This window comes from Arachis hypogaea, chromosome 12 (assembly GCF_003086295.3).
Source record: "Arachis hypogaea cultivar Tifrunner chromosome 12, arahy.Tifrunner.gnm2.J5K5, whole genome shotgun sequence".
Classification (NCBI taxonomy): Eukaryota; Viridiplantae; Streptophyta; class Magnoliopsida; order Fabales; family Fabaceae; genus Arachis; species Arachis hypogaea.
The window spans coordinates 60,408,429-60,480,517 of record NC_092047.1 but is presented as its reverse complement, the minus strand read 5'-3'; the positions used below and the strand labels follow the sequence as shown (position 1 = coordinate 60,480,517).

At 36.3% G+C, this 72,089-nt stretch overlaps 2 protein-coding genes and 1 long non-coding RNA gene across 4 annotated transcripts; 2 read left to right on the top strand and 1 right to left on the bottom strand.

Annotated features, from left to right (window-relative positions):
- Window positions 1-30,822: 30,822 nt before the first annotated feature.
- Window positions 30,823-34,647, bottom strand: LOC112727432 (uncharacterized). Of its 2 annotated transcripts, none has more exons than XR_011868503.1 (5): window positions 34,253-34,647; window positions 32,939-33,000; window positions 32,078-32,203; window positions 31,750-31,833; window positions 30,823-31,276 (listed from the first exon to the last, which is right to left on the bottom strand). It is a non-coding gene; the product is annotated as an uncharacterized lncRNA (long non-coding RNA). The 2 variants fall into 2 exon arrangements; XR_011868504.1 differs by lacking the exon at window positions 30,823-31,276 and adding an exon at window positions 31,504-31,640 and having other exon boundaries at window positions 34,253-34,637.
- Window positions 34,648-38,099: 3,452 nt separating this feature from the next.
- Window positions 38,100-45,410, top strand: LOC112727431 (putative lipase ROG1). Its single transcript, XM_025777167.3, has 11 exons — window positions 38,100-38,618; window positions 38,890-38,957; window positions 39,205-39,275; window positions 40,022-40,255; window positions 42,071-42,234; window positions 42,314-42,369; window positions 42,545-42,597; window positions 42,682-42,796; window positions 44,741-44,838; window positions 44,971-45,098; window positions 45,191-45,410. Exons 1-10 carry the CDS (start codon window positions 38,494-38,496, stop codon window positions 45,040-45,042), a joined length of 1,056 nt encoding a protein of 351 aa, XP_025632952.1. The 5' UTR covers window positions 38,100-38,493; the 3' UTR covers window positions 45,043-45,098; window positions 45,191-45,410.
- An 8,263-nt stretch (window positions 45,411-53,673) lies between these two features.
- LOC140176734 (uncharacterized) lies at window positions 53,674-65,416 on the top strand. The gene is made up of 4 exons (XM_072208278.1): window positions 53,674-53,897; window positions 54,405-54,802; window positions 54,893-55,582; window positions 64,968-65,416. Exons 1-4 carry the CDS (start codon window positions 53,674-53,676, stop codon window positions 65,414-65,416), a joined length of 1,761 nt encoding a protein of 586 aa, XP_072064379.1.
- The last annotated feature ends 6,673 nt before the right edge of the window (window positions 65,417-72,089 follow it).

The window sequence follows — 72,089 nt, the reverse complement described above, 5'->3', positions numbered from 1 at the left end:
CCTATCCTTGTTGGAGTTTTCCCAAGATAAAAGTGATAATTGAAGGTTGCCTGCTCAGTTATCCTTTACCAGATAAAGGAAAGTTAAGCAAGTTGGAAGTCAATTTCTATTCACAAGTTCTAATCCTCTCCCTTGGGAAGGACTAGTGTCAGTGACTAGAGGGCGACCCAACGCTAAACCCAACTATAATTTTACTCTTAAGTATTCCAACTCAAGGTCCTCCTTTCAACCAACTCCCAATCAAGTTATGGAACTACTCGCTCATTATGATTGTAAAATTCACGAAATAAGAAAGGGAAATAAAGAAATACATGATAAATAATAATCAAAAGGATCAATTAAAAATAAAAATGGTTCTTGTATTAATAAATTCAAAAAATAATCCAATAGTAACTCTGAATAAATTAAGGATATGAAAGAGTAAGTGACAAGTAAGGAAACAAACTCGAATGATGAAGTCTTGACGGAGGTAATAACTCTTCTCAATATCCCAATCCAAAAAGCAATAAAATCAAATTCCTAAGAACTATGAATGTGTAGAGAGAAAACCCAGAGGAGGAGTAAAATCAGATCTAAAACTAAAATTATGCGGAATGAATGTTGTTCTCTGGTCTCTGCATGTTCCCTGGCTCTAATATGCTTTTCTGGGCCGAAAACTGGGTCAAAACATGGCCCAAAATCGCCCCCCAGTGAATTCTGCAGATTCTGCAGATTGCGCACGTCACGTGATCGCATCATCCACGCGTTCGCGTCATTTATCATTTTGCCTTGCCACGCTTGCGCGTCGTCCACGCATTCGCGTCACTCTTGCAGCTTCCAATTCACGCGAGCGCGTCACTGTAATTTTCTCTATTTCGCGCGGTCGCGTGAGCCATGCGTCTGCGTCACTTCTCGCTGATCATCTCCTCCATTTCTTGTGTTTCTTTCATTTTTTGCAAGCCTCCTTTCCAATCTCCAAGTCATTCATGCCCTATAAATCCTGAAACACTTAACACACAGATCACGGCATCGAATGGAATAAAGGAGAATTAAAATACATAATTAAAAGTCTCTAGGAAGCAGTTTTCAACCATGGAGTAATTTTGGGAAGGAATTGTAAATACATGCTAAATTAATGAATAAGTGGGTAAAGATTCGATAAAACCACACAATTAAACACAATATAAACCATAAAATAATGGTTTATCAACCTCCCCACACTTAGACATTAGCATGTCCTCATGCTTAGTTGAAGGAGATAAAATAAATGAGTAGGAACATGTAAAACTCATGCAATGCAATGCAACCTATATATGTGAATGCAACTATATAATTCTTGTCCACTTGGTTAAAAGTAAATAAGCTCTTCAAGATAATCACAAATCAAATTCCACTAATTTAATTCTTATACAGTAACAACAGATAAAAATGCAAGAAGGTAGCTCATGAAAGCAGGAAACATAGAATTTTAAGCATTGAACCCTCACTGATGATGTATGTATGCTCTAGTCTCTCTAGTGTATAGGGTAATCACTCTATCCTTCTCTAATCTTGCTTTCTAATTTTTTTGTTTTTCACCTAACCAATCAACAACATTTAATGTACCAATGCAAACATCATGAGGTCTTTTCAAGGTTGTAATGGGGCCAAGGTAAGGGTAAGGGTACATATATGGCTAAGTAAGCTTATAAATTGAATCTTTAATTAACCTAAGCTTCCACCTAACACACATATATATTCTTTATAACTTAAATTTCACACCTAGCTACCCAAAAAATTTTTTTCTTTCACATTCCATACTCATGTATCAACTTTTATTTTAATTTTATCATATATGCATTGATCTTTGAATTTTAATTCAGTATTGGAGTAATTTTGTCCCCTTATTTAATTATTGAATATTTTTGGATTTTTTAAAATAAAAATAAACATAACTTATCAATGCACATGGATTTTTAATTTCTATAGTTTCACATGAGTAGGTACCCAAATTCTCATTATATTATCATGACACATTCCCTTATTATCTTTTGTTCCCACAATCTTCCCATACTCAATTAACACACAATTCTATCTCAAGCTAACCAAAGATTCAATTAGGATATATAATTGTTTTTCTGCTTAAGGCTAGTGATGTGGTAAAATAAAGAACAAAAGGAATTTACAGGCTCAAAGTGGCTAACAAAGGTAACTTAAGGGGTAGGCTTAATTTGGGTAAGTGAGATAAACAAATAATGGCCTCAATCATATGCAAGCATATAAATATATTAAACATTGGACATATAGGATGAAACAAAATATAGATTACAATCATAGAGAAGTAAACACACAAGAATAGAATAATTATGGTTAAATAATGTAACCATGTATTTAGGCTCAAAGTCTCACAGGTTGTGTGTTCTTTAGCTCAAAAACCATGTTCCAAATACAACTTCAAGCAAATTTAACATAAAAGTTCTGATTAAAATTAGTGAAATTTTGTTCTAAAAATAGAGTTTTAGAAGAAACTTATTATCTTTTCAATCAAGTAGAACATGCATGCAACTAACCTATTACTATGCAATTTATCCTATTCTACAAAAGAAAAAGTAACTAAATGTCCTGTTTTATTGGTGTTAGGGAAGAGAAATTACCTCCGGAAGTCAGGTACTGACCGACCTCCCCATACTTAAGGCTTTGCACCATCCTCGGTGCCATCTGTAAGGAACAAAGGTGTGCTGGTAGCAGTATCTCCACAGTCGGGACTGTCATGGCTCCCTGTGCTGGTAAACAAAGTGGAGTCCGGGGTGTCTGAGTCTCTGTATTTTCCTTTAAGTAGCTCCCTGAGGTATGTGAATCGGCGCTTGTTACGGCGCTCTTTTAGCTTTACTTTGTAGTCCTGCCGATCCAACCTGTTAAGTATCTGGTGGAGCAGTTGATTTGTTGTAGGTGCTTGTGGTGTTGAAGGAAGGATGTCTTCAGCCGGTTCAGTAGGCTGGCTTGTAGTGGCTGCTGGAGGTCTGATATATTTCCCGTTAGGGACGTACTGATCATCCCGTGGGAGCATGACTTTGGTGTCTCCAGCTCTGTAGGAGACTCCGGCTGCTGAGACGAGATCTGAAGCTAAGGCGAGAAAACGTAAGTTACCCGCAATTTGTACGTGTCCCATTGCATTCCTAATGTGTCGTGGGATGTTTAAGGGCTGGTCTGTAAGGATGCACCATAGTAGAACGGCCATGTCTGCAGTGAAGGAGGACTCGTGGGTGCTCGAAAAGACGTAATAGGACATAATCTGTGCCCATACGCGAGCCTCCAAGGTAAGTGCGGAAGCCGATATTCCCTTAGGACGGGAACGATAGTATCCGTAGATCCATCTGCTACCAGGTAGTGCGATAACTCTGAGAACAGCGTCCCAGTCAAATTGGTACGTCTGGCACTTGAGTGAGGCTTTTTGAAATGCGTCCAATCCTTTTGGAGTAGGGGGGAGATCTAGAGCTCGCTGAATGGCCTCTTCTGTAATAGGGACTTGTTTCTGACGGACATAGACAGACTGCAGGGTTGGCAGGTGGAAATTATAGTAGAACTCGACTACCTAGGAAAGATTAACCTGTCGTGGCTGTCTCTATAGGAAACCCCATTGTCTTCGTTCAATTTGCGGCTCAACAAATTCAGCAATATGGGTCGGGAGGATAAGAAGGTATTCGTTGTTGTAACTCCTTTCTGCCAGTATGGGGAACATCTGCTCACAGTAGTGATTAGTAAATCGTGCAGTATCCTTTGCTGGGAAGGCTTTCTCTTTTTCATCAACCTTTATAATCTTCTTAATTCTTTTTGTTGAGGGCTTAACTGCAGTTGAAGATGGCTCTGCCACTAAGGCTCTTTTTGTTCCTCTTCTTGTGGGTGGTTTGGGAGTAGCTTTCTCCTTGCCTTTCTTGGTGGCCATCCTAAAAGAAAGAAAAGAGAAAGTATGTTAAAATGGCAAGGTTTGGAGCAAGGAAGAGAACGGTAAAGGTGGTAATTAATGCACATTAAAAGATGAATGATGTAAACACATGGTCATGACTACATGTGAAAAATCATCAACGGAAAATAGCAAGTGCATATGATGACAATTAAATGCAAGGTGTTTATTGGCATGCAGGCAAAGGCATGAGTAGCATAGATCAAGCATTCAATATCCAAGTTAGATTACCAAGCCTTTCAAACTAATAACCTGTTTGTAATGACAATTATTTTGAAATAATAAAATAAAAGAAGGGTTTTTGTGAAAAGCAAGCAATTAGAGTAGTAGATTAAAAGAAATCTCAAAATGGTGCACAATGTCATATGGGCGTTTTCACAAACACATAGCATGCATGATAGAAAAGTTATTGAATGTATTAAATTGAACATTCAAGCAACCCTTAAAAATTAATATATAATTGCCAAACAAGTCCTTAACAATCCACAAGCAAATCATAAGGAATAATAATGACCCTAATAAATTTCTAACACCAATTAAAAGAAAAAAAGAAAAAGAAAACATGAATGACTTAAAAATAAAAAGAAAAGAAGAAGAAAACATAAAAATAAGAAGAAGAATAGAAAAGTAAGGAGGGAAGAAGAAAAGAAAAACCTTAATAATGGTGGTGAGAGAGAGAAAGTAGAAAGTGAGGGAGAAGGAAGAAGGAAGAAAGGGGAAGAAAGAAATAAGAAGGGAAAAGAAAAAGTAGAATTTGGGGGAGAGAAAGATAAGATATTTTGGCAGATTAGGATAAGCTGTGCGGCGCAAGCGATGCGGACGCGTGGGGTACGCGTTCGCGCGGATGGCGCTTATATGAATCGACACGGTCGCGTTGGTCACGCGGTCGCGTGACTCGTTCGGTGCTACTGGCGCGAGGGCAGCCTCGTGCTCGCACAACTCTCTGTTCGAAACTCATTGTTGCCAAATTCCAGGGTGACGCGGTCGCGTGGTGGACGCGATCGCGTGGGTGGCTGATAAACCCATATTTGATGATATATTTTGTGCTTAGTTTGAGTGATTTATTCAACCCTTCACCCACTTATTCATATTAATTGCATGGTTTTACTTTCCCTTCCATATTATGTGATGTATGTGAAAAACATGTTTCCTGTGCTTTAAATTTAATTATTTTAATCACCTTTAATTCCATTCGATGCCGTGATTAGTTTGTTGAGTAGTTTCAGATCTTCTAAGGCAGGATAGACTTTAAGGATGGAAAGGAAACATACAAAAATGGAAGGAAAGCACAAAACGGAGTTTCTGAAGAAACTGGCATCCACGCGATCGCATGGGCGATGTGGATGCATGCCAAGCGCAAAGAAGCAGCGACGCGGCCGCATGACTGACGCGACCGCGCGCTTTAAGCAGAACGTATATGACGCGGTCGCATGACTGACGCGACCGCGTGGCAAGGAAAAGCTCCAAATGACGAGACCGCGTGACCCACGCGGATGCGTGACAGAGGCCACGCACCAGAAATTGCAGAAAACGCTTCCAGCAATTTTTGAAGCCCTTTTTGGCCCAAATCCAAGTCCAGAAGACATAGGCCAGAGGTTATGAAGTGAGGGAATGCATCCATTCAAGGGAGACTCCACTTTAGTTCAGTTTTGGGGATGATTTAGATTTAGTTTGGAGAGAGGCTCTTTTCTCTCTCCCTTAGGATTAGGATTTAGGACTTCTCTTAGTTTTAAGAGTGACTCTCGATCCCAGGTTTAATGTTTCTTTACTTTAAGCTTCTCTTTTACTTTTATTCATACCATTATTTTAGTGGATTATTTACTTTTGCTATTTAATTTATGAATTCTTCCATGTTACAGATTACTATTTTGAATTAATGTTATTTGAGGTATTTCAGTTTATGATTGCTTTAGTTTATTTATTAGTTACAATTATTCCCAATCTGAAGACATTTTTATTCCAGTAATTTTACTCTTTCCCCTTTTGGTCCTGGTTAAGAAATCAGTAACTCAGGAGTTATCTTAGCTCAATATAGTTGATAACTGTTATCTTTGCTAATTGAACTGAACTTCAATAATCCCAATCTTTTCTTAGGAAATAAATAGGATTCGAAGGTCAAACTAATTAGTCCCTTGACTTTCCTTTGCTTTAGCAAAGGTTGACTAAGTGGAATTAAGATTCAACTTTCATTATTGTTGATATGGGTAACTAAGTCTGGACTTCCAATTTCTTATACCTTACCAAAAGTTTACTTCACAGTATTTATTTAGTTTAATTGCCATTTAAATTAGTTGTCATATCTATTCCTTGCTCTTCACCCCGATTTACAACCTTTATAGCCAATAATAAGAACATACCTCCCTGCAGTTCCTTGAGAAGACGACCCGAGGTTTGAATACTTCGGTTAACAATTTAAAAAGGGGTTTGTTACTTGTGACAACCAAAACTTTTGTAAGAAAGATTGATTGCTTGGTTTAGTAACTATACTTACAACGAGAGTTTCTATAACCTCTAAACCATCAATCTTCAGTTCTTCAAAATGGCACCGTTGCCGGGGAACTGCTAACGTGTGCCTTATTATTGGTTATTGTAAATATTTCTCTTTTACTTGTTTATTTGTTTATTTTTATTTTTATTTGCATTAGCTACTATGAATTCTCACCCCCCTCGCTTTGAGTTTGGTTCTAACTTTGTTGAAGGAAATAGAAGTTACAGCAGGAATATGCATCAAGGTCAGACCAATCAAGGATGGATGGAGCCAAGAGGATCTAATCAACCCTTTAGGCAACAAAACCCTCCAAGATATCATGGACAACGACCATTCTACAATGCATACCCAGCTGATAGATATGGTGGACAACCTTGTAACTACCAACAAGCCCCACCCCGTGCCTATAGACCATCCTCTCAACATAACCTCGAACCACCATACTCACAAGCTTCTCTTCACCATTCGCCACCACATGATCCCTATTTACCCCAGTTCCAATCTAATCACTCCCAAGCACCACCACTTTCCTATGTATCATGTCCAAATCCATCACCCAGAGAATCAGAGGTTCGCCTCAAGGAAATAGTAAATAAGCTTCAAACAACCATTCAACAACTGGAGCAAGCAATAATTCAATTAGCTTCTAGACGTTCAAACATTCAAGGACCAACCACAGCCCCATGTGGACAATCTGATGAAAAGCGTAGCATGAAGGAGATACTAGAAACTCCAGTGAACAAGACAGAGAGTGAATTTGTACTAGAACAAGTAGAAGAAGCTGTCATTGAACAAAAAGAAGAGTTGGTTGAAGATCTAGAGACGCTGAACCTCCATGGGAATCCAGAGCTGAGGAGAACTCCGTCAAGGATGTTACAATTGATGCTAAGGAGGACAGTGCACAATCCCCAAGGCAAGTCGTTTATGAAGAACTAGACGGAATAACCCAGGACACAAATTCCCTTGATGATGATAGTCACAAGTCAAGTTCTCTTAGTAATGGACTTGCATCCGCAAGTGAATCCTCTGAGATCGAAGAATCTTCCCCAGATGAATACGAAGATGATGCAGAGGTAGACTTCTCTCAACCTCTAATCTATGACTCGAGTGATGAGGAAGACATAGAAGACTTTGACCAGGGTGATGATGCATTTGAAGATCCTTGCAAAAAAGTGGAGGAATTCACAGAAGATTACCAGGGAGCAGAACTTACAGAACCACTGGAAACACTTATCCCAAGGCCATTACCACCTAATACAAGCTTCAAGTGGGTACAAACCTTAACCTTTAACTTTACTTTTTCACTCGAATATGGTTTGCTTGAAACAGATGGCCAGCTTAGAGCTCTCTGCGGCTTTAAGAGTAAGCGGGAAATGGTGCGTGCTCAGAGCTGGTGCACAAGGTTCAATAAGGTTCTGCGCTTCAACTTGAAGTGCACGGATTGGTATCATGTTCAATCGAATGGATCTCGGAAAACGTTTAGTCACCATGGTGAGAATTTACTTTTTAAACCACCCGGATGGAAACATATAGATCAAGACGGAGGCGGATTTAAAAACAAGACTTGGGATCCTGGAATCCATTCTGACATTCGTCATTCCGGGAGCCTGAAAATCTGTTTGAAGCTGCTCAGAAGCTTCACATACCTAGTTTGGGACCCCGGAGGCTATTGGCATTCCAAGCACTGGTGAAGATTTCTGGATGAATTTAAACACAAGCCACCATAACAGGAAGCTCTTCCAATGTCCAACTTAAGAACTTTAACTAAAAGTGCTAGGTGGGAGAGAACCCACCATGGTATGATCGTTCCTTTCGTACTTTCAATTTTATTTACTCTTGTTTTTTTAGTTTTATTTTATTTCATTATTAAACCTGGAATCATGCATAGCATTCACATTAAGCATTGCATTCTGTATAAAAAAAGGGTGCGCGACGCGACCGCATCATCCATGCGATCGCGTCAAATGGCGAAATACACTTCCCACGCGACCGCGTCATCCACGCGGCCGCGTGACCTGGAGATCGGTGTAAATATCCAACGTCCAGAAAGTTAGGCTGGAATCGTGCGGCCATTGTGCGTCTAGCACAAAATGACCCACGCGATCGCGTCACTTGCACACAATCAATCCCATGCGACCGCGTGAGCGACGCGATCGCGTCGCATGGATTGCACAAATCCCAAAAGGAGACAGAGAGTTGGTCAACGCTGATTCGTGCGTTTAGCACAAATTCCAGCGACGCGATCGCATGCCCCAGGCGATCGCGCCATGCCCCTCTTTTACCCCGTCCATGCGATCGCGCGACCCACGCGATCGCGTCAACCATTTTTTTCGCTCCAGCCACGCGACCGCGTACCCCACGCTGCCGCGTGGATTCAAATTATAACCCCCCCATGTCACGCGAACCCTATTATCGCGCCCCCCCTGAACCCCCTCCCCTCCCTTCTCTCTTCTCCACTCCAACCACCACCACCCAGCCACCACCACCGCCACCCCCAGACGCCGCCGACCTCCCAGCCGCCGCCGCCACCTTTCCCCCCTTCCTCCCTCTCCTTCTTTCTTCTTCTTTCTTCCTTTTCCTCCCCCCCCCCCTCTCCGCCACTGCCCCTCCACGCACCACCACCAACCGCCGCCGCCCATCCCAGCCGCCCCCCCACCCACCAGCACCACCACCCCTTCCCCTATCCCCCCTATCCCCCATTACCCCCTTTCCCCCTGCCCCGAACAGCCGGGCCGCCGTGCCCACCACCGCCAGCCACTGCGCCAAATGCCGTCACCACCACCGCCAGCCACCTTTCTACCCACTCTCATTCTACGGCCTTCCAGGTTCCGCAAAACGTCACCCTTTTATCTATCCGTAGTTAGTTCATATTTTTTTCTATTTATGTTCATGTCTAGGCTAGTTAGATATACACGCTGTAGTGGATTTTAGGTTGTTAGGTAGCCTAGGATGTGGTTAGTGGATTTAGGTCTGTTTAATTGCGCCGTTCGTGTTTATTGGTTTATGTTTTTGCAATCCTGCTGCTGCTATGATGTTAGTTCATATGCTGTAATTTCTTATTTCATGCTGCTCTTTACTCTGACTTTTCATGATCATACTCATTATATGTAATTGCAGCTTTATTTTCTGATTCATATGAACTATTCTGTGCTGTTTATTTTCCAGGACAGTCCAATTTTAACCGGAATGCTGCCCAAATTTCTGTACAATATTTCCATTCATGTCTTGGTTTTGGGATTTTCAACTGTGCTTTCCTTATATTTCACTAAACCAATTCATGAATGCTTGGGCACGCATTCTTATTTTCTTTGATCTCCTGGTTCATAAATTGCAATTTTGATGTTTGATTCTATTTCCGTTATTTCTATCTCTATCTGAATCTTCATCAACTTGTTTTCCTTGTTTGGTTATGAGTTACTTATCACTTCTAATTATGCATGCTTGTTACTTAGAAACTTATCCTTATGCCACTTACCTTAACCCAATTTTTACTAACTCACTAATTCTAATTTCCTAACACTCTTTTTCAATTCTAACCAAACTAACCTTTTAAAATCTCTTTTCTGGTTTTTCACTTTCTTTTAACCTTTTTAAACAAGGCATACTGATAATTTTTTCCTACTTAACATGCCTTCTATTACATTTTGGATTGAGAATTCTTCCTTTCGAACTTTCAACTCCTATACAATCCTTAATGCACATTTACTTAACTCATTTACCTCATTCTAATTCTCCTTTGCCACTTTGTGTTTCTTTTGACTATTTGCCTATTTGTTTTCCTATTTTTATTATATCCTGGTTTTCTGTTTTTTAGGATGTCAAATTCACAGAGAAAGGGAAAAGGAAAGGCTACCACTGGCAAACTTAAAAGAGGAGAACCATCTTTGTCTATCATTGATCTCATGCATGATGCCTCCTGGCGGGAGAAAAACTTCACCCCGCAGGAGAAGGCCGACCAGCTGCTCCCTGCCACTGATCCGATTAAATTTGCAAACTGATACTGTGAGCTTAAGTATCCGGTGTTTGCAACCTCCAGGAACCTATACCTGGAGAGAACTTTGAAGATCCCAGAAGAACTCCAATAGTACACCTCTGATCAAATCAAACAAAGAGGCTGGTTCTTCCTAGAGAGAAACCTGACAGAGGTTAATGCATCTTGGGTTAGGGAATTCTACTGCAACTACTTCAAAACTTCCCTAGATACAGTGAACCTCAGAGGGAAGCAGATTCTGGTTACTAAGGAGGCAATAGAAGATGTTCTGAAACTTCTGCCTAAGACTGATCAGACAGATGGTTATCAGAAAGCTGAGGAGGATATGCGCTTTATGCGATTTGACTGGGATGCAGTAAAGGCGAGGATCGCCCTTGACCCGACAGTTCCTTGGATCATGGGTCAGAACACCACCATGCCCAAGGGGATCAAGCGGATTTACCTGAATGATGAGGCTCGGCTATGGCATTAGATATTCAGCAACTTCATCATGCCGAGTACTCACGAGATTGAGATACCAGCCGCTATGATTACCCTCCTTTGGTGTGTGATGGAGGGTAAGGACCTGTACCTGCCACGCTTTATCCGGCACTATATGGCCAGGGTCCACGTCCAAGGCACTCTTCCCTTTCCCTATCTGGTTACACAGTTGGGCCGTCGAGTTGACGTGCCATGGGAGGATGCTGATGAGAGGCCACCTGCTGCAGAATGCAAGAAGATTATCCCGCACAGCAAGAACTTTCTGGCCTTGGGCTACAGACCTTCATTCCTGACTGCCACTGCTGAGACAGCCACATCTTCTGCCGGCCCCTCTTCCTCCACAGCCACACCTGCCACCACCACCGCACCTCCACCTGCCCCAGAGCCCATCTATCATCTAGTGCACCGCTTGTTTCGACGACTTGACCAGATGGAGCGTCGCAACAAGCGACGCTATGAGCACCTGAAGCTGATGATACGATCCGGCGACATCCCCTCCGAACCTGACACACCATCCGAGGCATCTGAGGAGGAGGCGGATGCGCCCGAGGCAGAGACCATTCCACCTCAGGAGGCGGAGCAGGCAGGCACACAGCAGGTGACTGATCACCAGATTCAGGCTGTAGACCCCGAGATTCCCATTCAGACAGCCCCTCCTCTACAGCAGCCAGACCCTCAGAAAGCCACCACAAAGACTCCAGCTACCGTCCCTTCCAGTGATGACACCCCTTCACACCCTGCTTGAGTGAGCATCAGGGACGATGCTTCATTTTAAGTGTGGGGAGGTCGCCATCTATGGCGTATTATTTTGGTGAACCACTACAGACTCTTTTTCTTTTATTTTGGATATTTTTCTGTATTTTTCTCTTATTTTTTATTTTTATTTTCTGAGTACTTATACATTGCTACTTTTATGAATTTTTACTCTATTTTCTGCATGTTGCACTTTATTTCATATTATTAGTCATTTAGTTTAGTTACAATTCTAACTTATTAGTTATAGCAAATTGTGGATTAATTAGTATAGTTTACCCTTTTAGCATAAGACAGCCTAGTTCAAATTGAAAATATAAAAAGGAAGTAAACTAGAGACTTTAACAAAATGAAAACAATCCACCCACCTTGTATATATAGCATTACATGTTAGTTAGTTAACAACATTTCATCAAGGAGAAACACTAGAACTTTAAAGCCACCTTAAGTTTTACATTGAGAATAATGGGAATTTTTAACTAAACCTGCATGACATACATAACTGATAAATGATTTTTGAGCTAGAGAATACACAGCCTGTGAGTTTTGAGCTTAATTGTATGGTTACACTTAAACCATAATTTTTATTCCTATGTGTTCCGCCCTTCTTTTATATTCTGATGTTCTTTACTTTGTTTTAATCTATATGTCTGATTATAGAATATAGAATATAGAATATAGATGCATATCAAAAGAGTGATTGAGGCCATCATTTGATTTTAGCTCACTTATCCCAAAATAATCTACCTTTCACATCACCCTTGTTAGCCCCCCTTGAGCCTTTAAATCCCCTTTTATTCTATTAGCCATACTACTAGCCTTAAGCAGAAGAACAAAAATGAAATCCCAATTTGAATCCTTGGTTAGCTAAAGATAGAAAATTATGAATAGTTTAAAATGTGGAAAACCTATTGGGAACATGGATGATAAAAACGAAAGGTAGAAAGGTTGAAAAGAAAAAAAAATAATAAAAATAAGAATTTTTGGGAAGCATGCTCATGTGAAATCAAAATAATTGAGTTACCATGTACATTAAAAAAAAGAGTTATTTTTCAGTATTTAATAAAGGGGATACAAAAGGATTCCCCAAGTGCAAAAATAAAAGCAATGCACATGGGATAAAAAATAAAAATCGAAACATGAGCATGTAACATCAAAAGTGGGAAAATATGGGAAAATAGGTAAAGTAGTTTTGTTTCACTAAGTATGTGTGTTAGGTGAGATCTTAGTCTAATTAAGGATTCACTTATTAGCTCACTTAGCCTTATACATATATCCTTACCTTTACCTTGGCCCCATTACAACCTTAATTAAAGACCTCATGACTTTTGTATGTCTATATTCTATAATTGTTGATTGGTTAGATAAAGAACAAAGTTATAGAAAGGAAGAATAAAAAGAAGAATAGAGTGATTAACCCAATAAACACTGAGTGACTAGAGAGTAAATACAAATCCAGTGAGAGTTCAATAGCTCATTAATATTTATCTTTGTTTAAATTATTTAATTGTCTTGCAAGTTTATAAAATGCTTTTCTCTCCCATCTCAATTGTAAAAGTGCTTTATGATTATCTAAGGCTTGGCTACATGTATATATATGACTTCTTGAGAATGTGAATTAATTCAACTACATGCAAGCTTTATATACAAGTGAATGAATAAAAATTAGAATTGCATGATGCATCATTCATTTAGGTAGTTGCATTTAAATTAGATTGCATTGCATGACATCCCATCACTTTAACCTTACTTCTTATCTTGGATTTAGCATGAGGACATGCTATTATTTAAGTGTGGGGAGGTTGATAAACCCATATTTGATGATATATTTTGTGCTTAGTTTGAGTGATTTATTCAACCCTTCACCCACTTATTCATATTAATTGCATGGTTTTACTTTCCCTTCCATATTATGTGATGTATGTGAAAAACATGTTTCCTGTGCTTTAAATTTAATTATTTTAATCACCTTTAATTCCATTCGATGCGTGATTAGTTTGTTGAGTAGTTTCAGATCTTCTAAGGCAGGAATGACTTAAAGAATGGAAAGGAAACATACAAAAAAGGAAGGAAAGCACAAAACGGAGTTTCTGAAGAAACTGGCATCCACGCGATCGCATGGGCAACGCGGATGCATGCCAAGCGCAAAGAAGCAGCGACGCGACCGCATGACTGACGCGACCGCGCGCTTTAAGAAGAACGCATATGACGCGGTCGCATGACTGACGCAACCGCGTGGCAAGGAAAAGCTCCGAACGATGCGACCGCGTGACCCACGCGGACTCATGACAGAGGCCACGCACCAGAAATTGCAGAAAATGCTCCCAGCGATTTCTGAAGCCCTTTTTGGCCCAAATCCAAATCCAGAAGGCATAGACCAGAGGTTATGAAGTGAGGGAATGCATCCATTCAAGGGAGACTCCACTTTAGTTCAGTTTTGGGGATGATTTAGATTTAGTTTGGAGAGAGGCTCTCTCCTCTCTCCCTTAGGATTAGGATTTAGGACTTCTCTTAGTTTTAAGAGTGACTCTCGATCCCAGGTTTAATGTTTCTTTACTTTAAGCTTCTCTTTTACTTTTATTCATACCATTATTTTAGTGGATTATTTACTTTTGCTATTTAATTTATGAATTCTTCCATGTTACAGATTACTATTTTGAATTAATGTTATTTGAGGTATTTCAGTTTATGATTGCTTTAGTTTATTTATTAGTTACAATTATTCCCAATCTGAAGACATTTTTATTCCAGTAATTTTACTCTTTCCCCTTTTGGTCCTGGTTAAGAAATCAGTAACTCAGGAGTTATCTTAGCTCAATATAGTTGATAACTGTTATCTTTGCTAATTGAACTGAACTTCAATAATCCCAATCTTTTCTTAGGAAATAAATAGGATTCGAAGGTCAAACTAATTAGTCCCTTGACTTTCCTTTGCTTTAGCAAAGGTTGACTAAGTGGAATTAAGATTCAACTTTCATTATTGTTGATATGGGTAACTAAGTCTGGACTTCCAATTTCTTATCCCTTACCAAAAGTTTGCTTCACAGAATTTATTTAGTTTAATTGCCATTTAAATTAGTTGTCATATCTATTCCTCGCTCTTCACCCCGATTTACAACCTTTATAGCCAATAATAAGAACATACCTCCCTGCAGTTCCTTGAGAAGACGACACGAGGTTTGAATACTTCGGTTAACAATTTAAAAAGGGGTTTGTTACTTGTGACAACCAAAACTTTTGTAAGAAAGGTTGATTGCTTGGTTTAGTAACTATACTTACAACGAGAGTTTCTATAACCTCTAAACCATCAATCTTCAGTTCTTCAGTGGCCAATATTGGAATATGACACGGACGCGTGGGGCATGCGTTCACGTGGTAAGGCTTGTACGTTTAGCACCAGCCCAGCACCACTCTAGCACAACCTTCGGTCATGCACCCTTTCTTACGTCGATTTTCAGGTCACGCGTCCGCGTGGGTGACGCGGACGCGTGGGAGGTATTTTTACCACATGACGCGAACGCGTCAGCGACGAGATCGCGTGGGTCAATATGTGCCTAAGGCACGCCTCCAGCCACGCTCCCGCGTGACTTTCTGTTCGATTTATTTTTCCTTCTTACGCACCTGCGACGCAGACGCGTCGGCGACGCTGTCGCGTCACGTGCTCCCTTTTTTTTTTGCAATTGTGCAGATGAAGATGCAAACTAAATGTGCTAATAATGAGAAGAGTTATTGAAAAATAGAACTAAGAAGAAAGAAAGGAACGATCATACCATGGTGGGTTGTCTCCCACCCAGCGCTTTGCTTTAACGTCCTTAAGTTGGACGCTCTACTAGCTCAATCTTCTGCTGTAGGTGGATCCTCCAAGAGGAAGATCTCTAGCTCCTTGGTTTTTGTCGCCTTCTCACCATGATATAGCTTTAAGCGATGTCCATTAACTTTGATGAATTCAGAGCTTGAAGGATGACTCGGGTAGAAAACTCCGTATGGCTCAGCCTTCTCTACTCTGTATGGACCTTCCCATCTTGATCTCAACTTGCCTGGCATGAGCCTCAGTCTAGAGTTGTAAAGGAGGACAAAGTCCCCAGGTTTGAACTCTCTCCTCTTGATGTGCTTATCATGCACAGGCTTCATCTTTTCCTTGTACAGCCTTGAGTTCTCATAAGCTTCTAGGCGTAGGCTCTCTAATTCTTGCAGTTACAACTTTCTCTCAGTTCTGGCCTTCTCAAATTCCATATTGCACGCCTTTACTGCCCAAAAGGCTTTGTGCTCTACCTCAACTGGGAGGTGACAGGCTTTTACATAAACTAAGCGGAAGGGACTCATCCCAATGGGTGTCTTGTAAGTCGTTCTGTATGCCCAGAGTGCATCTTGTAGCCTAGTGCTCCAGTCTCTTCTATTAGGTTTGACTATCTTCTGCAATATACTCTTTATTTCTTTATTAGATACCTCAGCTTGCCCATTAGTCTGGGGATGGTAGGCTGTTGCCACTTTATGAACTATCCCATGCTTCTTCAGTAATCCTGTTAGTCTCCTGTTACAGAAATGGGTGCCTTGATCGCTCACGATTTCTCGTGGTGATCCAAAGCGACAAATAATGTGGTTTCTAACAAAGGAAACAATAGTGTTAGCATCATCAGTGCGGGTAGGAATTGCTTCCACCCATTTAGAAACGTAATCCACAACTAACAATATATAAAATAACCATTAGAATTTGGAAATGGACCCATGAAGTCAATGCCCCAAACATAAAAAATTTCACAGAAAAGTATAGTTTGTTGAGGCATCTCATCCCTCTTGGATATATTACCAAACCTTTGGCATGGGGAACAAGATTTACAAAATTCAGCAGCGTCTTTAAAAAGGGTAGGCCACCAGAATCCACAATCTAAAATTTTTCTAGCTGTTCTTTGAGGGCCAAAATGTCCTCCACTCTCAGATGAGTGGCAGGCCTCTAAAATGGACTGGAATTCTGATTGAGGCATACACCGTCTAATTACCTGGTCAGCGCCACATCTTCATAAATATGGGTTATCCCATATGTAATATTTGGACTCACTTTTCAGCTTGTCTCTTTGATGCTTAGTAAAGTTTGGAGGAAAAGTGCGGCTAACTAGATAATTAGCTACAGGCGCATACCAAGGGACTACTTTAGATACTTCTTGTAAGTTATCGAATGGGAAATTATCATTTATAGGAGTGGAGGTATCCATAATGTGCTCAAGGCGACTCAAGTGGTCTGCCACTAGATTCTGGTTACCACTCTTGTCCTTAATTTCTAAATCAAATTCTTGTAGTAGCATTATCCAACGTAGAAGCCTTGGTTTGGACTCCTTTTTAGCTAATAAATACTTTAGAGCTGCGTGGTCTGAGTACACTACTACCTTAGCACCAAGTAAATAGGCTCGAAATTTATCCAGAGCAAAAACAATAGTAAGAAGCTTTTTCTCAGTAGTAGTGTAATTAGACTGAGCAGCGTCTAAAGTCTTAGACGCATAAGCAATTACAAAAGGGTCCTTACCTTCACGTTGAGCCAACGCTGCTCCTACTGCATGATTGGAGGCATCACACATGATTTCAAATGGCTGGCTCTAGTCTGGTCCTCTCACAATTGGAGCTTGAGTCAGGGCGGTTTTCAGCTTTTCAAATGCTTGTTTGCAATCCTCACTGAACTCGAACTCAATATCTTTCTACAGTAGTTTGGATAAGGGTAGTGCTACCTTACTGAAGTCCTTAATGAATCTCCAGTAAAAACCTGCATGGCCAAGGAACGAATGGACTTCCCTCACAGAGGAGGGGTAAGGTAAACTAGAAATAACAACCACCTTTGCTGGATCTACAGAAATGCCAGTATTAGATACAACATGTCCTAGTACAATCCCTTGTTTTACCATAAAGTGACATTTTTCAAAATTCAATACAAGGTTTGTACTGACACATCTATCTAATACTCTAGATAAACTATCCAAGCAAAGGCTAAATGAATCACCATAAACACTAAAATCATCCATAAAAACCTCCATACAGTCCTCAATAAGGTCAGAGAAAAGACTCATCATGCACCTTTGGAAAGTAGCTGGTGCATTGTATAAGCCAAAGGGCATTCTTTTATAAGCATAAGTGCCAAAAGGACATGTAAAAGTAGTCTTTTCCTGATCTTCAAGAGCTATGTAGATTTGAAAATATCCTGTATAACCATCTAGAAAGCAATAATGGGATTTACCTGACAGGCGATCAAGCATCTGATCAATGAATGGCAAGGGGTAATGATCCTTGCGAGTGGCTTGGTTGAGACGCCTATAGTCAATGCAAACTCTCCATGAATTCTGCACTCTAGTTGTCAGAAGCTCTCCATGCTCATTTCTTATTGTTGTGATTCCAGACTTCTTGGGCACCACTTGTACTGGACTGACCCATTCGCTATTTGAGATGGGGTAAATGATATCTGCTTCAAGTAGCCTGGTCACTTCTTTCTTGACAACTTCTAAGATGGTGGGATTCAATCTTCTTTGAGGTTGACGGACAGGCTTTTCTCCCTCTTCTAAGAATATTCTGTGCTCACAAACTTGAGGGTTGATGCCTACTATGTCCGCCAGGATCCATCCAATTACTTTCTTGTGTTTCCTCAGCACACTGAGTAGCTGTTCTTCTTGTTGGGAAGTGAGTTCCCTTGCAATGATAACTGGAAACTTCTGCTTGTCCTCAAAGTAAGCATACTTGAGGTGTGGAGGGAGGGGCTTTAATTCCAATTTCTGCTCATGGTCAGGCTCCAGATTATCTGGGACTGGTGATAATGGCAAAGTGTCCTCATTGTCCTCTGAAAGTGTCCCCACACTTGGACCTTGTCCTGTGTACTTCTCTTCTAATTCTTCCTGGTGAACTTCAGCCACAGTTTCATCTATGATGTCACACTGGGAGATAGAAAGATCATCTGGAGGGTGCTCCATAGCTCCATGTAAACTGAATTTCACTATTCTGCCATCTATTTCAAAAGAATAAGTTCCAAAAAATGCGTCCAGCTTGAACTTTAAAGTCTTCAGGAATGGTCTTCCAAGCAGGATTGATGATGGCCTTCCTGAGTCATTAGGGGGCATTTCCAGGATATAGAAGTCAACGGAAAATGTGAGCCCCTTAATGCTCACTAATACATCTTCAGCAATTCCAACCACTGTAATAATGCTTTTATCTGCTAACACAAAACGAGCTGCCGACCTTTTTAAGGGAGGGAGCCTCAAGGTATCATATATAGACAAAGGCATTATACTAACACATGCTCCTAAATCACACATGCAGTCAGAAAATATCACACCTCCAATAATACAGTTAACCATACATGGACTTGGATCACTACACTTTTCAGGTATACCTCCCATTAAAGCAGATATAGAACTACCTAAAGGAATAGTTTCTAATTCATTAATTTTGTCTTTATGTATGCACAAGTCTTTTAGAAACTTTGCGTATTTAGGTACCTGCTGAATAACATCAAAAAGGGGAACAGTTACCTCAACCTTTTTGAATATTTCTACCATTTTGGGATCAAGTTCCATCTGCTTCCTGGGCTTCCTTGCAATTTGTGGAAATGGAATAGGAAGGGCATTTTCTGCAGGGTCTGCATCCTTTGGTGCTTCCTTCTGTGGTTGAGCTTCTTCTTCTTCAACCATGTCTTGTATGTCCTCTTCTTCTTCAGCATCCTCTACTTCCACCACCTCTTCAGCTGAGGCGTGTTCTGATGGGATTGGCTCCTCCTGATTCTTCTCTTGCAGTGTGGTTTCAGACCTTAAGGTGATGGCATTGATGCCACCCTTTGGATTGGATAAGGGTTAAGAAGGAATTCCACTGGAGCTTGCATGTTGAGTGTTTGAAGTATTGGGTGATGCCAGCTGAGAGATGAGAGCTTGTATAGCGGATACTAGGCCATTAGTGAACTTTCCATGTTCCTTTGTCCTTGTGCAATGGATTGAAGTGCTTCGTCACTCGGAGAGGAATTAGATTGAGTGATCTGCGAAACTTGTTATTGGTTGTGCTGTGCTCCTTGGGAGTGCCTCAGGTGAGGTGCTCGGTAAGGCTGGTTCTGGTTCTACTGCCTGTTGTTATTATTCCACCTCTGATATCTTTGATTGTCTCTGCTTCCTCTGTTATTGTTGTCCCTCCAACTCTGGTTAGGATTATCTCTCCAACCTTGGTTGGAATTGTCTTGCCATCCATGGTTGTAGCTGCCACCTTGATTGTATCCTTGGTTGGGACGGTCATAGAAGTTATGAATGGCTGCCACAGTGTTGTCTTCCTGCTGGAGCTGCGGACATTCATCAGTGTAATGGCTATAATCAGCACAGATCCCACACACTCTCTGTGGGACTAACTGTTGGCTTTGTTGTGCTTATTGTTGATTCAACTACATCTGCTTCAGTAAGTTGGTCATTTCACATATACTCTGAGTCAGAGCAGTAGTCTCTTTGCTAGAAGATACCTCTGCAACAGCTTTTGACCGGCCTTATTTCTGTCTGTGATTCCTAGTAGATTCAGCCAAGTCGCTGATCAATTGCCATGCCTCATCAGTGGTCTTGTACTTTTTTATAGACCCATTGCTAGCACTTTCCAATGTGGTCTTATCTTGGGGCCTCATGCCCTGTGTGACGTAGCCGAACAACACTATCTTGTCAATCATATGGTGGGGACATGCTTCCAGAAGGTTGTTGAAGCGCTCCCAGTATTCGTAGAGAGTCTCGGACTCGTCCTGGACAATCATGGAAATGTCTTTCCTCAGTTTATCAGTAACTTCAGCTGGAAAGAATTTTTTCAAAAATTCTCTTCTAAGCGTATCCCAGTCAGAAACAGTTGCTGCGGGTTGAATGTAGTACCACTCTCTCACCTTTCCCTCAAGAGAGAATGGAAAGGCTTTTAACAGAATAAAAGTTTCATCTGCACCATCACGCCTGACAGTAGAACAGGCTGCTTGGAAATCGCGAAGGTGCTTGATAGGCTCTTGAGCAGGTAAGCCACGAAACTTAGGCATCAAGTTGAGCAGTGCAGTCTTTATTTCAAAATCTGTAGCCACTGTTGGGTGATGCACTTGAAACGGTTGCATTGTAAAATTAGGGGCTCCAGCCTCCTGGATAGTAACTCTCCTAGGTGCTGCCATGTCACCTGCACGTAAATCAACCGAATCAGTAGAAAGAGAGCTTGTTTCTTCCTTACGTGACGTTTCAGATTCACCCTCGGGGAGGACTAACTGACGCCGAGCTTGCCTTATACGTGAAATAGTTCTTTCAATCTCAGGATCAAATACTGGCAAGCTTGGATCAGGAAGTGAATGCGTCATTTAACGAAAGAAACATGCAGCTCATAGTAGCAAAATAAAATAAAATGCAAATAAATAAATTCCAATCAATAACTTAGCACTCTATTGCAACTCCCCGGCAACGGCGCCAAAAATTGACGTGGCGGAAATTGGCGAGTTAAGAAATTATTATAAGAGATACGTTGCAAGTATAGTTCTTAACCAACCAAAAATCTGCTTATCAATTTAGAAGGGTTGTCACAAAATTAGAATTAAAATACTGGGAGTATGAATCCCAGGTTGTCTCCCAACGAGTTGCAGAAAGATATGCTATTTTATTAATCAGATGTTTTCCAAAAGGGGTTGAGTTTGTTAGACAGAAAATTAAATCAGAGAATTTATGTAATTTAAATGAAAACCTTGACCGGGAGTAGATTAGTCAGAAGTCCTATCCTTGTTGGAGTTTTTCCAAGATAAAAGTGATAATTGAAGGTTGCCTGCTCAATTATCCTTTACCAGATAAAAGAAAGTTAAGCAAGTTGGAAGTCAGTTTCTATTCACAAGTTCTAATCATCTCCCTTGGGAAGGACTAGTGTCAGTGACTAGAGGGCGACCCAACGCTAACCCAACTATAATTTTACTCTTGAGCATTCTAACTCAAGGTCCTCCTTTCAACCAACTCCCAATCAAGTTATGGAACTAGTCACTCATTATGACTGTAAAATTCACGAAATAAGAAAGGGAAATAAAGAAAGACATGATTAATAATAATCAAAAGGATCAATTAAAAATAAAAATGGTTCTTGTATTAATAAATTCTAAAAATAATCTAATAGTAACTCTGAATAAATTAAGGATATGAAAGAGTAAGTGACAAGTAAGGAAACAAACTAGAATGATGAAGTCTTGACAGACGTAATAATTCTTCTCAATATCCCAATCCAAAAAGCAATAAAATCAAATTCCTAAGAACTATGAATGTGTAGAGAGAAAACCTAGAGGAGGAGTAAAATCAGATCTAAAACTAAAATTATGCGGAATGAATGTTGTTCTCTGGTCTTTACATGTTCCCTGGCTCTAATCTGCTTTTCTAGGCCGAAAATTGGGTCAAAACATGGCCCAAAATCGCCCCCAGCGAATTCTGCAAATTCTGCAGATCGCGCACGTCACGCGATCGCGTCATTTAGCATTTTGCCTTGCCACACGTGCGCGTCGTCCACGCATTCGCGTCACTCTTGCAACTTCTAATTCACGCATTCGCGTCAGGCACGCGAGCGCGTCACTGCAATTTCCTCTATTTCTCACGGTCGCGTGAGCCATGCGTCCGCGTCACTTCTCGCTGGTCATCTCCTCCATTTCTTGTGTTCCTTCCATTTTTTGCAAGCCTCCTTTCCAATCTCCAAGTCATTCATGTCCTATAAAGCCTGAAACACTTAACACACAGATCACGGTATCGAATGGAATAAAGGAGAATTAAAATATATAATTAAAAGTCTCTAGGAAGCAGTTTTCAACCATGGAGTAATTTTGGAAAGGAATTTTAAATACATGCTAAATTAATGAATAAGTGGGTAAAGATTCGATAAAACCACACAATTAAACACAATATAAACCATAAAAAAAATGGTTTATCAGTTAACAATAGCAAAAATTTCTAAAAAATCTCTTTTAGGGCATCCCATTGAATTGATTCGAAAATTATTTTTGAACTTGCTTGAAATATTTTGGGGAGCATAGAAAAGAGATAGAACAAACAACCTTGTGAGTTGTTGGGCTTTTAATATGTGGTTGTGCATTCTAACCACAAATTTTGTTCATTGTATGATATGCTCCTTCTATGAATGTAATCTTGGGTTTGCTTTATTCTTTATTTCCGATATTTGATGTTTAAATGTATTTAGCATGATTGAGGCCATTTTTGAAGTTAAGCTTACTCACCCATATAGCCATACCCGTAAATCTACCTTTGTGAACTATTTTTGAGTTTTTTAACCTTGTTTGGTTCTTATTGTTACCAAATTACTAACCCTAAGCGAAAATTCTTGAATTACCTTGATTTACATTTTTTATTAGATTAGGTTGAGGTGGGTATGTCATTTAAGTGTGGGAGAATTTTGGGAAGCATTGGTAGAGGAAAAAAAGTTATTTTGGGTATTCATTTAAAATTTTAGAAAATGGGTGCACATTATGTGTCTGTTGCTTAAATCGTATGCATTTTTTTGTATATATATACATATATATGTTAATTCCAACAAAAAGAAAAATATATATATGAAAAAAATGATGAAAAATGAAATGACAAAAATAATAAAAAGGGGACAAAAGTTACCCTAAAGAAAAGAATAATTGAATAAAGAATGCATATGTGAATTGAATGAGAAATGATGCATGAATGTGTGTAAAGAAGAAAGTAGTAGGTAGTTAGAATTGCATTGTAAAGTTTAGGTTGAAATAGGTTAGGTGGATACTTAAGTTAATCAAGGATTCAATGTATTAGTCCACTTGACCATACTCATCCTACCTTAACCCTAACCCCATTACAACCCTCCAAAGACCTCATGATATTTGTATATATGCATCAAGTACTTGTTGATTGTTAGATAAAGAGCAAATCCTAGAGAGCATGATTAGTGGAGAATTGAGTCTATGTCTCTGCCTCTTGTTTGGTGTTTGCTTGCAAGTTGCTTAATTTTGAAATTCAAATCAATTCTTTGAATTTTGATCATATTGCACTATTTCTTTATTTTGGCCCTAATTTTCTACTTTGTTTGATTGGAAATTGTTTGCTTGTTTTACCAAATCAATAGGAAATCGTAGTATAGATAGAAAGTAGCTAGCATTTAGCATAGTTGCATGCATGTAGGTAATATCATTCCATAAGTTGCATACCATTGTATCATTCTCCTTTGATTGTGATTAGCATGAGGACATACTATTGTTTAAGTGTGGGAGAATTGATGAGTCCATATTTGATGGTAAATTTTAGCTTAAATTGAGTGGGTTTCATCATTTAAACTCACACTTATTCACCTAAATAGTATACTTTTGTGATTTCTTCCTAAATTGTGTCTAAATATAAAAACATGTTTTTTTTGTGCCTTAATTGATCAATTTAAACTCACACTTATTCACCTAAATAGAAAACTTTTGTGATTTCTTCCTAAATTGTGTCTAGATATAAAAACATGCTTTTTTGTGCCTTAATTGATCAATTTAATTCCATTTTTATTCCATTCGATTCCTTGATATACTTTGTTGAGTGATTTCAGGTTATATAGGCAGGAATGGCTTGGAAAAAGTGGAAGGAAAGCATGCAAATGGGAGAACACATGGAGAAAAAAGGAGAAGAGCACTCCAATGCGTGCGTACGCACAACCTCCTATGTGTACGCACAAGATGAGATCCAGCCAGTGTGTGTACGCACACAACCCTGTGCGTACATACAAGTACTGACGTGTGACTTCATTAAAAAGTCACGTGACTCGCAATTTTGAGGGATTTTTGGCCCAATTCTACAAAGTCTAAAGCTCATATGGAAGGGCTAGCAAGGGGGCAACAAACAACATTCATCCATTCACATTTTAGATAGTTTTAGAAAGCTTTGTTATTAGTTTTCTTAGTATTTTTCTCTCAACTCTCTTAGGATTTAATTAGGGTTCATGTTAGAAGTCTACAATTTCTATTTTTGATCTTGGATTTTAGCTACCATTATTATAAGTAATACTCAATTTTTTCTTTGCTTTTACCACTTTTATCTCACTTTCTTATAGTTGAAGTTATACTTTATATATATATACCTTTTGAATCTTTGAGTTTTTGGTGATTAATTTGATGTTTATTGGTTATTATATGTTTGATTGAGTTACCTTTGTTGATTTTACTCATTGGTTGGTCATAATGTCAAGTATTTTTGCAATATCACTTTGTTTAATTAATATGCCCACCAAGTGTTTGTGAAAATGTCAATTTTGAATATGGAGTAAATTTTCACTCTTTGGCTCGGAAAAATGGATATATAGGATACTAGAGTCATAATGTCCAACATTTAGTGGCAATTTTGGGTTGTTAGTTGCCCTTGTTTCCACTAACGCTAGCTTTTTACTAAGTTAATTAGTAAGTTAGCTAGGATTTGTGGATTAACGACAATTATGCTCACTTGACTTACTCTCGATGTTAAGAGTTGACTAAATGAGATTAACTCATTGTAATTGCCATAGTTGTGGTTATGACAAAGAAAGAATTCCTTAATCCCTAACTGATAAACCACAATTTTGTGGTTTATCTTGTGTAGAATTTGGGAGTTTTATCAATATTTTCCACACTTATTCATATAAATTGCATGGTTTTGTGTTTCCTTCCTAATTTTACTTCATGGTTTAAAACATGCTTCTTTAACCTTAAAAATGCTATATTTTAATCCTCTTCTATTACCATTCGATGCCATGATGTGTTTGTTAAGTGGATTTAGGATCTATAGGGCAAGAATGGTCTAGAAGATGGAAAGGAAGCATGCAAGTGGAAAGGACATAAAGAATGAAGCTTTGGAGAGCTGGAGGCGACGCGCACGCGTGGATTGGCACAGCAGTGACCGACGTGTACGCATGCTCGACGCGTACGCGTGGCTCGCAGAACTCAAATGACGCGCACCCGTAGCCGACGCGCACGCGTGGCCGATGCACGTGGCCGACGCACACGCGTGACGCCCAGCACATGACTTCATTAAAGAAATCATGGTTGACGATTTCTGAGAGGCTCCAGGCCCAAATCTAACTTGATTCTGCATGGAAAAGACCCAGGAATTGAGGGAGGAAGGGGGGACTCAATCTTTCACACATGACACATAATTTTAGCTAGCTTTTGGTTCTTGTTTTCTAGAGAGAGAAACTCTTACTTCTCTCTAGATTTAGTTTATTTTTTATCTTCCTTTGTTGAAATTCTGAATTAGGTCTTGTTAATTTTAGTTTCAATTACTTAATTTGAGTTCTCTAGTTATAATTTTGTTTAGATCTTGTGTTGAATTGTGTTCTCTTGTTATTTCCCTTTTTCTTCTCATATTATGAACTTTGTAGATCTTGGATTTCTATTAGTGCATTGATGTTTTCTATGATTGATAGTGTTAATTGAGTTGTTTTCTATTGATAATTGTTAGTGGGTATTTGTGATTTCCAATTAATTTGCAATTTGAATATGTCTTTTGTTAATGCATACCATGTGTTCGATGAAATGTTTCCTTTAATTATGGAGTAGTTTTCTATACTCTTGGCCTAGGCTAAGGAGATTGGGTGAACTTGAGTTATTGGGTCTAATTGATTTAATGGTTTGAGAACCCTAGTGATCAAATTAATACCCATTGACACCAATCTACTACTAAGTCAATTAGTAACGTAGTTGGATTGGGACTTATGAGTTGAAATTGATCAGGCCATTTGACGTACTTTAAGCGTTGAAGTAGATATTGTACGTACTTCAAGCATAGAGGTAGACTTAATAAGCTTGGTTTCTCATAATTGTCAAGATATGGTCATTAGATAAGGATGGTGACCCCAATTCCCATGCCTTGCCAAGAGTTCCTTTTATTATTCATATTTGAAATCCAAAAATCCCAATTGCTTGATTCTTGTTATAGTTAGTTTAATTGTTTACTTAGTTCTAGAATAGAGGTAAATTTATATGTTCCCTTACCAGATTGAAATTGCTTATATTTGATTTTAGTTGCTTTGATTTAGTTTCTTGCACTTTAAGATTTCTTGCATGTTAAGTTTAGTAGTTTAAATTCTTGTTTATGACTCCCAACCCCAGAATTTTAACTAATATTGATGCACATGTTTGCCCATTCTCTTGAGGACGACCCGAGACCAATACTCTCGGTTACTTTATATTGGGGTTGACTTTGTTACAACCAAATCAAAATTTGATCGGTAGGATTATATGTTGGTTTAGGACTATACTATGACATGATATTTGTTGATAAATTCTAGACCAACCATAATCTTACTCATCACCAACCCCAAGCCAAGGTCCCCTTATGCTTTGAATCACATTTTCACTAGTTTTGAACTTATTCTCTCCTATTTAGCATTAATTGTTCTTTGATTTATTATTGGTTTATTATTTGCAATATCATTACTTAGTTGTTATGATTTGCTTGCTTGCTTGACAATTTTGGTTCCTATTAATTCATTGTTTGAGTTGTTGATTCTTTAATTCCTTTAATTTCCGCTTTATGCTTGGAAACCCCAACCTCGCAACCAAACTTGTGCACTCGCAATTGCTAACTCCTTGGAAAGATGACCCAGGATTTAAAACTCCCAGTTAATTGAATTGAATTGCGACACTCCTTACTCTAAACTTTGGTTCGGGGTCAATTGTCGGTTTAGGACTATACTCGCAATGCAATGTTTTATTCCTAAGAAATTCCTAACCAACATTTGGCCACCCATCACTACCCAATATAGGCCAGATGGAACTTTAAAAGACATGTTGTGTATTACTAAACGAGACATAAAGCTATACCAACAACACAGTAAAATAAATAATCACAGCAAGTCGGAAAACAAGTACAACAACACAAACATTCAGACAAGCCCGCAAGAGGTTGGATCTTCTTCAACAATACAAAGGTACTTCATAGCTCTTAAAAACCTCTTACTCAGCAAGAAAACAACATTACAAAAGATCGACATGGCACTGTTTACAAGAACTGAAATGACACCATTTAGGGGCAACACAAAGCAAAACCTCACATTCAACGCACAAAATTATAGTAACAAATTTCAAGCAAATAACAAATTTTTCCAAGACTTAATAAGAGTAGAAAAAGAACGCGAAAGTTCAAGAACAACCATGAAGATGCAACCAATAAAATTCAACAAGAAACTATTCAGAAGCACATCACCCAGTACAGAACAGGGGTGCAAAAAACTAACAAAGAAAAGGGAGGCCAATCTTGATTAAAAAATGAAGTGAAGGAGAAAATGTAGCAGCAAACACATGAGCATCCTAGGAAGCACGAACATAACTTCAAAATGGAGAAATCTTGAAAGCAAAAAGGGTTGCAGCAGTGAAAACGAAAAGCTCCAAGAGGAAAATAAAGTGAAAACGTTTCAGAAGAAGCAAAAAGAAGAAAGAGAAAAGGGGTTCAATATTTATAAGACTCCAAAGAGAGAATGGTAAAATCACTCCCCCTTCATTTATGACGTACACGGTTACCAAAGTAACCATAAAAAGACGTGCAAATGATTACAAAAAGACGCAACATTTCAGGTTCATAAAAAAACACGTCGAGTACCGGACCTTCGAAAGGCAGTATACTCGACGTGATGCATCAACACCACAAGAGATCAACTTGGCTTATAAATGCTCGAGTCCAACCTAATAAAGCTCGGTCTCAAGCAGAGGCACTGTTGGTCCAAAACATAGTTAGGCCCAAAATGATCAAAATCTCAATCAACAATCTACAAAGTTCAAGAGATTGGATCTACTTTAGTAGTTATGCCTGATTTGTTATACTCGACTTATATCCAAAGTTCAAACTCACTCCACCTATGCGCCTGACTTTATCTATTTGACTTGGTACGTAGAATCCTAGTTGCACCTACAAATGTGCTCATATATTTAAATATGAGATCATAAAAACCCAACAATCTCTACTACTTATCTAGAAAGAAAATCTCAACAACCTCCTTACCTAAAAGGGAGTAACAAACCCACCGTCAAAGGTGTGACTATTCAAAATATGGTTGTTGACTCTACACCTACACCTATAAATACTTTGATAATCTTAGGTATTCTTCGAACCCAATCTACTAAAAACCTACTAAAACTCTTACTAACTTAAGCATTAGAGTCCCTTGCAGGTACCACCCCCACCTCTTCACAAACAACTCGAACGGATTCATCCTCATTGGAAAAGACGTCAGACAGACCATTCAAAGGCGTTTAGACCTCACGTTCAAGTCCAAAGTAACCCAGTTTCAGGTAATCCTTGGAATAGAAATCGTCTTTTGTCAATTCTAAAAATATTAAATATCATTGTTCTCTTCTAAATATCAATGTAATAAAGCTTAAGTTTGCCTATAATCATATATGTTTTAATATCATTGTTCAAAATTTAAAATTTTTGCTAGGTGTAACTGCTATTATCTACAAAAAGTGTGTTCATATATGAATTTATCTATTTAACTTTTTTTATAAATTTAATTAAAACATATTGCAAAAATTATTAATTGAAAAAAATATTAAAAAATACAAATTAATATTAATTAAAATATTAAAAATATAAATTACTCTAAATTTTATATATCATTCCTACTACACATACAAGTCTTTTTGGCATACAAGTTGGCCCAAACCCAACAAAAACAACCCTCAGTTTAGATTACGCATAAATACGGGCTTTTCCAACTATTGAATAGCGCGAAAATAATTATGACAAACAATTCTCTCCCTCAATCAAAATCGCAACACTCAAAATTTAAACAAGGATTAAAATCTCTCAAAAATATCTCAAAATCATCGCGAAAAGTGAAGGAAGTTTCGAAGCTGAATTCAAAAATAATTATGAGAAAATGAAATAAGAAGATGAAGAAGAAGAAGCAGCAGAAGATAAGGAAGAGGAAGAGGAATAGTTTTAAATTATGCAGAACTTATCAATACAAAAATACCGAAAATTCTTAAAAAATACACGTAAATATTTTAGTTTACACCAAAATTTGCTGCAAATATACAAAAATATTTCCTTTAATGTTGCATTTTTTTCATATTTATTTTTTCTTTTAGTTGAATGAATGTAAATTCATCATTTTCCAAGTAATTTTTGTAGCATTATGTGTTGCTTCTTCTTTTTTGTTTGATTTTTTTGTTTTTATTCTTGTTAAGAGAGTAAAATAAGAAGAAACTTGAGAACGTAAAACAAGAAGAAAAAGATGAAAAAGAAAAAAAAAAGAAGAAAATAGTGATGATGATGAAAAAAGAAGAAGAAGCAATAGAAGACGAGGAGGACGAAGAGAAAGAGTTTTGAATTATGCAGAACTTATCAGTACATATATACCAAAAATTCTTAAACAATACACATAAAACATCTTTGTTTTACAACGAAATTGGCTGCAAATACACCAAAATATTTCCTTTAATGCTGTATTTTTTTCTTCTTCTTTTTTTTCTGTATTTCTTTCTTTCTTTTAATTGAATGAATGTAAGTTCATCCTCTTCCGAGTAATTTTGCAGCATTATGTATTTCTTCTTATTCTTTGTTTGATTTTTTTGTTTTTATTCTTATTAAAAGAGTAAAATAAGAGGAAATTTGAGAAGATAAAATAAGAAGGAAAAGATAAATAAGGAAAAAAAGAAGAAAATGGTGATGATGATGAAAAAATAGAAGAAGAAGAAGTAGCAGAAGATGAAGAGGAGGAAGCACTACAAGAAACATCGTTAAAATCGACGAAAAAATCGACGGCAAAATGGACGGTGGAGGTGGTCGCTATTAAGCTTGTCAATTTTTCAAAATTCGAATAAAATCGACGGCTTGCCTAGCCGTCGATAATAATTTAATAAAATCGACACCATTTTCATCTATAATATGAGTTTGATAACTTTACCTTCTTACTAAAATCAACAACATTGCCGTCGATATTATTATATAAAATCGACGCCATTTTCTGTCGATATTTGATTCAATAAAATCGACACAATTGCTGTCGATTTAATTATTTAGATACCGACAAATTCTTTGTCTATATTTTGTTTTTTTTTTTGTCTATTTTAAATTTAAAAAGTGACAACGTTACCGTCGATTTTATTAGCTATATTTTTTTAATTATTTTTTTATTTGAAAAATAGTAAAGAATTTATACAAATAAACTTTTAAATATAGAAATAAAATTTATATAGAATATTAGATAACAAAACAAATAAACTTTTAAATATAAAAACAAATGTATTTGCTCATAACAGCGAGAAAAATGTATCTTGACAAGAAATCGGAGGCTAGTCTCTGCATGTCAACCATAAATTACAACAATAATTCAGATATGTTCACAACTGATCTCTCTCTCTCTCTCTACTTCACCACATTGAAGCATATCTTGCTAACATAGATAAAAGGTCTTCCAGAAATTTAAAGAATGAACTAACCTGTATCTCTTTAGGAAATGTGGTACTGAATAGCATAATTTGTCTTACACCTGGAGGGGGGCATATCCATTTGTTCAACAATCTTCCTTATTTGTGGCTCAAAACCCATATCCAGCATCCTATCTGCCTCATCTAGTGCAAGATATCTGATCATCTGAAGTGAAACTCTAGCTCTCTTCAGCAAATCTACCAGTCTTCCAGGAGTTGCGACGAGAATGTCCACCCCCTTCTCAAGATCTTGTAGTTGGAAAATTCATAACTTATTAGTGATATATATATATATATATATATATATATATATATATATATATATATCAGATACTAAATGTTCATACTGCCATTGATAAGTAAGATATTACATTATGGGCTATACAGCATCTAGACTCTAGCCTACAAATTGGATCAATTCAGCCAAATTTGTAGCAAGAACAAAAGCACACCAGCTACAGTGACATGTTTATAAAATTTCCAAATACTCTCAAACTATGATTGGTAATTTATGGCTAATTAGCACATCTTCACATTTCCAAAGAAATTGTAGTTCATAAATACTTATACCCTATCTCATTAGGTGGAGAACATAGATCATTCAATGGAGCAACTACAACAAAAATTGAAGCATCTATCAAAAATAGCATCAATAGTAGCATAACTAATCCTAGGTAAAAAAGAACAGAGAACCAAAAAAAGATAAACAATTGAAAAGAAACCTAATGGTTTATTGGAGCTCCGCCATAAGCAACAACCACCTTAACCCCTGTTTGATATGCAAACTTCCTAGCCTCTTCATGTATCTGAAACCAAATCACAACATTTTCCATATATTTTCACTGCAAAACTGCACTAAATTTAAATATGTCCAAAAAAAAGCTCAACTCAATGGCAATAAGAGATGAGTGTTTGCTCTTCATCAATGAGCTTATACTCAATAAATGATGTTATGCTCAAAGGCCATGCTCAAAGTTCATGTTTATACAAAATCTTAAAATACTAGATATGAAAAAAGACGGCATAAAAATTTATATGCTCATTACCGACCATTCATGAAATCATGCAGATATCCACCTTAGAGTTCTGTACTTGTGTTGTCCGTGTTGTTCATATACAAAATCAAGCTGAGGAATGATCCTCCAAAGCAAGAATGATTAAAGGAGAGATTCAACACTGCAAGAAAAGTTAAACTTGAAATCTCTGTTGGAATCTCTCCAAACAAAGTGTTATTTGATAGGTCTAAAGATTCAAGCACAGTTAAATTTCCTAAGGATGCTCAAATTTATTATAATAAAATTTATAATAAACTTTTAAATAATGGGGATCAAGGACTAAGTAGGTCATCTTTTTTTTAATCACTATTCCTTTCAGTTAGTGATCTATATTTTATATTTCTAGGACTTTATTTTGTCATATATACTTAACATTGTTAATGAATATCATTAGTTTTATCAGTAAGAATCATCCAAATTAAAAAGGCAGATTCGTGATATTCAAAATCTAAAAGTCGAGTTTTATTTCTTTGTTCTTTTATGAAAGCTAACTATTTCAATTCTCTAAAAATGCATGCAACCTCAACCTCATCCTTGGTTAGCTTATGCTATCAATGGACCCACTTTTAATCATAGTTTCTATAGCATGCTCTACTCTATAGAAGTGGACAATTTTCTACCACTATGCTATCTAACATGCATTATTAGGACAAGTACTCCTATAACCTTTAGCTAATGTCTATGTACAATCAAACTTGTTAATATTTGAACATAGGAATATTGTAGCTAATTAATTAACAAGAAGGCTTATGCTTAAAACCTTTCCTAGAACGAGTAAAGTGTATCTAACAATTCATAATTCTTTCCGACTTACTATTATTACCATAATCAATTAACATCTTTGCTTAATGCTTACCCTCTAGTAAAGTTTTTCTCTGCAAGAATAGGAATCTTACTCTTAGGCCCTTGATTCAATCCCTGCAATAGAGAAGGAAAAGTTCTGTTTAATTATGTCTCTCAAACATTACATTGTAATTATATATTAAATTTCACCTATTAACAATGACTAATAATGGGTCCATATTTATATGTTTTGCGTGTTTTTGCATCAATATTTTTAGCAAAAGACTCTCTGAAATTTGTAGTCCAATGGCTAGAAAGGTTCCCACGCTATAAAAATAGAGAGCTTTACATCACTGGAGAGAGCTATGCTGGCCATTATGTGCCTCAACTAGCTAGAGAAATTTTTACTTATAACACCAACACTAAGTACCATCAATCTCAAAGGAATCATGGTAAATATATGTATACTCAACTTCCATTTATGCATTTACAATACTGATCGATAGTCAAAAGTTTTATACAACAATGGTATTTGCTTTTATTTTTCATATTTAAAAATTATCAATTATATCACCTTGATTTGAATTTCATATCTAAAATGGTATTGTTTATTAAGTGCTTCTTACTCACCAGGCTTCCCAACTCTTTTTTTTTTTTCTAAACTTCGAAATCACATGGTTCTTGAAAAATGGTATCTTTTGTAGGTGCTGCTATAATAGTGACTATGACTTGATGCTCATATAGTATATATTATTATTACAGAATATGATTTAATCTCATTTTTGTACAACTACGAGATAAGGATATATTATTATTACTGGAAAAATGAAAAAACTTACATTGCCAGGATGAAATAAGCATGGAAAAATAAAATATATGAAAGAAGCAAGGACAAACCAGTTGTTTTTCTGTTCATAGTAGCATATACAAACAGTTTTTGCTCCACTTCCCACTACAAATTTATTTTCTGCTAGCATAGAACTTAGACACATATTAAAAACAAGTGAACCAGAAAAACAAAAACTTAGACAACTCAATTTCGGTGTCAGTGGATATATACACAAATTCATATTAAGTTCATATTATGGTAGAATGAGTAAGAACAAGATTTTCGGCTCAATTGCTTGATCAGAAGCATTTAAGTTCATCAAGATAAAAATGAAATTTACATTGATAGCCAGAGAACCATACACTACTTACTTGCCCAAAGATTAGATCCACCAGGGAGAATTATTTTTGGCAGAAATGCAATCTTTCTTTCCTAATATATTCAATTATTCACCCTCAATTGAATAATTATTTTGTTTAGCAGAATTCATAGTTTGGATTTCTAGATTGGATAAAATTGGATATTTAGGTCATAGTTTGGATCTCTAGATTTAGATACCTGGTTCTTGTGAGCTCAATTGAGAGAGAGCAGAGAAGGACCAAAGTAGGAAGAGCGACGGTGGCAGCAGAGAGAAGGAGCGACGGCAGCAGCGAAGTGACGGTGGCGCGAGCAAAAGGAGTGACAATAGCGCGAATGTGGGGAGCGACAGCGGCACGACAGCAACAGAGCGCGACGGCAGCGCGAGCAAGAGGAGCGACGGCGGCGCAACCGTGACGGAGCAACCACAGCAGCGGAGAATGACGGTTGAAAATGGTGTGATTTGGGTGTTGGTGATGAAATGGTGAATTTGGGGAATTATATTTCTGAACTTTGGAGTCGGGAATTGGACGCGGGGTGGGTTTTTAGTAATAAAAATCGACCGCAAATTCGTCGATTTTAATTTGAAAGAAAGTAGCACCCTAAACGTCTATTTTATACATTAAATATACACTGTTCATTTGATTTTAGAAAGTGATCTAGATCGTTCAAAGTTATCGACGGCAATGTTGTCGATATTTTAAATAATAAAATAGACGACGATGATTTTAATTTGAAAAAAGCAACACCCTAAGCGTCTATTTTATGCACTAAATCTACACCGTTCATTTGATTTTAGAAAGCAATCTAGAACATTCAAATTTATCGACGGAGTTGTTGTCGATATTTTAAATAATAAAATAGACGTCATCTTTGTCGATTTTAATTTGAAAAAAAGCAACACCCTAACCGTCTATTTTATGCAGTAAATCTACACCATCCATTTGTCTTAGAAAGCGATCTAGACTGTTCAAATTTATTGACGATAATGTTGTCGATATTTTAAATAATAAAATAGACAACATGTTCGTCGATTTTAAAATAAAAGTATTTTTAGTTCCAGACTCGTCGACAATGTGACGACTCGTCGACAATGTGACGATAATAGTGGGGAGGTTAATGCATCATAAAAAAAATCGACGACTTAGCCGTCGATTTTATTGTTTTATTTTTAATTATTTTTTTTAAAATATCGACAGCAGGCTGTCAAAAAATATCGACGGGAGAGATAGCCGTCGATTTTTTGCGTCGATAAATACGTTTTTTCTTGTAGTGAAGAGAAATAGTTTTGAATTATGCAGAACTTATCAGTACACAACACCAAAAATTCTTAAACAATACACATAAATATCTTAGTTTTACACCGAAATTAGTTGCAAATATACAAAAATATTTCCTTTAATGCTGCCTTTTTTTTCTTCTTCTTCTTTTCCTTATTTCTTTCTTTTTTTTAGTTGAATGAATGTAAGTTCATTCTTATCTAAGTAATTTTGCAGCATTATGTGTTTCATCTTCTTCTTTGTATGATTTTTTTTATTTTTATTCTTGTTAAGAGAGTAAAACAAGAAAAAACTTGAGAAGATAAAATAAGAAAAAAAAAAGATGAATAAGAAAAAAAGAAGAAGAATAGAAGATGAGGAGGAGGGAGAAAAAGAGTTTTCAATTATACAGAATTTATCAACGCACATACACCAGAAATTCTTAAACAATACACATAAATATCTTAGTTTTACACTGAAATTTGCTGCAAATACACAAAAACATTTTCTTTAATGCAAAACTCCTACATTACATTCAATTTAAACCATCAACAATGAACAATAATTTTTACAAACAAAAACAATATTATTCACTTACAGAATCATAAACTATTAATGAAAACATTAACTAGAATCGAACACACCTCAGCCACTAGATTGGATTCAAAATAATAATCTACTTCGCTCTGGTTAAATTAACAATTTGAACTTGAATTTATTATCTTCAACAACGAGATAACTATTCGAAACTGATTTCAGAGCTTGATTTTAAAAACATAGAGAACGAAGAAAATCGCAAAAAATTAAGAAAGAGAACGTAGAGAACGAACGAAGAGAAACGCAGAGATGGAAGAAAATATAGATCCAAAATGCTGAGAAAATTTGAAAATGGAAATGAAATCCTTTCAAAAAAGGCAGTTATATATTCGCGCGTTGATTGAAAAGTTAGTTAGATAATGGGGCGTGAGGTGAATTTGGTTAAAGAGACTTGTATGGACTTGTATCGAAAAATGACTTGTATGTGGAGAATATTTATTTATATATTAAATTTTTTAATCAGATTAAATATTAATGTAACAAAAAAATTAATTACTTAATCTATTTATATAATAAATAAATTAATTCTTTCAATAAATATATATTGATCTCTTAATAATTAACATAACTACTTAGGATGTGTTTTGGGTTTTCGTTGGGGAAGAGAGAAGCCCGTCAGAATGACTTGAATGTTCCATTTTTATGTTTGACAATTTTTTGAAACTCTAAAATCCAGAAGTACTTTCACCTCTGAACGTACGTTCACGTGAAGTAAAAAATTTTAGGTTCTGCATTCACGTTAAGAAGGCTGATTCTAGGTGAGAAATTTTTTTCTTTTCTACCAACTTTACCCTTCATTTTCTTTTATAAGAAGGATGCAAGTAACCATATAAATTTCACAATTCTTTGTGTATGTTCTTCGTTTCAAAATTTTTTTTTCATCAAAATTTTTTAGATTTGTTTCAATCACTGCTCAGGTAAAAATTTTAATTTTTTATTATTTTTAGTACTTTCTTTTATATTTTGATTTTGATTTTTTTATTATATTTTTTTTATTTATATGATAAAATATTTTTTATATGATTTTTTAGTGTTCTGTGTTATATTTTTATTATATTTTTTTATTCATATGACAACTATTGTTAATATAAATTCTTATTTTTATTAATTTTTATGATGTTTTTATTATTTTTTGTTTGTATAAATTCTTTTTTTCTATCTTTTATTATACTATATTTATGTTGTGTATAAAATTTTTAATTTTTTTTATTTAATTTTATTCATATAAATTTTATTTACTTTTTATTGTAAATTTTTTATTCATATAATATATGTTGTTGGTTGTAATTATTTTATACTATGTTTGTATGAATTTTTTTTCGTTTTTATTGTACTTCTCACTATACTTTATTTTCGTTTTTATTGTATACTAGTTATAAGTAACAAAAAAGTCATAAATAATAAAAATTTATAGTCTAAAATGATACTAAATTAAAAAGTACTAACCGTACTAAAAAAATTATAGAACATTTTCTTTTTATTTGGCATTATAAAATGTATAATACTCTCTTTTATATTTTTATTTTTTATTGTATTTATTTTATTTATATAATAAATATTTTTTATATTATTTTTTTAGTGTTCTGCTTTTTTATTATTTTTTAATTCATATGAATTTTTTTATGATATTTTTTATTATTTTTTATGTATTTTATTAGTGTTTTATCTTTTTTAATTTAATATTTATTAGGCCAATGAATTATAACTCAAATGGCATAGTCTTCCCATACTGACCTAAGAGATCGCGAGTTCAAATTTCCTATCTTCGGTAAAAATAAAATTTAATATTTATTAGTGTAAAAAAATTTAATATTTATTAATGTTTTTATGTATTAAAATATATTTTATCAATTTTTATATTACTTTAATTTAATAAGTAAATTTTTATTTTATTATAAAATAATATTTTTTAATAAGATTTATTTAAATATCTAAAGTAAAATAATAGGATAATATAAAAAATTATTTAAATTAATATTTTTTTAGTAATTTTTCATTTAAAAATGATTTTGAGTAATATAATTCAAATAATATTTATTTTATTATAATTTATTTTGATACAAAAATTGTCAAATATAAATTATAGTTAATACAAATTTATTTTTCATCAAAATCAAGTTTACAAAATTAATTCTATACAAATTTTTATTTATAAACTGTAATCTAAACAGACACTCACTGTACGGACAGGCTTTACACTAATTCCTAACTTCCTATAATAGAGATGGAATGATGGATAGATAGAAAAGTAGATAGATTTATTATTTTTATTTTTATTTTTATTTAAGAATTAAAAAGCATTCTTAGTTCGCTTTGGGGTTTCTATCGCTCCCAACTAACCAAGTAACCATTATTTCTTCCTTTAAATGCAATCCGAATAAAATCCTAACAAGTTCTTCTCGGGATTCTCTTTTTCCATTTCTCGCACTTTCTCTTCCGTTGTCTCGAGAAAATTCTATTACCGGGAACAACTTCAGTTGCTTCTTTTCTTGATCTTCTGCGCTGTCGGAACCTCGTTTCCGCTTCCCGAGTTGCGGTTTCTGTGCGAGCGAGTTTGGCCAAGTGAACCCTCGTTTGTTAAACCCTATGGAGAAGAACGAGGTGTGCACATCGGAGTCCGTCGATGGAAGCCGCGACGTGTGGAGCTCCAGATCTTCGGATTCTTCCTCCGCTGATCATCTCGTTGTCATGGTCAATGGAATTCTCGGAAGGTGTGATCGAATTTTTTTTCTTTTTCTATTCAGTTCCTTTTTTTATTGTAAATCTATGAAACACCGATCGTTTTTGTAGTGACACTTCTCGATTGCGTTTGTTTCGATGTTCATATGTGAAAAGTTTGAAGGCTTTACGTTGTGGCACTCAATTGGAATTTTGAGATGTTGTGAATTGATAACTTTTGTTGCTTGATATATCTTTTTCTTTTTTTGTTTAATTTTTTCATTACATAATTCATGTTTTGAATTCGACGGTCTTTTGATGCAGTGCAACGGATTGGAAGTTCGCTGCAGAGCAGTTTGTTCAAGAGCTTCCTGATGAAGTGTTTGTTCACTGTAAGAACTAAGAACCCTTTGCTTCCGATGATATATTATTATTACTTATTTACTTTCAAAAGCTTTTTAATGATGATGATAAGAGCTTGTTTTTCTAGTATAAGATATTCCTCTAGTCTAGACACCAAAAGCCTAAAAAAGATAATCCTTTAGTCTCATTTTTTATGAATTTCGGGAGACAAGACTTGTCTTGAAATATTATGCACTGTGCTTGATTTTAATTTTCAACTATTTCCTTAAAACCCAGGTAGCGAAAGAAATGTGTCTAAGCTGACACTAGATGGTGTAGATGTAATGGGAGAGCGATTGGCAGAGGAGGTTAGTAACTACATAACACGTTTTCTTTTTGAATTAGTGTTTCATTTGAAAGTGAACTACCCCTGATTTTATAATGTTAAATACCAGAGACTATATATCCCAAAACTGGCATCGTTAAAATTATTAGACATTATAAATATTATGTTTAGAATTCGATGGTAAGAAATGGTGTTGGGACAATTCCATTTTCATTTATAATATCAACTATATTGCAGTTGATTATGCATCTCTCCATTCCTCTGATATTTCATAACCTAATGCTGCGGTTGTGAGTTTTATTTTGGAAAGATGAGGAAAGGGAAGGTGTCTCAGGAGTCCATTTTACTCTACCAACTTCTTCCCTCCCTTTCCTTCTAGAATGGAACTCATAAGTACACCGTAATCAAAGTTTACTTTGTGAAACATTCATAAAATTCTCATGAATGAAAATTAAAGAGGAAGTGTTCCTTTGCATGAATCATGGGATATTTTATGTTCTCATGTTTTAGGCTGCAAATCTGTCATCGTAAATTTGGAGAAACGAATTTCAGTCTATCCATTATATCAAGCAAGAAAGCTGATAAGTTAATATCACATGCATACTCGACATGGACAATTTTCATATGATGATTTTGCTTCAAACAGATCTGTGTATTATGTGTGATATGATATTTGAGATCATTACTTTCTACACATGTATGTGGTATGTCTATCTTGGCATTGAATTTATAATTGGTGTTGCTGTTAACAACACATCTATTTTTTAGGTCCGTGAAGTGGTTAGAAGAAAGCCAAATATGCGTAAGATATCTTTCGTCGCACATTCAGTGGGAGGACTAGTGGCAAGATATGCAATTGGAAAGTTATATAGGCCACCTGAAAGAGAAGATAATGGCGATAAACAAAGAAAGGAGGACTCAGCCGGTAAATTGTGTGGTTTGGAGGCTATCAATTTCATTACAGTTGCTACACCTCATCTGGGATCAAGAGGCAATAAGCAGGTACAACAAAGTATCCAAAATTCAAAATTGACCTCTTTAGAGTAGAAAAGCAATTATTTATTTTATTTTTTATTTTCTCAATATGGAAAGAAAATTCCTAAGAGATTAAGGCATTTAGCAAGGCATGTTGATTTTGCTGCATATCTACCAAAATAACACCTGCTTAAAAGTCCATCTGTAGAACATCCAATAGAAGCTAATACTACGATATGTATAACCCTACCTATATGTTGCCTAAATGGCAACCAAATCTGTTAATTCCGCTCTGAAAGTTGCCCCAAGAGGATCCATTACCAGAGTGGGAGGGGGTGACCATGAGACTTTACATGTGGTATATTTATGTCGAGTGCAAATATAATCGGAATTCTTTGCTTATTTTGAGGCTGTAGTTGGCTAGCACCAACTTCTTTGTTTATACGTTAAATCACCTAGTATAATTTTTCTTAGATACGAAAAAGAGTGCCAGTGTAATGGTTCTTTTTGGAGCTTGGGTATTATGGGATGCCCTCTTGTCCAAAGTCCCCGGTTGAGTAGTATGAGATTAATGGGATGTTTGATGTTGTATCTAATGAGAGTGGTTTGTTCCCTTCAATTGTTTGTTTTCCTTAGTTACTTAACAATGGTATTAGAGCCCAAGTTGTTGGTACCATGAAAATATCTATAGGCTGGATAAAGGTCAATACCAGATATTGATAGCCGATAGCTGAGTTGTTACCGCTGGATTAGTGTCGATAGAGGAAAGTCACTGAGAATGTCGGCTTTGCAAGGGTGGTGTACTATTAGGGACATGGTAATAATGCGGTGCCCATAGTCCCACATGGAATAGTATGGAATGCTTGATGTGTATTTAAGGAGTGGTTCTTCCCCATTAATGGCTAACTTTTAGGTTGTGATTTTCGATTTCCTTTTAAGTACATAACAAATTCCTATATAACTTTTCCTAAGAACAAGGTCATGTCTTCCCTCTAATTTACATTCTCTCAGTTTAATTGTCTTCTGGATTTGGTTGTTGAACCAGATAGCTTGGATGATTGATTTATTGTCTGCCAATTTCTCAAATTCTCTGTCATCATCCAACAACTGAAAAATGTTAGTGTAAAGTGGGTGAAAAGGAACTTGATGCATTTACTGGAATTATACTTGTCTAGAATATAATGGTTTATCTTCCTTCCCACTCCATTTTGAATCACTATCTGAATCCATTTTCTAATCTCATTAATGTTTTTGTAGAAAGATTGAGATGCCATCAAACCATATGGCCTAGAACCATATTTTGATATTTTGGGGAGAGTATCCAAAAACATCTCTTTGGAGTATATTACCTTATTTCTTTTTATTTACTCATTTTTATCCATATACCATCTCATGTTTCTTCTCTTATTGCCTGAATGGGAAAGGGTAATTTCTTTTTCTTTTTTCTTTCTAAAAAAATAGGGAAATTGATGGTTTGTTAAAATGTCAACATAAACAAAGCATTTTTCCAATATATGGAGTTGACTGCATGAATCAATGGATGCCATACGGAGTTTTGTCATAGAGCATATTTTTGTTCAGTCCATGGGTATCAAATCAAAAAGGAATCTTAAGGGACACTTAGAAGTGGACAAAATGGACTTTATTTATGTACTTCACTTGAGAGATTGTTATGAATGTGTTCTTCTAGAGTGCTGCATATATGTTCAGCTTCATCAAAAGTTTCCATCTTGAAATTTCAATTAAGAACTCAACATGAGAACGTCCATAAAGTTATTGATGAACATAGAGTAATTGCATCTTTTTGGGATATAAATATGTTAATTGGATTTTAAATTTCAGGTTCCATTTCTTTTTGGCGTAATTGCCTTTGAGAAACTTGCAAGTTGTGTTATTCATTGGATTTTTAGGAGGACAGGTCAGCATCTTTTCCTAGTAGATGATGATGGAGGAAAACCTCCATTGCTTAAACGCATGGTTGAAGATTGTGATGGATGTTATTTCATGTATGTTTGTTGCAACCTTGTATCAGTTTCCTTTGATCTATCATCGTACCTGTCGGATGATTTTTTTTACTTTATGCAGGTCTGCATTGCGTGCTTTCAAACGCCGGGTTGTTTATTCAAATGTGGGATATGATCGTATCCTTTATAATTGCTCCTCTCTCTCTCTCTCTCTCTCTCTCTCTCTCTCTCACACACACACACACACACACACACACACACACACACACACTGTCACACACACACACACACAAGAACCTTTCATATTTTGTTTTCCCTTATAAAGGTTTGTTTTCCCTTATAAAGGTTTTAGATATTGTTGGCTGGAGAACATCATCCATTAGACGTGATAGTGAACTCCCAAAGGTACTTCCTGGCATGCCTTTTGTATTGCTATCGGGCTCAACAGATCCTCTGCTTCTATGCAGTGACTCAAATATTTATTTGCAGTGGGAGGAATCACTGAATGAAAAATATCCACATGTTGTGTATGAAGAGCACTGCAAAGCTTTAGATGCTAACCAGTATGAGTCGGCAGAAGATAATGGCTCTGACAAGATAGAAGGTGTGTATCCACTGTTTGTTTCACAATAGATAGTAGTGTTTTCCATACCTGTTGTAGTTGGTTTGTATGTTCGAATACGAATTGCCTTGCATGCATTGCTAGGTGTTAAGTACCCAAATAAAGAAAACAAGAATGAAGGGAAAGAAGCAGTTTAGTTAGTTAGAGAAGAAAGTGGTAAAATAGCTCCTTTGCCTTTTATTTACAATAGAATGGGACCATCTGAGGTAACAAATAGGACATCTGGAAAACTTATTGGGGAGGGCACGAGTGAGGATGAATTCTGCTATAGGAGACAAGATTGAGAGTGTACAGAAGAAATAGAAAAAAAAAGAGAAAAAAGAAGAAGGGGGGGGAGGGGGGGTTGAAGAATCAGGAGGGAAAAGAAAGGAGAGGGTAGTAGCCTCTTGAATGCTACCTCGTTTCCTTCCTTTTCAGTACTTAGTTTTTCAATGAAATCTCAGAGTGGGAGAGTATCACCTTTGATATCCTCCGGCTCCTGTGTTTCTGTTCCAGTCTCTTCTACTCTCTCCTACTCTTCTATAATTCTATACTACTTCCTCTATTCGTGTTCTGCTGATACTGCATATTCTAACACTTGGCCACTCTCTTCTTATCATTGGTGAATCAATACTACTTGAATACTAGGAATATGATTAACTGATATCCGTTTGTTTATTGAATGACATTTGCAGATTTGCTTTGTCCATGTTCAATTCCAAATAGAATCGTATTGCATTGCTTATTTAATGAAAATCCATTTTCTTGTTGCCTCATCTAATGATCTTCTGAAATAAATAATTGTTTATGAATATTAGAGCTGATTGGTTTTGAAAATATTTCCTGATTTCATCTTCCTAAAATGATTCTTACTTCAAAATTTTCAAAGTTTAGGAAATGTGAGCATTTGTCAAAGTAGATTTTGTTTTAAATTAATAGGACACTGAAAATATGTTTGGTTGATCTATGTTCAAATTGTAATTTCAAAATCAAATTAACAAAAATAAGATTATGTGTTTATAAATTATAAAATATATATTCTTTTCATAAAAATAAAAAATAATATATTATATTTCCTAATTTCATTTGTGAATATAAATTTTTATAATTTATTTAAATAGTGTCTATTTCAATATTAATGAAATAAAATTGTACAAATAAAAATTAAAATAGACAAAAGTAGTATCTAGTAACACATCATGCCTATATAATGTACACATGATATAATATATAATTAAAACAAAACCTAATCTAAAATTTATACAAATTGCATATTTACAATGCAAAATAATATATAGTTAAATACTTATAATATTATGAATTTTCACTAAACTAACTAGTAATAAAAGGGTAAAGTATACTTCTTGTCTTCTTCACTGATGTCGTGCCAGTAAAAGAGGGCTACTTAGCTACTAACAAAACGCAAAAAGTGAAAGGAAGTTTCTGATAAGAACATATTCAATTTCAGAGACTTAAAAATGAAAACAATGGAAATTCAAAATGTGTTTTCAATATTTCTCTCTTCAGAAAATATTTCCAGAAATCATTACCTAAAGTTTTTAACCTAGCATGTTTTCAAATTCATTTTTGGTTTGTGAAAATAAGAAAGCAAACTATTTAGTACACCCTAAATATTTCAATAAATGTAAATTTCTTGAATAACATTAATGGACATTCACAAACGTGTGTTTATCCCTTAAAGATTTATTGGAGCTATGATAAGTGGGACCACTAAAATTTGGTCTTGATCTGAGTGTCTAGTTCTGTTGAATAATTCTTTTTGAAGAACCCAAATTTATTAGACATTCAGTGGTATTAGCCAGGCCCACTTGAGGGACAAGGTTTCGTAATTATCCTTGAATTTGGAAAATCGTGTCACTTGTGTGCTTTCATGCATCTTTACATTTCTCCAAATTACAAGATTGTAACTGGAATGAATGCTTGCAGAGGAGCTTGTAACAGGCTTATCCCGTGTGTCTTGGGAAAAAGTAGATGTTAGCTTCCACAGTAGCAGACAGAGGTTTGCTGCGCATAGTGTTATACAGGTTTGTGTTTCGCAGTCCACTATGCTTGTCGATTATTATAGCAGTATTTCATTTTAAACCCGACTATATTTCTTTGGCATAGATCCTTTAACTTGCACTTGTCCATCATAGTTTAAAATTGCTATTTTACAGGTCAAAGACCGAAGCTCACACATAGAAGGCGCAGATGTCATACAGCACATGATTGATCATTTTCTTACATAAATCCATTTGTCCGTAGAGTTATGTGTTTCCCACTTAGCCTTATACATTTTGCACAGGTAGGTCTAGAAATGTTCAGCTAGCCATAGCTAAATCTTATTGATGCAATGATGCTAATATTAATTTAAACCTGAAAATGAATTGGTTGCAGGGTGGAAGCATTGGTCATGACGTCCCTGTAAGTTCTTTATTTGTTTTAGGTGAAGCAGCAGTTAAAGTTTTGGCTATGTATAATTCTTGACTATGTATAAAATATGTATGTATATGTAAAGTAGATGCCATATTTATATCCCACAAAGCATTACGTGTTTACATGTATTTAACCATAACCAAACCAAAGCAGACCGATATTAAACAAATTAGTTCTTAAACTGATCGGCTTTTCTGAAAGTGATTAAATACCGGGTTTCTAAAATGCTTTTAAAAAATCAGAACCTGATAAACAAATATAGTGTGCGAGTTGGGTCATATTCATCTGCTCACTAACCTAGCGTCTTGAGAATCGGGAAGACATGTGGAGTTCAGTTAGTGCATACCATATCCTTCTAAATGCTGAAACAGGAAGAAAAAGAGAAATTCTTGGGATTGAGTAACTTTTAGTATTTTTGTCATTATTTGGCTATTATCCACTAAATTATTTTTAACGAATAAATTTTATTAATTTATGTGTGTAAACTCTGAAAAATATGAGTCCGAATTATATTGATTTATGTGTATAAAATTTTGGTAAATATAGGTATAAATTATATGTTTTTTGTGTGTAAAACGTGTATAAATATGGGAGTAAATTATTGTCAAGTGTTGGCTAAAAATAATAATATTTGTTGGGTACGTAGTATTGTTCTAAAAAAAAATCTTTTAAAATAATAAAATTATTTAAGTGATAAAGTGAGGTTAATCACTTGAATTTATAATTTTTATCATGTGTTATCACATTAAGAGGTGAAGATTGGAGAAAACATCCTGCGAAAAGTTAAAAGTTTTAAGTATCTTGGGTGCATCATACAGGATAATGGAGAGATTGAACAGGATGTAAATCATAGGATCCAAGCAGGTTGGTCAAAATGGCGGAGCGCATCTGGTTTTATATGCGACAAAAAAGTGCCTTTAAAACTTAAAGGTAAATTCTATCGCACCGCTATAAGACCGGCTATGCTGTATGGTACGGAGTGTTGGGCGGCTAAAGGGGAGCACGAACATAAGTTGAGTGTGGCAGAGATGAAGATGTTGAGATGGATGAGTGGTCATACGCGTTTGGATAAAATAAGGAATGAAGATATAAGGGAGAAAGTTGGAGTAGCACCCATTGTGGAAAAGATGGTTGAATCGCGTCTCAGGTGGTTTGGACATGTGGGAAGAAGACCGATAGAACATCCAGTCAGGAGGGTGGATGAGATGGAAGATGGACAAAGGGCGAAAGGCAGAGGAAGACCTAAGAAGACCATCCATGAGGTGGTCAAACGAGATCTACATGTAAACGGTCTTTCTGTAGACATGATACATGACAGAGCACAATGGCGTCGTTTGATTCATGTAGCCGACCCCACTTAGTGGGACAAGGCTTTGTTGTTGTTGTTGTTGTTGTTGTTGTTATCACATTAATTTAAGAATAATTGGACATTTAGGAGTTGATTGGTTTGTGAAAATATTTTGTTTTTATTATTCGAAAATTATTATTTTCAATTTTTCACATTTTAGAAAACGTAATTGATTTGTGAGAGAATTTAACGTGAGCAAAAAGGGTTAAAAGTTTTAAGAATTTTTAATTTGAAAAATTTTCGGTAAAAATTTAATTTGAAAAATAAATTTGAGCGCAAAAATTTAATTAATTGCGGAAAAATGTGTACCAGTGTTATAATTTACTATACATGTTTAGGTCTTTCTGAAATTGTGCATGAGAAAAATAAACTGTTAAAACAACCAGAAAAATATTAAGAATAAAAATCGGAACACTTATCTTAAAAATTTTGGTCGTAGGTGTAGTCAAGGGGCGAAAATTTCAAAATCGCTCAAAATTGCACTACTTAAGGGGTATACGGGCGTGACTCCCCCTGACTTCACACTCAAAATCACAACATCCGGCCCTTGGAGAGAGAGCGCCACGAAGAGATTGAGAGAGGAAGAGAACCTAGTGTAAGATCTGGAAAAATTATAAAAGGATTAATTGGATAATAATCATTAAATTAAAATAGTTAAAACGTGTTGGGGGTTCGAAAATTAAAATTTAGGAATTTGAAAATTTAACTATGATAATAGAACTTAGTGAATTTTTCTAAGTGTGAAAATATAATTTTCTGCGGAAAAATGAGTAAGGACATGTGCCGGTAATTTAACCGGCAGTATTAGCTTAAACTATTCAGTACTGCAAGTGAGAAAATTTATTATGAGTCAGAGCAAACGGACCCTGGCTGCAATTGGACCCAAGGCCCATTCACTTATACCCTTACTCCACCCCCTTTCGACACACTCTCCCATTTCACAAAACACACACATTGTACCCTAGAAGAGAAGAGGAGAAAGGAGCACTATTCATCTTCTTCCTTCTATCATAACTTTTGATCCGGAGTTTTGATTGATGAGCCGTTTGCTACCATGCGAAGCTCTCATTGAGCTCTTCAATTCTATTTTGATATTGTGGTGAGTGTCTCGAAGTCCTCTACTCAGCTTCATTTTTCCCTTTCAATTTTGTGTTTTGGTTTAGGTTTTAAGAAAATCTTGTGATTTTGGTTATTTAGGGGTGTTCTAGTATGAGCTATTGGAGAGTTTTACTCCAAACCTTGGTGAGAAAAGATAAAAAGTTACCCTTGTGGTTAGTTGAATTTAATAAACCCTAGAGTTGATTACAGTACAATGTATGAATTTAGATAGAATATATGTTGATTTGGAGTTGAGTTCGTGATTTGGAGTGCTTGATATTGGGCTTTGGTAGCTAACCTTGGGAGCTTGTGAAAAAAAGAGTCTTTGGTGATTTTTAGCTTGGGAGGAATCGGCCAAGGTACAATTAAGTTTCATTTAAATACCATGTAATGTGACATGAAGTCCTAGACTAGTTGTCCTAGAAATAGGATTGAATTGTATGACCGGATGAATTTAAAATGTGTAATCGTTAAATTGTTGTTGGATTTGAGTTTGTTTTGGTGATTGGTTGTTTGTAAATGGTTTAATTACTCTGTTGGTCCCTATAGTTTCGTAAAATTTTCAATTAGGTCCCTATACTTTTTTTCATTTTAATTGGGTCTCTGCACTATTTTTTTTTCAATTAAGTCCTTCTTAGTAGTAATTGGCTTAATTTTATAGGAACCCAACTAAAAAAAATGAATTGGTATAAGGACCTAAATAAAAGGAAAAAAAAAGTGTAGGGACCCAATTAAAAAAAAAATTGGTGCAAGGACTCAATTAAAAGGAAAAAAGGTAGAGGGACCTAATTGAAAATTTTACGAAACTATAGGGACCAATAGAGTAATTAAACCTTTGTAAATTGTATGAGAATGGGATATGAGTCTGGTGATTGAAATTGATGAATTAATGAGTTGATGAATTAATGAATTTTGGGTCGGATGCCGTGAAAGGTAAGATTGATAAGCACGAGAAATTGAAATGATGAGAATTTTGATGTAGTTTTTATTTGAATTGGTAATTATGGAAGTTTGTATTGAATATGAGAAGGGCGTTGGATATTGGAATTGTGAACTTAAATGGTTTGGATATGAGTGATTAGGTTTGGATGGTTAGAAATTGATGAGTGAGTAATTGAAAATGTGGAGTGTCTAAGAATGAAATTGGTATTGAATTGAGTGTGGTTGATTTGGTTTGAATTGTGAATTCTTTGAAATTTGGCAAATTCTATTTTTATGTAAAAATTAATTTTTGACCAACTTTGATGGGGCATAACTTGATCTTTGGAGTTTGGAATTGACTGAATTTGTCTTAAATCGAAGATGGTTATAAGAGCTCCAAAATAGTTTAAAGATGAAAAAATGAAGTTTTGTAGAAAAAGTTACGTACCTTGAAAGTTAGGTATAAAAAATTGAACTCTATGATGTTGTAAAAAACCAAGATTTTTGGTTTGTGTGGCCACGCACCATATGGTGCGTACGCACAGAACAAAGGAATGGAAGTGCTCGTGCGTATGCATGATGTAAGACCCAAGATTTTTAGAAAATAAATAATGAATTATTTATGTTTATATATATAGTTTTATTTCTAGAAAATTGCCTTTACTAAAAAGTAAATAAATCAAAGTTATGAGACTTCAAGTTTTAAGTTAATTCGGATTTATATAAATTTCAATTACAACTAGATACTTTTTATTAATTAAAATTTATGATTTGTGTTCTTCCTTAATTAAAATTTAAGGTTTTAGTAATTGAAGATAAAAGAGAGTTTTATATATAATTTAAATTAAATAATTAGAAATTTTGATTAATATTATGAACTAAAAAAATTTATTTATTTATCTCTAATTTTAAATTAGAGTATTTAATTGATAATAATTTATAATTTAAAAAATAAATAATATTATTAAAATTAATTATATTGATTAAATTTGGTTTTAAATTAAAATCCTACTCAAATTCTAAATTTTCAATACTAAACCCTAATTCCCAATTCACGGATCCTAACCCTAATCTCCTTTTATATATAAAAGGAGATCAGTAGATGGTTCTTTACTCGACAAGTGTCTAACCTGTCTGAACGACACATGGCACAGTAAAGAGCAAGGGTATCAAAGTAAATATATATATAGAATGACAAAACTTAGACATTTAGCGGCAACTTTTTTCATAAACCACTGAATTTCAAAATTCAAAAACTCAGATCTCTCTCCATCGTTCTCTTTGCCTGCCGGTAGCGAAGCTCAGCACCGTCACCAGAGTAAACGCAAAAACTTTGCTCGCAATGCAAACAGAAGAACCGCCGTTAGAGACTTTTCATCTGTTTCCAAAAATCGAAGCTCGATCCCTACGCAGTTACTTAGCAAAGATGGCTGTCGTGGCTTATGGCCGTCACCGGGGAAGCAATCAGGGATTGAGCTCATCACCGTCGAGCAGCAGAGATGAAGAATAACAATCCAGAAGTGATGATGGTTGTTGATGCAGCAGCGAGGAGAAAGAACAGCGGCAGCGGCGAGTGGTGTTCCTACCAACAGTGAAGAAGGAGTAGCTAGAAGCAAGTTGATGACATGGTGAAGAGAACGAGAGCTCTGAAATCCTACCATCGACGGTGTTACAGAGGTAATTTTTTTAAGTAGAAATTTGTTTTATATTTTCTTAACACGATGTGATTCACCCTTATTCATAGATCTGGCTTTTACCATTGTTAGCTCTATGTAGTGTCTTTTAATTTTTTTAATTGATGCGCTCTTTCTAATGATAAAAGCTAAGGAGGGATAATAAGGAAAATTGGAATCGGGCAGAGTAGATGTAAATGCTGAATGGTTTTAATTTGCTTTGATTTGGTGACTCAATGTTGCTGCATTTAGATTCGAATACCATGAATTAGACTTTGTAGTACTCTTTTGTTTATTTGACAGAATGAATTCATGGAGGGTTTTGTTTTCTTCTACTAAATGGAGCTAGAATTTCGAGTAATTAATCATTAAATTCTGCTGCATGTGTAGCCTGCAACTGAACACTATGCTAATTCGAAGACATGCTTCTTTCATATTCTCTTCAAGGATTGGTTTATCTGATTATGTTCTCTTTTCATATCCTCCTATGAGACTATGAGCCATATTTATTTCCTAAATTCTTCAATAGTATATTTTGTTAAAAAATATTTCGGCAGCCATGTTTGTATTTTTTAAGATACCTACATAAACAGGGTATTTATTGTAGTTATACATTTTCAACAGGTGCGCATAAAAGGGTTCATTCAAATGAAGAGTGGTCAAACTGTTGGAATGCTTCTGAAATTTGTGAACCATATAAGTGCATACAGTAACTATTTGTACGTTGTCTCATATAAAATGTCTCATACAGTAACAGGGTACTTATTGTTGTTATAAATTTTCAACAGGTGCGCATAAAAGGGTTTCATTCAAATGAAGAGTGGCCAAACTATTGGAATGCTTCTGAAATTTGTGAACCATATCAGCGCATACAGTAACCAAAGGACGCGCACGCGTGAATGGTACGCCCAAGCATGGCTGAGGCTGAAGACAGTGACGACGCGCACGCATATGTTATGCGTACGCGTCGATGTGCAAAAATTCAAGGGACGCGCACGCACAAGGGACGCGTACGCATCGGTAAATGAGCGTTGCGCTCTCTTTGAGAACGCTAGGTTCTCCTGAAACTGCAACCAAGTACTTTTTCTGACCCACTTCATCAAAGACCAAAAAGCCTACTCCGAGTACTTGATGACTGAATTGGAAAGTGTATAAATAGAGAAAATTTTGAATTCATTAGGTCGGGGATCTTTTACCTTTTCTTTTAGTTCTTCTTTTTAGGAGTTCTTTAGAATTTTCGATCTTCTTTTGGATTTCTTTCTGTTCTTTAAGTTTCTGCAATTTTTCTTTTCTGTTTTGAGCTAGAGCAATGATGAATTAAACTCCAATTTTATTAGGGGGAGGAGCTCTATTGTAATTCCAATGAATCAATGAAATTCTCCTTCTTCTCAATTCAATTGTGTAGCTATTGGGTATCTTCTGCTTTTACTGTGAATTATTCACTATGGAAGGGGGTTTAATTCAATTGAATGTGGGTGTGAGCCTCAGAAGGGGAATCACCTTCATTAGAACTGAAGCTCTATCCTTCACTCCTCTCTTGATCAATACCATTCGGGAGGAATTGAGATCTTGAGAGTTAGTGTGGCTTATGGATGAGAGATATGCACTTAACCTCTTCTCATGACAATTAGATCAAGGAATTGGCAAGGTTGATTGTGATTAGAGAGATTGGATTGCCAAGGAATTGGGATCCAATCAATTTCAATCCGCCATAGATCTACTCATATGATTGAAAAATGAGTTGAGACCAATTTGATTCATGATGGATTACAGTATCTCCAATCCCTGATGAATCACTTTCTTTGAATTTCTTCAGTTTAGATCTCTATGATTTTACTACAATTCACATTGTTCAATTCTGTTTTGATTTCCCAGCACCCAATTTCCTTTATTATTCATGCAATTTAAGTTTCCTTGCAATTTAGATTCATCAATTTGAATTTCTTGCACTTTAAGATTCAGTCATTTACCTTTCTTGCAATTTAAGTTTCAGCTCTTTTAATTTCTTGCACTTTAAGTTTCAGCAATTTATCTTTCCTATCATTTAAGTTTTAGCCAATTTACTTTCAGCATCTTAAATTTCTTGCACTTTACTTTCTGTCAATCCAATTTCACTCAATTCATCAAATATTAGCTTAACTAAATTCATCACCATATTAAAGTTGTTTGATCCATCAATCCCTGTGGGATCGACCTCACTTTCGTGAGTTTTACTACTTGATGCGACCCGGTACACTTGCCGGTGAGTTTGTGTGGAATCGATTTTCCCTCATCAAATTTTTGGGGCCGTTGCCGGGGATTGATTTAGATTGACAATGATTAAGTAGGTGATAATCTAGATTAAGCATTTTTTGTTCTTTGTTTTTGCTAAGCATATTAACTGTTTGTTATTTTGTTTATGCTAACTTTAACTTTACTCTAGCAATAGAGTGTTCTATCTTTGTTTTTCTTTGGTTTGTTTGTGTTGTATACCAGGAGGAAGAAGAGGTGCATCCACCTCTTTTGATTCTGAGCTGGAGAGAATATTCTTGAGATTGAGAAGAGAAGCAAGAAGGAAGGGAGTGATTGGAGAAGAAGAATCAAAAGGGAAAGATCAAGAGATGGAAGGTAACTTCCCTAATCCACCAGAGGAGGTAGCCAACAACAATGGCCAACCTCCAAGGGGAGTTCTAGCATCATACACCTTCCCCAATCCAAGAAACTGTGGGAGCAGTATACTCACTCCTAATGTTCATGCAAATAACTTTGAGTTGAAGCCTCAACTTATCACTTTGGTGTAAAACAATTGTTCTTATGGAGGGGGTCCTCTTGAAGGCCCGAATCAACACTTATCTATCTTCTTAAGGATATGTGAAACTGTCAAGACAAATGGTGTGCATCCGGATATCTACAAGTTGCTGCTGTTTCCATTCTCTTTGAAGGATAAGGCATCCCAATGGCTGGAGACATTCCCCAAAGAAAGCATCAACACTTGGGATGATTTGGTGAACAAATTCCTAGCTAAGTTCTACCCACCTCAGAGGATCATAAGATTGAAGATAGAAGTGCAAACATTCACTTAAATAGATAGAGAATCACTGTTTGAGGCATGGGAGAGATACAAAGCTCTGATTAGGAAATGTCCACCTGAAATGTTTAGTGAATGGGACAGACTTCAGAATTTCTATAAGGGGTTGACTCTAAAAGCTCAAGAGTCCCTAGATTACTCTGTAGGAGGTTCATTACAACTAATGAAGACAGCTGAAGAAGCCCAGAATCTCATAGACACTGTGACCAACAATCAATACTTTTATGCTCATCAAAGGCAACGCCAACCAGCTCCAAAGAAAGGTGTATTAGAATGTGAAGGAGTGGATACTATCTTGGCACAGAACAAGTTGATACACCAACAAATCTAACAGAAAATGAAGATGATGGAAAAGAGAATTGATGGACTTCAAGTGGCTGTAGTAAACACAGCAAGCCAACCTTCAAATGGATGGAGCCAAAGTGAAGAAGCTCTTGAGAAATGCAACTATGAGCAGCAACCAGAACAAGTCCAATACATGCATAACACCTCAAGCTCTTCTCAAAATGACTTCCATGGGGATACTTACAATCCATCATGGAATAATCATCCCAATTTGAGGTGGGGTGATAATCAGAATTCATGGCAAAGGAACCACAATTCAAACAACTCCCGCAACACACACAACCAAAATCACTCATCCAATAACACTAACCAATTCAAAAACCCACAAAATATATATCACCAACCCCACAACAACTTATAGAACCACCAAAATAACTTCTCCACATCCACATTCTACCCACAAAATATACCTGCAACTAATTCAAATAATTTCCAGCAACAACCATCTCAGTTCACACAACCATCACCAAATCCAGACTCTCAGAGAATCTCTAATCTAGAGATATTGATGGAGAAGCTAATCAAAAATCAAGAGATGGCAAGACAAGATCAAGAAGCTGCAAGGAAAGTTCAAGCCTTGATATTAGAAAACCAAGAGGCCACCATGAGAAATCTTGAGAGACAAGTAGTGCAATTGGCCAGACAAGCTGAAAGACCAAACAATGCTTTTCCAAGTGATACCATTCCAAATCCCAAAGAAGAGTGCCAAGCAATTCAACTCAGAAGTGGAAAGACATTGAATAATGGCAAGGGTGACAGTGAAGTAGCAATTGAGGAGAAAGACCAAGAGAAGCTCAAGAAGAAGGAGGAAGAGTCACAAGCTCCAAGGAAGGGAAAACAAGTCATGGAAGAGCATCCACAAGAACAGAGAAAGGAGGTGAAGCCATATATTCCACCTCTGCCATACCCTCAAAGGTTGCAAAGAGAGCTCAAGGACCAGCAATTTCTCAAGTTTTTGGAGGTTTTTAAGAAGCTAGAAATCAACCTACTACTTGCTGAAGCTTCAGAGAAAATGCCGTTATATGCTAAGTTCCTCAAAGAACTCATTAACAAGAAGAGAAGCTGGAATGAGAAGGAGATTGTGGTCTTAACCCAAGAGTGCAGTGCAGTAATTCAAAAAGGTCTCCCACCAAAACTCAAAGACCCTGGGAGCTTCATCATATCATGCACCATAGGCAATATGACCTTGGAAAAAGCTCTTTGTGACTTAGGTGCCAGCATCAATTTGATGCCTCTCTCACTGATAAAAAAGCTTGCAATAGAGGAAGTCAAACCCACCAGAATGTCACTTCAAATGGCGGATAGATCACTCAAAATACCCAATGGGGTTGTGGAGAACTTATTGGTGAAGGTTGGAGAGTTCATCTTCCCGGCCGATTTTGTCATTTTGGATATGGAAGAAGAGGGACACAACTCAATTATCTTGAGTAGACCCTTCTTAGCCACAACAAGAGCTATAATTGATGTGAAGAAAGGTGAAATGATCCTCAGGGTGGACAATGAGCAAATGATCATCAATGCCTTTAAAGTAATGCAACATCCACCTAAAAAAGAAAAGCACATGAGAGTGAAAATGATAGAAGAATTGGAGGAAGAGCTACTTGAAGCCAACGGTCAGGAGGAACAAGAAGAGGAAATAGAAATAGAACAAGATGTCTCAGAAGAACAAGTAACTGAAGTCTCTTCTGAAGACAAGACAGAGGAGGTGTCAAAGCAAGAGTTGAAGCCCCTCCCTCCCCATCTCAAATATGCATATCTTGGTGAGGGAGATAGTCTTCCAGTAATCATCAATTCCTCTTTAAGCATGGAAGATGAAACAAAGCTGATTGAAGTATTGAAAAATCATAAGACAACTTTAGGGTGGACAATTGATGGCATCAAGGGCATAAGCCCTGCAATTTGTATGCACAAGATCTTGCTAGAAGAAGACTCAAAACCAGTGGTACAACCCCAAAGAAGGTTTAACCCAACTATGAAGGAAGTGGTCAAAAAAGAAGTGATGAAGCTGTGGAATGCTAGAATCATATACCAAATTTCTGACAGCTCTTGGGTGAGCCCAGTTCAAGTGGTGCCAAAAAAAGGTGGCATGACTGTCATTTTTAATGAGAAGAATGAACTCATTCCCAAAAGGACAGTGACAGGGTGGAGAATGTGCATTGACTATAGAGGATTGAATGATGCCTGACGAACAGGTTTCTGTTTAGTAAAGAATTTTTATAAAAATAATCGCATTGTAAGTATAGTTTCTAAACCAATAGAGAATCCTTTCGTACAAAAGTTTGGTTGTCACAAGTAATAAAACCCAATAAAATTTATAACCGAAGTATTTAAACCTCGGGTCGTCTCTCAAGGAATTACAGGAAAGTATGATTTATTATTGGTTATGGAAAAAGTATATTTTATTTTGGATTTTTAAAATAAGGAACAAGTAATTTAAATGACAAGAAAAATAAATTAATAATTAGAAAATCTCTTGGCAAGGTATGAGAACTGAAAATCCTATCCTAGTTATCCTTATCAGGTGTGATGAGAATTGGATTTTACTCCCACTTAGTTAACTCTTACTAAATAAAGGTAAGTCAAGTGGATTAATTAACTTGATTCCTCAGTCCTAGTCAACTCCTATGGAAAGACTAGATTTAGAGAGATCCAAATCAATCAGCAATCCTAATTTTCAATCAACTATTGAGTCTGATAACTCAAGCGTTACCAATTACTTAACCAAAGCCAAAGGGAGAAAATAAATCTAAATTAAATTGAAAGTATCATAAATAGAATAAAACAATCATAAATATGAAATACCTCAAATTGCATTAAATAGAATATTCAAATCTTAACATGAAAAGTTCATAAGCCAATTGGGCAACATAAGTCAAATACAAATAAAAATATTAGAGTAAATAAAAGTAGAAGAGAAATATAAATTAAAGGAACATTAAACCTGGAATTGGAGAAAATGAAGGAATCCTAATCCTAAATCCTAAGAGAGAGGAGAGAGCCTCTCTCTCTCTAAAACTACATCTAAAACCTAAAATTATGTATATGAATGTTGTATTATGTTCTATGAATGAATGGATTGATTTCTCCACTTTATAGCCTCTAATCTGTGTTTTCTGGGCCGAGAACTGGGTCGAAAACAGCCCAGAAATCATTGTTTGCGAATTTTGCCACGCTGGTTTTTTGTCACTGCGATGCGTCCGCGTGGAGCACGCGTTCGCGTCGCCTAAATGTATGACCACTATAGCAAATTATATATCATTTCGAAGCCCCGGATGTTAGCTTTCCAACGCAATTGGAACCGCATCATTTGGATCTTTGTAGCTCAAGTTATGACCATTTGAGTGCGAAGAGGTCAGGCTGGATAGCTTAGCAATTTCTTCAACTTCTTGTATTCCTTCCACTTTTGCATGCTTCCTTTCCATCCTCTGAGCCATTCCTGCCCTGTAATTTCTGAAATCACTTAACACACATATCAAGGCATCGAATGGTAATAAAGGATAATTAAAATTGACAGTTTAAAGGCCTAGGAACCATGTTTTCACATATATCACAGAATAAAGAAGGGATTGTAAAACCATGCAAATTATATGAATAAGTGGGCAAGGACTCGATAAAAACCACTCAATTGAGCACAAGATAAATCATAAAATAGTGGTTTATCAACCTCCCCACACTTAAACATTAGCATGTCCTCATGCTAAGCTCAAGAGAAGCTATAAAGGAATGAATGGGAATGGTAAATGTATGAAATGCAACCTATCTATATGAATGCAACTAAATGCAAAATGTTTCTACCTACTTGGTTAAAAGTAAATAAGCTCTTTAAGACAAATATAAATCAGATTCTACTAATTCAAATCATACAGTAAAGATAAGTAAACTTGTAAGAAGATAGCTCATGAAAGCAGGGAACATAGAATCAAGCATTGAACCCTCACTGGAAGTGTATATGCACTCTAATCACTCAAGTGTATAGGGTAATTCAGTCTACTCTTCTCTAATCATGCTTTCTAAACTTTGTTCTTCATTTAACTAATCAGCAAAAATTTAATGTACTAATGCAAACATCATGAGGTCTTTTCAGGGTTGTAATGGGGCTAAGGTAAGGGTGAGGATATATGTATGACCAAGTGAGCTATAATATGAATCTTTAATTAACCTAAGCTCTTCACCTATACACACACTCTATGTACTTCTAAAATCATGCTTAGCTACCCAAAATTCCCATTTTTTTGCATATCATACTCATGTATCAACTTTTCATTAATTTTATCACATATGCATTGATCTTTTCCTTAACTTAACTTAGCATTGGGGTAATTTTGTCGCCTTATTTATTTACTTATTTTTTGAATTTTTTTTTGGATTTTTTTTAATTACCTATGACGCGGATGCATCAGCGACGCTTACGCGTCGCGTGCATTTTTTTTTAAATAGAAAAATAAACATAACTTATCAATGCACATGGATTTTTAATTTTTCTAGTCTCACATGAGTAGGTACCCAAATTTCCAATATTTTATCAAAGTAAAAACATAACACATTCCCTTATTAACCCATGTTCCCACAGTTTCCCTACACTTAGTTGATACACAATCTCTATCTTAAGCTAACCAAAGATTCAATTGGGGTGATTACTTGTTTTTCCGCTTAAGGCTAGTGATGTGGTAAAATATAGAACAAATGGGGATTAAAAAGGCTCAAAGTGGCTAACAAAGGTAAATAGAAGGGTAGGCTATTTGGGATAAGTGAGCAAAAACAAATGATGGCCTCAATCATATGCAAGCATGTAAATACACTAAATAATGGACATATAGACTGAAACAAAGCAAAGATTGCAATCATAGAAAAGAAAACACACAAGAATAAAAATTTATGGCTAAATAATGTAACCATGTAATTAAGCTCAAATTCTCACAGGTTGTGTGTTCTTAGCTATAACCCATGTTCCAAATACAACTTCTAACAAGTTTAACAAAAATTTTCAATTTAAATTAGTGAAATACTATAAAAGAAAAAGGTCTTGCAGAGAAACTCATCACTCTTATTAACAAAGACATACATGCAAACAAACATGCAAATGCAAACAAGCAACCAGAAAAATAAATGATTGGTGTTGAAAAGAAGGTAACTAACCCACAGAAGTCGGTATCGACCTCCCCACACTTAAAGATTGCACCATCCTCGGTGTATGCTAAGATGTGCAAGTAGACGGATTGCTTCAACTGATGCTTTTCTCCAAAGATTGTGCAGATAGAACTTGTTTGTTGCCCCATTTAGAAGCTTTCCCTTTCCCTTCTTTGGTGGCCAGACTGAAAGAAGAGGAAAAAGAAGAAAAAGTAACCCAGAAATAAAGATAAGAAAATAAATAAAGTCTAGGTGGGTCAATGCCAAATAATGAGGGTCTCAATTACATGGTAGCTACAACATGCAAGTGAGAAAATAATAGAAGCACATGGCATACCAGTGGTTCAAAAGTTTCAACAATGGGGGAGAAAGTGTGGGTAATACAAGATAGTGTAAGTTCATGTCAATGCAAGATAATATAAGTATCATGAAGGAGTAGCATTGACTTATGAAGAATAATACCCAGTCAGAGTAAAACAAGTCATGAAGCACCAGAATAATTCAAGAAAAGATGTAATAGTTGCATAGGAAAATTTTACAACAATAGAAAAATAATAAATTTAGAAAAAAAAATATGCACAAAATTAAAATGCAATGAATGAAAGTATGCAAATAAATTAAGTAAAAATAGAATGAAAGGAAAGAAAGATGAGAAGTTAAAGAGATGAAGAAAAAAGAAAGTAAGAAAGGAAGAAGAAAGAATAAGAAAACATAGAAGAAAGAAGAAAGAATGATAATAGAAATATAAGTAGGATTGAAGAAGAAAAGATAGGAATTTTGGCACTGATCTGGATGAGCTGTGCGGCGCAGGCGACGCAGAAGCGTGGGGCACGCGATCGCGTGACCTAATTTGTGCTATTGGTGCGAGTGCAGCCTCGTGTTCGCGCAACTCTCTGTTTCATACTCTCATTGCCAAAATTTTTGGATGACGCGTGCCCGTGGGCGACGCGATCATGTGAATGGCCATATTTTGAAGACTGACGCGGATGCGTGGGGCACACGTTCGCGTCCTAGGGCTTGTGCTTCCAACATCATTCCAGCCCTACTCCACCATAACTTTCTGCCATACACCTATTCACGTCGATTTTGCAGGGCCACGTGTTCGCGTGGGTGACGCGGACGCGTGGGAGGCTCTTTTTCAGAATGACGCAGACACGTCATTGACGCGGTCGCGTGGGCATGGTTGTGCCTAAGGCACGCCTCCAGCCACGCTTTCGCGTGACTTTCAGTTCAATTCTCTTTTCTTCAGAACGCACCTATGACGCGGATGCGTCAGCGACACTTACGCGTCGCATGCGTTTTTTTTATGCAGTATGCAGAATGCAGATGACTATGCAGAAATTATGAATGAACACGAATGAAAATAAAATAAAATAAAACTAAGAACAAAAAGGACAGAATATACCATGGTGGGTTGTCTCCCACCTAGCACTTTTAGTTAAAGTCCTTAAGTTGGACATTTGGTGAGCTCCTTGTCATGGTGGCTTGTGCTTGTAATGATCCTTGAATCCCCACCAATGTTTGTAATTCCAATATCCTCCGGGATCCCAAACTAGTTGCATAAAGCCTTCAAGCAAGTTAAAGCAAGTGACAAGGCCCCAGGAGTGTTGATTTTCAGAATGAATTCCAGGATCCCAAACCTTGCTTTTGCACTTGTCTTCTTGTTGATCACCATGATTCCATCCGGGTGGCAAGCAATCTGAATTCTCACTAAAGTGGCCAAACAACTTCCTAGACCCATTCAGTTGAGCTTTACACCAACCTTTGCATTTAAACTTTGAGCTTTCCACCATATTGAATCTTGCATGACGACTCCTACCACTAACCATCTCCCTCTTACTCTTAAAGCCACAAAGAGCTCTGAGTTGCCCATCTGTCTCAAGCAAAGCATATTCAAGTGGACTAATTAAGTTTAGAAATGAAAGATTTACCCACTTGAATGAAGGAATAGATGGTGATGGCTTTGGGGGAGAAGTCTCCAACAGCATTGGCAAGGTGATTTCCAGCTCCATTCCCTTGAGTTCTTCTTTGACAACTTCCACCTCTTTGCAAGCTTTTTCAATATCAACCTCTTTCTCTTGGTAGCTTTCTTCCAATTCGATCTCTTCTTCATTGTTCACCAAGGGTATGGGAGGTTGTGCTTCTTCTTCTTTAATCTCCATGTCAAGTTCAATGGGAGAGGATTCAATTGTGGATAAGAATTCATCAATGATTGAATCCATCTCTTGATCATCCCCTTCAAAGTCTTCAACTATGATATGCCTTGGAGGTTGTACACCCTCCTCAACATCAATTTCAAGCTTCTTAGAGGGAGGTTTTATGACTGGAGGTTCCCATGGAGGTTTCGCATCTCCTAAGTCTTCGACCACTTCTTTCTCTTCAATGATTACGGCTTCCTCCAATTGTTCCAATACAAAGTCATGCTCCTTACTGTCCATCGGAGTTTATAGTGTCTCCTTCATGCTATGTTCTTCATTAGATTCTCCATATGAATCCATGGGGTTCCTTGAGTGTCCGAACGTCGGGAAGGTAATCGATTGATCGCTTGCTCCAGTTGGTGAAGGGTTGCATGAAATTTTTCCACTGTTTTCTTGAGACGATCCTGTGATTCTTGTTGTGCTCGGCTATCATAAGTAGGACCATAAGGCTCTTGGATTGATGGATATGGATATGGTGCATATGGAGGTGGTGGTTCTTGGGAGTAATTGGGTTGAAATTGGGGTGGTTCTATGTATGGTTCATATGGCTCATAAGGTGGTTGGTATGGTGGATAAGGGTTAGGGTCATATGGAGGCGTTTGGTTGTAGGGGGCTTGTGAGTATGGTGGTTTAAAGGTATGTTGGGGAGGCGGTTCATAAGCATATGGTGGGCCTTGTTGGTAACTACAAGGGGTCCACCATATCTATCATCTTGGTATGCACCTCAGAATGGCTCTTGACCATAGTAATTTGGTGGAGGTGGTTTGTCACGAAAGGGTCCACCATAACTATTGTCTTGGCATGCATTGTAGGATGGTCGTTGTCCATGGTATCTTGGAAGGTGTTGTTGCCGAAAGAGTTGATCAGATCCTCGTGGCTCCTTCCATCTGTGATTGTTTCGACCTTGATGCATGTTCCTGTTATAATTTCCATTCCTTGCAACAACATTAGAACCAAACTTGAAACCAGAAGGGTGAGAATTCATAGTAGCTAATAAAAATTAAAAACAAAAACAAATAAACAAGCAAAGGAAAATAAAATAAATAAAAGAAAGTTTGAAAAAGATTTGATTTTAAGATTAGAAAAGATAAGATAAGTTAGGTAAGAGAAGATAAGTTTTTAAATTAAAAATTTTTGAAATTTAAATTTTTGAATTTAAAAATTAAATTTTGAATTTTAAATTTTGAAATTTGAATTTTGAAAAAGTCAACAATATAAGATAAAGATTTGAAAAAGATTTAAATTTTTGAAAAGGTTTGATTTTTTTTTAAATTTTAAATTTAAATTTTGAACTTTGAATTTTGAATTTTGGAATTTAAAACTAAGATAAGATAAGATAAAAAATTTTAAAATAAAAATATGAATTTTTTTTCGAAAAAATCAATTTAAAAGTAAATATTTACAATAACCAATAATAAGGCACACGTTTGCAATTCCCTGGCAACGGCGCCATTTTTGACGAACGGGTTTCTATTTAGTAAATAATTTTTATAAAAATAATCGCGTTGTAAGTATAGTTTCTAAACCAACAAAGAATCCTTTCGTACAAAAGTTTGGTTGTCACAAGTAACAAAACCCAATAAAATTTATAACCGAAGTATTTAAACCTCGGGTCGTCTCTCAAGGAATTGCAGGGAAGTATTATTTATTATTGGTTATGGAAAAAGTATATTTTATTTTGGGTTTTTAAAATAAGGAACAAGTAATTTAAATGATAAGAAAAATAAATTAATAATTAGAAAATCTCTTGGCAAGGTATGGGAACTGGAAATCCTATCCTAGTTATCCTTATCAGGTGTGATGAGAATTGGATTTTGCTCCCACTTAGTTAACCCTTACTAAATAAAGGTAATTCAAGTGGATTAATTAACTTGATTCCTCAGTCCTAGTCAACTCCTATGGAAAGACTAGATTTAGAGAGATCCAAATCAATCAGTAATCCCAATTTTCAATCAACTGTTGAGTCTGATAACTCAAGCGTTACCAATTACTTAACCAAAGTCAAAGAAAGAAAATAAATCTAAATTAAAATGAAAGTATCATAAATAGAATAAAACAATCATAAATCTGAAATACCTCAAATTACATTAAATAGCATATTCAAATCTTAACATGAAAAGTTCATAAGCCAATTGGGCAACATAAGTCAAATACAAATAAAAGTATTAGAGTAAATAAAAGTAGAAGAGAAATATAAATTAAACCTAGAATTGGAGAAAACGAAGGAATCCTAATCCTCAAATCTAAGAGAAATCCTAATCCTAAATCCTAAGAGAGAGGAGAGAGCCTCTCTCTCTCTAAAACTACATCTAAAACCTAAAATTATGTATATGAATGTTGTATTATGTTCTATGAATGAATGGATTGATTCTCCCACTTTATAGCTTCTAATTTGTGTTTTCTGAGCCGAAAACTGGGTCAAAAACAGCCCAGAAATCGCTGTTTGCGAATTTTGCCACGCTGGTTTTTCGTCACTGCAACGCGTCTGCGTGGAGCACGCGTTCACGTCACCTAGATGTGCGGCCACTATAGCAAATTATATATCATTTTAAAGCCCCGGATATTAGCTTTCCAACGCAACTAGAACCGCATCATTTGGACCTCTGTAGCTGAAGTTATGACCGTTTGAGTGCGGAGAGGTCAGGCTGGACAGCTTAGCAATTTCTTCAACTTCTTGTATTCCTTCCACTTTTGCATGCTTCCTTTCCATCCTCTGAGCTATTCCTGCCTTGTAATCTCTGAAATCACTTAACACACATATCAAGGCATCGAATGGTAATAAAGGATAATTAAAATTGACAGTTTAAAGGCCTAGGAAACATGTTTTCACATATATCACAAAATAAAGAAGGGATTGTAAAACCATGCAAATTATATGAATAAGTGGGCAAGGACTCGATAAAAACCACTCAATTGAGCACAAGATAAATCATAAAATAGTGGTTTATCAATGCCACAAGGAAGGATCACTTCCCTCTCCCCTTTATTGATCAGATGCTGGAAAGATTGGCTAGCCATGCCTACTATTGCTTCTTGGATGGTTACTCTGGGTACAATCAGATAGTGTTGGATCCCAAAAATCAAGAAAAGGCCTCCTTCACATGTCCATTCGGAGTCTTTGCCTACAGAAGGATGCCTTTTTGTGCTGTGCAATGCCCCTGCTACTTTTCAAAGGTGTATGCTTTCTATATTTTCTGACATGGTAGAAAATTTTTTATAGATTTTCATGGATGATTTTTCTGTCTTTGGCAATTCCTTTGACACTTGCTTGCATCATTTAACTCTTGTTTTGAAAAGATGCCAAGAAACTAATCTAGTCTTAAATTGGGAGAAATGCCATTTTATGGTTCCTGAAGGGATAGTTCTTGGGCATAAGGTTTCAAGCAAAGGTATAAAAGTTGATAAAGCTAAGATAGAGATTATAGAAAAGCTTCCTATACTAGTCAATGTAAAAGTAGTGAGAAGTTTTCTTGGACATGCTGGTTTTTGTAGGAGATTCATTAAAGACTTTTCAAAAATAGCTAAACCACTAAGCAACTTGTTAGTGTTGACAATCCTTTTGTCTTTAATGATAGCTGTAAGCATGCCTTTGAAACTTTAAAAAATAAATTCACTACAGCACCAATCATCACACTCCCAGATTAGGAATTGCCTTTTGAACATATGTATGATGCAAGTGACTTTGCAATTGGTGCTGTATTGGGGAAAAAGAAAGACAAGCTGCATCATGTTATATACTATGCAAGCAAGGTGTTGAATGAGGCACAAAAAAATTATACCACCATAGAAAAAGAACTCTTGGCAATTGTATATGCATTTGATAAATTTAGACAATACTTGGTTGGTTCAAAAGTTGTAGTGTATACTGATCATGCTGCTCTCAAGTATCTCATGTCTAAACAGGATTCCAAGCCAAGGCTTATTAGGTGGGTGCTATTGCTACAAGAATTTGATATTGAAGTGAGGGATAGAAAGGGAAGTGAGAACCAAGTTGCAGACCATCTGTCAAGACTACCACAGGAGACCAACCAAGATGTACATCAACCAGTGAATGAGAAGTTCCCAGATGAATATCTTCTCCAAGTCCAACAAGCACCTTGGTTTGCTGATATTGCAAACTACAAAGTTGGAAGGAAGATTCCTCAAGAGTTTACCAGACAACAATTGAAGAAGCTGCTTAAAGAAGCCAAGAAATTCTTATGGGATGAGCCCTTCTTATTTAATAGGTGTTCAGATGGAATGATAAGAAGGTGTGTTCCTGAGAATGAAATGAGAGACATATTGTGGCACTGTCATGGTTCAGCTTATGGTGGACACTTTGGGCCAGAAAGACTAGCTGCTAAAGTGCTTCAAAGTGGATTCTATTGGCCAACCATATTCAGAGATGCTAGAGAATTTGTGCACCAATGAAATGAATGCCAAAGAGCTGTAGGACTAACAAGGAGGAATGAAATATCTCAAAACTTTATTCTAGAAGTGGAATTGTTTGATCTCTGGGGCATAGACTTTATGGGACCGTTTCTCCCATCATACTCCTTCAAATACATCTTGGTGGCTGTAGAATATGTTTCAAAATGGGTGGAGGCTATAGCAACCACTACATGTGATGCTAATGTGGTGCTGCAGTTTCTCCGAAGAAATATTTTCACTAGGTTTGGAGTACCGAAGGGACTTATTAGTGATGGTGGTAGCCACTTTTGCAACAGACAAATGGAAAAGCTGCTCCACAAATATGGAGTAATTCACAAAGTGGTCCCACCATACCACCCTCAGACTAATGGCCAGGCTGAATTGGCAAATAGGGAGCTAATGAGAATCTTGGAGAAGACAGTTGGGATCACCAGAAAAGACTGGGCAAGAAAATTGGATGATGCTCTATGGACATACAAAACAGCATTCAAAACTCCAATTGGAAAGTCACCCTTTTAGCTAATCTATGGCAAATCCTGTCACCTATCTGTGGAGTGATAGTGAGGAATTTAGTTGATGGTTTAGAATTTCTTTTATAGAAATAAGAACTTCGTTGTAAGCATAGCTCCAAACCAACAAACAATTCTCACATAAAAAATTTGAGTTGTCACAAGTACAAACCCCAATAAGAATTAACCGAAGTAGTTAAACCTCGGGTCGTCTCACAATGTATTGCAATGAATTGATCAATTATTGGCTATGAAGAACAAAAAGGGGGTTTGATTTGTAATTGGCAAGAAAAGTAAATAGCAAGAAAGTAAATAATAAGAATTAATAAAAGAAGGAAAAGAACTCTTGGCTAGACATAGGTAATTAACAAAAGACAAATTCAAATTGCAATTTAATTGGAAATTATAAGTACCCACTAAAAATTACCAATAGAAAACAACTCAATTAACACTATCAATCATAGAAAACATCAATGCACTAATAGAAATCCAAGATCCACAAAGTTCATAATATGGGAAGAAAAAAGGAAATAACAACAAAACACAACTTCAACACAAGATCTAAACAAAATTATAACTAGAGAATTCAAATTAAGTAATTGAAACTAAAATTAACAAAACCCAATTCAGAATTTCAACAAAGGAGGATAAAAAACCAACTAGATATAGAGAGAAGTAGGAGTTTCTCCCTCTAGAAAATAAGAACAAAAAACTAGCTAAAATTATGAGTAAAGTTTTAATGATTGGATCCCCCTTCCTTCATCAATTCCTGGGTCTTTTCCATGCAGAATCAAGTGGGATTTGGGCCTGGAGCCTCCCAGAAATCGCCAGGCATGATTTCTTTAGTGAAGTCACGTGCTGAGCTTCACGTCTGCACGTCGGCCACGCGTGCGCGTCATTTGAGTTCTGCGAGCCACGTGTACGCGTCGAGCATGCGTACGCGTCGGTCTCTGCCGTGCCAATCCACACGTGCGCGGCAGCCATGCGTGCGCATCGAATGGTAATAGAAGAGGGTTAAAATATAGCATTTTAAGGTAAAAGAAGCATGTTTTGAACCATGAATCAATATTAGGAAGGAAACACAAAACCATGCATTTTATATGAATAAGTGCGGAAAATATTGATAACCCCCCCAAATTCTACACAAGATAAACCACAAAATTGGGGTTTATCACCTCTTTATTATTTGTTATCTTTAGTTGCTTGATTTACTTTCTTGTCATTTAATTTCTTTTCTTCTTATTTGCAAACCACCCCCTTGAACCTCATAACCGATAACATGCATACCTCACTGTAATTCCTTTGAGAGATGACCCGATATGTAATACTCTCGGTATTTTTATTTGTTTGCACTTGTGAAAAACAAATTAAACTTTGATTGAGGGTTGTTTGTTAGTTTGGAACTATACTTGCAACAAAGTGATTTCTTTTATTGAGAATAAATTCTAAACCGACGGTAACCTTTTTTCATTGAGCTTGAAGTATATAACAAAATAAAAAGGAATTTCGTTTTTCTTAAAAACCATCGACAAGTTAACGTGTAGTGGCTCAATATTAAATAGTTAATAAAAAGAAAGTAGAGTAGTAACGCTTTATTTTTAGTATGATCATGATGTGCTAAAAGTTAGGGTGTTACACAAGAGGTGTGTGCGTACTGATGTCTAGGCATCTTAGGCTAGTTTCACATGCCTTTTTCATTGGTTTTCATTTGGTTTTATGCATTTTCTTGAGCAATAAGTAAGTATTTGGATGAGAATTTCATGCATACCTTGATTCAATCAAACATGATTAATTATGTGTATTTTCATGAGATTTAGGAAAGATTTACTTGATGCTATGAATGATGCAAAATCTTATGATTTTGGCAAGGTTTTGATGCATTTGTTTGGTTGATGATAGGTGAAGAGAAGCAGAGAAGGGGGCAAGGAAGAAGCAGAGAAAGCAACGTTGGTGGCAAAAGTTGGCTCACCAACGTTGCCTCAAACGTTGAGAGAAGAGGATAATGCAACGTTGGTGGTCAAAGTTAGCTCACCAACATTGCTAGCAACGTTATGTAAAAGAGGTGCAAACGTTGGAGGGAACGTTGGTGAACCAACATTACCCCCAACGTCTTCGATAAATCTCAAAGTTGGAGCTGGAAGAATTGCCTTGTGTGCGTACGCACAGTGTTGTGTGCGTACACACAAGAAGAAAAATTGCAGGTGTGCATACGCACAAGGGTGCAAACGTTGGAGGGAACGTTGGTAAACCAACATTACCCCAAATGTCTTCGATAAGAATCTCAATTTTGGAGTTGAAAAATTTGCTGCGACATCGACGCGTACGCGTGAAAGCAAATTTCAGCAAGTCTCGCGTATGCCTGTATGACGCGCACATGAAAAATGGAAAAAATCCAGCATTGACGCATATGCGTGGGCAATGCGTACGCGTGACCAAGAAAGCGTTGGTGGGCAAACGTTGCCACCAACGTTTTCGATAGTTTTTGAGAAAGTTACATGGAAAATTGGTCATCGACGCACACGCGTGAGCGACGCGTACGCGTGAACAGGCCAACATTGGTAGTAACGTTGGTACACAAACGTTGCCTCAAACGTTCTTGAATGGTTTAAAGAGAACGTTGGCCAACGTTAGTAGCCACCAACGTTAGTGACTAACGACCGTGCTGAGCTCATTTCCAGTGGCACCCATGCAAGCTCATGAACGTTAGCTAGCCAACGTCCTTATCAACATCACCAAGAGCCACTCTCAACTAGCTTCAACAAAGGCCAGAGCCTACATCCAAAGACTTAAAGACTGAATGGGAAAAGTGTATAAATAGGATAGAATTTAAGTTAAAAAGGGGGGTTGGGAAGCAGGGATCCTAATTTGGCAACCCTGAAATCATTTTCTTTGTACTTTTCTTTTAGTTTACGTACTTTCTTTTCCTTTTCTATTTGGATTGAGCAACGATGAACTAAAGCCCCATTTCATTGGGGGAGGGAGCTCTATTGTACTTGATGGATTAATTGATAGTGAATTTCTTCATCTCTTCATCTTCTCTTTGATTACTAGAAGGAATTTTGTTCTTCGTGCTTATTGTTCAATTATCTTGAAAAAGAGATTGAATACAAATTGGGTTTCATGGGAACCTTCGAAAAGGAAACATGACAGCATGCTTGAAATCCCTTCTCACATTGAGTAGATCCGGGTTTTGGAATTGGATATGGTGACATGAAATCTACCCAAATATTTGGATCTATGAGGATGTGTGGTAAAATCAGGGACCAAGCTTATCTCTCTTTATGAGCAATTAGACCAAGGAATTGGTTGATTATCAAGATTTGAGAGATTGAATCACCAAGGAATTGGGGTTCAATCAATCATGATTGCCAAGAGATCAATGAGTTGCATGACTGAAGATGAGATGATCCGAATTTAATCCAAAGAGAGAAATATCTCCCAACTCTAATGAATCTTCTCTATCCTTATCTTCCCTATTCTTTATAGCTTTCTTTAATTTCTTCTATTACCCACTCCCCATTTACAATTCAGTCATTTATATTTTTTCAATTTACTTTCATGCTCTTTATAATTCTGCACTTTATTATTTTCCTTTATCTTTAAGTCATTTACAATTCTGTCATTTAGAATTCTGCAACCAACAATTCTTCTTGATTAGCTTGACTAAATCACCCAATAACTAAAGTTGTTCAATCAATCAATCTCTGTGGGATTTGACCTCAGTCATTATGAGTTATTACTTAACGACAATTTGGTATACTTGCCAAAGACGGGTTCATTATAGTGATATAGTGAATTTTGGTCATTACGTACGCACAAGCTGGAAATTCATACTGGTACGTGCGAACGCACAGTAATGATGCGTACGCACAAGCCCTATTTTCATGTTAAAACTTTGTTTTTAACTGTTTGGCCTTCCCAGCAAGTTTGTAAACTTTCGTAAAATTCTGTTATGAGTCTAGAGCCGGTGAATAGAGGGTAGAGGAGCTAGGAATGAGACTGAATGAGTTGGGACAGTAAATAAGAGGAGTATGGATTATGATATTGTGATGTGATGATGACAGGGAATGATGATTTATTATGATTGAGATGTGATGAAAATTGTTGTGATAATGAGAGATGAGGATGATGAATTTGATTATAACTGGAGTGGAATGGAATTGAGAAGGAAGGCAATAGTGAAAGTGATTCTGAATTTAGATATACTTGCCAGGGATGTGTAGTAGAGTGATTCCACTTGCCACAGTAGAGTGATTCCACTTGCTGCAGTAGAGTGATTCTACTTGCTCCCAAAATATGATTGCAATGTAGTGGAGTGATTCCACTTACCAGATATACCTGTCTAGATAGATGCAGTTGAGTGATTCTACTTGCTCCGGATATGTAGGATTTGGCTGTATAACTGACAGATAAGACTCATCTGCCATAGAACAGGCATACATCATTTGCATTTGTTTGACTTGTTTGGGTTTGCTATTTGTCATGGATTGCTTAATTGCTCATATATTAATTGACTATATGTTAATTGCTTTACTTGAATTTACTTGTGTATTACTTGTTTGCCTCGCGTGTGTTTGTTAAACTAAGAAGTCCCTCATGCTGGTGTCGGTTGATGCTGAGGGCTATTCTATTTGGTGTTTGCAGGACTATGGAACTTGGAGAGTTGTGGATATTATGAGAATGGTGGATTAGTTTAGAATCTCTTAAGTTAGTTGCCTGAATTAAGGATTAATGAGAACCTAGGAACGGAAATTAATTGAGTGAAAGTTTAAGATTTCTTAGTGAATTTTCTACTACCTTATATTGTATTTATTTGGCTTTTTTACTGTAATGGGAACCCATGGGTCGGGAATTCTCATTCGTATATATCCACTATTTTTTAGATGCAGATCCTGGTGCTCTGTAGTGAGTTGGATTTTGTCTGGAAGACGGTGAAGCTTACTTTGAGTTCTGTCTTGTATGTTGTTTCAATTTCTTTCCCTTTTATTTCGAAAAACTTATTGATGTGTATATATATATTTTTGGAAACTTTGCCTATAAAGGCTTTGATGTATTTGGGAGACTTAGGATTGTCATCACGTGACTAGCTGCTATTATGTTTGTGTTTATTTATATTCTATCATTACTATACTCTACTTTTAAGTTTTATTTCACTCTGTTTTCACGAACGCATTATGTTTCCATCACGTGTGTGTTTTCTGCTCGCGATTTTCTGTTATTCCTTTTCAGTCTTCTCGTTTTAATAATTCCTTCTAAATATACATGTATTATAACTCCACCTCGAGTTGTACCACCTTATTATTATTGATTTATGACTCGAGCATAAGGATTTGAATATTAGGGTGTTACACCTAGCCTATTTTACTACTCACCTCAACCTTCAATTCCACTTTTCTTTCAAACCGTAGCTTTGATCGGTGCCCTTTTTTGGCCATGCGATCACCTCTTTATCCTCTTCGATTCTATCTAAGTTTTGTGATAAGTACTTGCTAGAACTTTGAGCGATTTTTGTTTTCCCCCTCTAATTTGTGTTTTTGGTTAGTGGGCATTGTATATTGTGATTTTAATGCTTTAGAGGAAGCTCAAGCACAATTTCTAGTAGAGTTTTGACCTAAGATTAAGTGGTACAAGATAAGAGAACTCTTTTCATTTGATTTCCTTAATTATATGCAAAAACCTAGCTTCAAAATATAAATATTGGTGTAATTAGATTGAGTAGATTGCTTGGTTTGATTTGGTGCAGATTTGGGTGCACCACTTGATTAAAGGAGGATGGGTGAGGCTTGGTTGCGTTGATTAAAGCTTGGATGTGATCGGAGAGGAGATTTAAAGGATTTGGTAACCGCTGTCAAATAAGGCATGAGTCTTAGTTTCGGATAAAAACAATGCAACGTTATGTGAAAATATAGGCTAGATGACCCTATTTTAGTGACGAATTTGAATAATTGATGTGGTTGATGTTGAAGGTTTAGTTTGAATAATTTATGTTGGTTGATGGTTGAATTATGATGTGTTGTGGCATGATTTTAAGAATTTGAGTCTTAATGAGTAATATATGATTGAATTTGGATACTGTTCCGAGGGTTACCTGAAACTGAAGGTCGATCTCGAATGAGATCTGTTATTGTGGCCGGAGTTGTCGTGTTCGACTTGTTGGATCTGGT

Excerpts from the sequence above, each read along its gene's own strand:
- LOC112727431 (XM_025777167.3), top strand. The coding sequence starts at position 38,494 with ATGGAGAAGAACGAGGTGTGCACATCGGAGTCCGTCGATGGAAGCCGC. Across the intron at positions 40,256-42,070 it reads GATCAAGAGGCAATAAGCAG|GTTCCATTTCTTTTTGGCGT; the intron begins GTACAACAAAGT and ends TTTAAATTTCAG. Across the intron at positions 42,370-42,544 it reads TTCAAATGTGGGATATGATC|ATATTGTTGGCTGGAGAACA; the intron begins GTATCCTTTATA and ends TAAAGGTTTTAG.
- LOC140176734 (XM_072208278.1), top strand. The coding sequence starts at position 53,674 with ATGAAGATGATGGAAAAGAGAATTGATGGACTTCAAGTGGCTGTAGTA. Across the intron at positions 53,898-54,404 it reads AATAATCATCCCAATTTGAG|AAGTGGAAAGACATTGAATA; the intron begins GTGGGGTGATAA and ends AATTCAACTCAG. Across the intron at positions 55,583-64,967 it reads GGGCATAAGCCCTGCAATTT|TGAGGGATAGAAAGGGAAGT; the intron begins GTATGCACAAGA and ends TTGATATTGAAG.